The sequence below is a fragment of the Oryctolagus cuniculus genome, chromosome 7, assembly GCF_964237555.1.
Source record: "Oryctolagus cuniculus chromosome 7, mOryCun1.1, whole genome shotgun sequence".
In the NCBI taxonomy this organism is placed as follows: domain Eukaryota; kingdom Metazoa; phylum Chordata; class Mammalia; order Lagomorpha; family Leporidae; genus Oryctolagus; species Oryctolagus cuniculus.
Window position 1 is genome coordinate 52,775,894 of NC_091438.1, and position 70,958 is coordinate 52,846,851.

General features: G+C 52.6%; 1 protein-coding gene across 1 annotated transcript; it reads right to left on the minus strand.

Moving 5' to 3' along the window:
- Window positions 1–15,980: 15,980 nt before the first annotated feature.
- Window positions 15,981–38,326, minus strand: TENT5C (terminal nucleotidyltransferase 5C). Its single transcript, XM_008264592.4, has 2 exons — window positions 38,069–38,326; window positions 15,981–21,420 (listed from the first exon to the last, which is right to left on the minus strand). Exon 2 carries the CDS (start codon window positions 21,392–21,394, stop codon window positions 20,219–20,221), a length of 1,176 nt encoding a protein of 391 aa, XP_008262814.1. The 5' UTR covers window positions 21,395–21,420; window positions 38,069–38,326; the 3' UTR covers window positions 15,981–20,218.
- Between the last annotated feature and the right edge of the window lie 32,632 nt (window positions 38,327–70,958).

Consider the following 70,958-nt stretch of genomic DNA (forward strand, 5'->3'; position numbering starts at 1 on the left):
TCTCCCTCTGTCTGTATCTTTGCCTCTGTAATAAATAAATACAAATCTTTAAAAAAAGACTACCAGCTGCCTGCCCAGCCCATGTCAGCAGTACTGCCATTTTACTACTCTTACTAAGGCAGAAAAACGTGCAATGAATTTTAGAAAGAATTTCATGGTGAAGGGAAGATGTTTGAAGCGCTGGTGTTCAAAGGGCTGCCTTCCGGGCTGTGAGACAAGCTGGTCCAGCGGCCCCCACTCCCTGACTTGCAGCAGAGCCCAGTGGTGCAGCACCAGAAGGCCAGGGGAGATAAGAGACAAAGGACCAGGGAGCCGTCAGGGAGCTGATCGTGAAAGAGCCAGAATAGATCCCCTCCCTAACAATACGCCTCCTTTCCAGATCTTAAAATGATTGCATAACTAACAATTAGAGGAAACTTTTTAGTAAAAATTAGCATTGGGATTTCCCAGTGGTTTCATTCCTCACCACCCCCTAACCCTTGCTCTACTTTCCAAACACAGAGAACATCAGACCCAGCCCCCGCTGTGGATCCACTGCAGGTCCTGTTTGGGGAGGGGCTGGTCAGATCACGGGGGCCTCCTGAGGGAGCCCTCAGACCTGACCCTGACCACAGACTGAAGAGCTGTGCTTGCTAGGTTTTATCTCTACCCCCACTGCAGCTGCCAAGGATCCGGCCTATTCTGAAAACTGCAGGAATAGAGAGTTGTTTTTATTAATGAACTGGTTTATTACAAAAAATGATTTTAGACTTGCACCTCCAGCCAGGATGACATAAAGAATCTATTTTTATCCTCTTGCCTGAAAAAACTAAAAGGCAGACAAAATACAGAAAGACACCAGACATCAGACAACGAAAGGAGACACACCAGGAGGTGCGCTCTCGGAGGGCCTCAGCCCACTGGCTGCAGAGTTTCCTGGCTCCTCATTCAGGGGACAGGAGATCAAGAGAGATGCCGTGCCAAGGATGGCGCTGGGAAAGTGTGGGCTGCAGCACCAGAGAGGAACGTGCGGCACACAGAGGGCCTCCAGAGACCTGCAGAGGCTCTGCCTGGACCTTCAGCTGAGCACTGATCCACATGCAACAGCCCTAGAGGCCTGGAGGGAACAATCTCCAGGGCTCCATGGACCCAGGAACCTCTTCCCACCAGCCTTAGAATTCCTGGGAGCCTCAGAGGACCCAGAAGGGTCGTGAGGGAAGAAACATCAGCCCAGAAGAAGCACTGTTCCAGCTCCATCCAACAGACTTAAAACGCCCAGAGGAAAAAATTGTTCCCAAGTAACTATATCTGAAACAAAGCACAAGAATAGTTACAGAAATACAAAAATACCTAACACCCAACATGAAAGTCACAATATCTGCAATCCATTAAAAATGATCAAACAAGTAAAAAGGCAGAAAGACACAACTCACAAGGAGGAGAGAAACTGATGAACTGGAACACGCCCCAGACTGCTAGGGCTGACAGCATTGGTAGACAAGGACATCAAAAATGTTATTGTACCTATAGGGTGGCTAAAACGCGAGACACTGACAGCACAGAATGCTGGGATGCTGGTGAGGGCCTGGAGCAACAGGAGGGCTCATTCCCTGACAGCCACATTGGAAGACAGCTAGGCGGTTTCTTCCCAAACTCTGCATACTCTTTCCATATGACCCAGCCATCCCAGTCCCTTGTATTTACCCAAATGTGTTGAAGGCTGATTCCACACAAAAACCGGCACATGGATGTTGATAGCAGCTTGATTCAAAATCATCAAGACATGGAAACAACAAAGATTTTCTTCTATGGGTTAATGACATGTCCAGACTATTACTCAGCACTAAAAAAACATTCATTCACACATGGAATCATGAAAAGACGAGAAGGAACCTTAAATGCACATTGCGAGGTGGAGGTGGCAGAAACCAATCTGAAAAGGCTAAATACTGCCTTCATCTTAATCCCAACAAAACAAAATGGACAGAAAACAATAGAAAAGCAAATGCCCCTGACTACAATGACAGCAGAAGAAGAGATGGCTGCTGTGTGCGCAAGCCACACACTTCCAGAGGCCAAGCAGTGATTAGGTGAGTAGGAACCGGTGGAGTCAAAGGCAGGAGGAGAGAAATGGGTGAGAAGCAGGCAGGGGTGAACGTCAGAGCCTCAGAGAGGCTGCGGAGTCTGCAGCACCAGATGCCTTTAAAGTCAGAGCAGGAGTGCAGGAGAAGCAGAGGACCTGGAAGAAATCTGCAAAGAACTGCGACCCCTCATCACCTCCCAGGCCTGCACCGTCTGGCAACAGCTCCCACCTCACTGGGAAGGTTTACTCCCTGCAGTAAAGGAACTGCACAGGCTCTGGGGTTGGAGTGCCGACAATAGCCAGGGGAAGGGGTGGTTGAGACTCGTTCTTCTGAAAGTGAGATTCACTGGAAGTCCGCACACTTTGTGGTGAGTCGGGCCCGTGTATACAGACATGCGTGGACTCTAAGATTCTTCTTGGAAAAACTGCCCAGACAAAAAGAAAATCCCGGCAGATGTCCACACCAGGGGTCTCCCTGGAAAACATGGCTGGGAGACTGCCAGGAAGCTGTGTGCACGGACTAGCACTGCTGATTCAAACTCAAGGGACTTACTCGTCCCAGTGAAATGAACAGCCAAGGATCACCTACCTTCCGAAGAAAGCTTCCAGCATGAATTTCACAGAGGGCAAAATACATAGGCAGAGAAAAGGCATTGGAGAAAAGAGTACAAGGAGCATAAGGCAGTGCCAGCGAGACTCATGGACAATATCCTTCGAGGGACAGAAGATGCCGCATCTGTGAAGCAGGAATTGGAAGCTACAAAAAGGAGAACAGTTGACCTTTGACCAACACATGTCCAAACCACACGGGTCCAGTTTTATGGGAATTTTGGCTTCTTTAGGGGAAAAATTGCAACAATTAAAAAAAAAAACCTCTTAGAGAGAACTACATAAGTAGAAATATTGAAAAATTTAAGAAAAAGGCAGGTTGTGAATGCATAGAGTGTATGTAGCTAATAGTCTAGTTTATCATTTACTATAATATAGTATACACAAATCTATTATAAAAAGTTAAAATTTATCAAAAGTTACACAAACATTTATAGAACACACTGGCGCCATTCACAGCTAAGAGAAACGTAGACAAACATAAAGATGGAGTGTTAAATCATAACTGCCTAAATACATACTGTGTGTGCTACTGAAATGAAGTTATAGCTCCCTCTCACCTCCTGCTGCTAGTGCCCTGAGCTCAAGTGTTGTCACCGGAATCCCCTGGAAATGCCATGTGAGGGCAGGGGTTTAGCCCAACAGTGAAGATGCCCATGTACTACACTGCAGTGCCTGGTTTGATTCTAGGCTGTAGCACCTAACTGCACTTTCCTACCAATGCAAACACTAGAAGGCACCAGTGACAGCTCACATAGTTAGGCTCCTGCCTCATGGGGGAGACCTGGCCCACCGTCAGCCATTGTAGGAATTTGGGGAGTGAACCAGCAGGTGGGAACTCTCTCTCTTTCACTCTCACTCTGTCTCTCACCTCCTCTCAACTTTTATTTTTTTTAAAAAAAAAAAGCAAAATGCCATGAGATACCAGTCATCTCCATCTGAATTTAGCCTCTCCAGTAAATTGCCTGTCACAGCAGTAAGTGCTCTCATGGGGCTGGCAATGTGGCACAATGGGTTAAGCTGCTGCTTAAAAAATCAGCCTCCCATATCAGAGTGTTAGTTCAACTTCCAGCTGTTCTGCTTCCAAGCCAGCTTCCTGCTAGTGTACCTGGAAAGGCAATGGATGAAGGCCCAAGCACTTGGGACCCTGCTGCCCATGTGGGAGACCTGGATAGAGTTTCAGACTCTTGATTTGGACTGGCCCAGCTCTGGTTATTGCAGTTATTTGGGGAGTGAATCAGTGGAAGAGTTTCTCTCTCTCTCTCTCTCTCTCTCTCTGCTCTGAGTATGTGCCACTTTGCTTTTCAAATAATCAGTCTTTTATAAAGAAGTGATCTCATGTTTCTCGTGTCTTTGTCACTGTATGTAATACATATAGCATATAAAATATGTGTTCATTGCCTTTTAGGCCATCGGTAAAGCTTCCAGTCAACAGCACACTATTAACAGCTCAGTTCTGGGAGGATAAAAAATATAGCCACATGGATTTTCAGCTGCACCTCTAGCTCCTGAGTTATTCAAGCATCAACAGAATCTTTTTGTAAGCACATTTTAAAGATTCATACATTTATTTGAAAGGCAGAGTTAGAGAGAGAGAGAGAGAGAGAGAGAGAGAGAGAGAGAGATGTCCCCTTCGGTTCACTCCCCAAATGGCTGCAAGGGCCAGGGCTGGACTGGTCTGAAGCCAGGAGCCAGGAGCTTCTTCTCAGTCTCCCACATGGGTGGCAGAGGCCCAAGCACTTGGGCCATCTTCCTTTGCTTTCCCAAGCACATTCACCAGGAGCTGGATCTGAAGTGGAGCAACTGGGCCTTGAACTGGTGCCTACATGGGATGCTGGCATCACAGGCAGCAGCTTTACCCACTACACTACAACACCAGCCCCCAGAGTCTTTTAAAAGACCTTCTGAAAGTTAAAACATTGACAGCACAACTTAGAAATTCACCCAAAAGTTTGAAAGTATGTTCAGAAAGTCAATCAGAAAATTGAAGATAAAGAGATAGAAATTAGAGGGAGAGAGAGGTTTTAATTGAAAAACTTTGATAACCTAATTATCTTCCACTAGGCCCCACCTCTCAAATGTTCCACCACCTCAACACCACAACACTTGGGACCAAGCTTCTGGGACGTGAACCTTGCACTTTTGTTGTTGTTTAAAGATTTATTTTATCTATTTATATGAAAGGCAGAGAGAGATTCTCTGTCTCATGATTCACTCCCCAAATGGCTGCAACAGCCATGCCTGAAGCCAGGAGTCTGGAATTCCAACCAGGTTTTCCGTGTGGGTGGCAGGAACCCAAGTACTTGGAGCATCTTCCGCTGCCTCCCAGGGGCACTAACAGGGAGTTGGATCAGAAGCAGTGTAACCAAGACTCACACCAGAGCTCCAATATGGGATGAGGGTGTCCCAAGTGGCAGCTTAACCCACCGAGCCACAAGGCCCAGCCTTGCACATGAACTTTTGACAGAGAAACCACATCCAAACCATAGAGCTGAGAGGGTGCACAGCGCTTAGAGGGAGGGGTGGGTAAGGTGAGAAGATAGTTAAATTGGGGAGAATGGAAAAGACAGGGATGTTCCAAGAGATGAAATATCATGCCACATGCCCACGAGCCTGCAGAGCAAACGTTACTGTGGAATTATTTCCGGTGATGCCCATATTCTACAAGGTTGTGAACCTGTTGTGTCCCCAGTTCAGGCCCACTCCTGCTCTGCATGTGTTGCATGGACCACTGCTGCAGCCTCCCTTCAGGTCTTCCCATTTGCAGTCCCATCTATGTCCCTTCATGCCCCATACAGTGGCCACACTCATCTTTCCAAGAGTCCAATCTGATTGTGTCACTCCCCTGCTCAAAAGCTTTCAGGGGCAATTGGTTAAGCCGCTGCTTGGGCTGCCCATATCCCAGATCAGAGTGGTGGTTCAAGTTCTAGCTTTTGTGCTTGTAACCCAGCCCTCTGCTAATGCATCCTGGAAGCAGAAGATGATGGCGCAAGCACTTGAGTCCCTGTCACCCACGGGGGAGGCCTGGCTGGAATTCCTGACTCATGGCTCTGGCTGTTGCAGCCATTTGAGGAGTGACCCAGTGGATAGACGATCTCTCTGTCTTGAGATACCTTTCTCTCCCCCACCCCTTCAAAATAAAGATTCATAAATAAACTTTTTTTTTTCTCAACGGCTCCCCATTCCTCTGAGTTCATGAAGCCAAATCAGATTTGTCCTGCCAATGCAGCTCAAGGCCCATGTTTTGTGAGGCTTTTCCCAACCAACCACTCTCAATAGGACCCTAACGCTACCCTCCCACTCTGGAGCACTCACCCACAGCCTGACACTTGCATGCGTTTATGTCATATTCCCCAGGAGTCCCTGAGTCCTTCTTGGACAGGGACTGTGTCTCAGTGTTGGACCTTCAGTGCCCACCCCTATGGCAAGCACTGATCGTGTGTTTATTGATTAGAGTTATTGATCAGACTTAACTGATTTCTCCTTCATGAGAAGAGTCAGCCTAGAGAAAGGCTCTAGGCTCGCTCCTGACGTCAGCATGAGCAAGGGTCCCATATCGCGTCAGGCCTTCTCTGAGAAACAAAACGAAGTCTTTCACAGCTTCCCTGAGTCACAAAGACCACTGTGGCATTAGGCTGCACTGGGAGCTATGGGAGGCCCCATACCTGGGCTCATTCAACAGGAAACCAAGGCTTTAAGACTGCACACACCAGAAGGGGACATTGCCTTAGTCCATTTTCATTGCTATAAACAGGATATCTAAGAGTGAGTAATTTATAGACAAGGTAAGTTTATTTGGCTCAGGATCCTGGGAAGCCCGACAGCACAGCATCAGCATTGGGAGTGGGGGCCTTTGAGCTGAGTCGTTCTGTGGCGGAAAGCAGAAGGGCATGTGAGCACGAGAGCAAGTGTGCAGGAAGAGACTGAACTCACTTTATACCAAGTTCACTCTTGTGATGACCAGCCCCCCTGCAGTGATGACACCAGCCATCCTTGAGGGCAGGGCCCTCGTAACTTAATAACCCCTTACTATCCTCACCTCCCAAGCTTGCTGCTCCGAGTGTTAGGTTTCCAATACATGAACTTGGGGTGGCACGCTCAAACCACGGCACACAGAGTCTCCTGGCCTCCAGGCCAGGGTCCGATGGGACTGATCAGAAGCTGGTGGCCGTATTTCCAGATAGAGTAAGGGCTTCACTACATGCTATGGTTTGGATAAGGTGTGAGTATGTCCCCCAAGGTTTCGTGTGCTGGGAGCTTGGTCTTCAGAGGTAGTGAAATCTTTGAGAGGCCGGGGTCCAGTGGGAGGACATTAGGTCACTGAGGGCCCTAGCTTTGGAAGGGTCAGTGTGACTGTGGAACTCCAATCATGCTCTGGCTTCCTGTCTTGCAGTGCGATCTTTCCACCTTGCATATACTCCTACCACTGGGATGACACAAGGTTCTCACCAGACCAACCTGATGTCAGTGTCACACCCTTGAGCCTCCAGAATTGTGAGCTAAATACGCCTTTTTTCATTTTAGTAACAGAAAACAGACTAACATACACCCGACCTTCTCGTCTCAACCCCGGGAAGCTGTCATGGAAGGTTTGGGGATGGAAGCAATGGAAGATGATTCCAAAGCTGAGTTGAGGCTGATGGTGGAGGAACCTGAGCTGCCTTCTGCAGGCTGCGGGGGAGCTATGGCAGGCCGCTGAGAACAGGGTGACTTGACGGGAGCAGGGCTTCAGACTGAAGGGAGGAGAAATGAGAAATGCAGGCCACTAGGGATGCATGCGGGACAACGCCCCTGCCACGGTACGTGACTGCATGGAGGCCACAGCTAGCAGTGTATGGACAAGAGGCAGAGTGTGTTGCACCTGAATGGTGAGGTCCTTGCTGGGAAGTCTCCCCAAGGATGGCAAAACTGCAAAGGGATTAACAGCAGCGAGGACGGTTTCCAGCCTGTTGGGTCTGAACCCAGGGAGGGTCAAGGGGTTGAGGAGGTGGTCTTGGCGTCGTGGTGATAAGAACTGTGGGCCCCACCAATGGAAGCGAGCCTGGATCCAGCCCCTAGGCACCCACCAGGGGTAGCATGGGCTGCCACCTAAAAGACCAATATACTCCGTGGGTTGTCTTATGTTTATAACTCTCGTTCTCCCTCGATTCCCTTCTGGTTCTCCTTTAGAATTCACTAAGCCACATTGCCAAAACCTCCAGCCTGTCTTGGTGGCCTGGGGGCACCCATCTGAAGGTGGCCTGCTGAAGAAGAGCAGCTTTCTGGAGCGTGTGGAGCATCAGGGCCCCCGAAGGCTGCAGAGGACAGAGCTGCTCAGGCACAGATCCTCCAGCTGGAAGATTCTCCCTCCACAGAGCCTGAAAGACTGGGGATTTTCTTCTGGGAAGTGAGAGCTCTCCTGGGCATCTGGCTTACTGGTCTGATGTTCAGTCTCCCTTTCTGCCTGTTCAAATCTGTGACATGTGTTCAAGTGTTTTCTACGCCTTCAGGTGTCAGCTTCTGAGCCAGGACACCTGTTTTCCAGCACCTAACGGCGCTGGCTGCCCTTGCTCTTGTCATGCTCTGTGTCTCCTCCTGAGTCCTCAGGGCTGTGGTTTCCAAACTCCAGGGCACGTGAGGATCATCCGGATATGATTCCCTGGCACTAGCCCGGACCTCCTGAATCAGAATCTGCGGTGGGATCTTGGAAATCAGGATTCTTTAAATAGCACCCCACGTGAGGTTAATCAAGTGTTCAAGGACCAGAATGAAGGCCACTGTTCTGAAGAATCACCTCGCTCAGCGCACGCACGCACGCACGCACGCACACACATGCAGGTGTGCACAGTCACTTTTTAGCCACCTGCTCGGTCAAAGGTCTTCACTAACTCCATCTGCTTAATCTCTATACCAACCACCGCATGAGAGCATCCTCTTTTTTACAACTGAGAAAGCAGACAAGTCACTTGGCAAGACAAGTCACGTTGGGAGGTGGTGGTGCAAAATCCAGCTGGCTCCCCGGGGTTTGCTCCCGCCTCACTCTCACTGTTCCTCTGGAAGGGAAGGGAGAGGAGCCCAGGAGAGAGCACGGGAGCCCTCGGGCTCCACCATCATCCCTTCACTCTGCCCCGCTGCAGGCAGTGGGGTAGCCCTTCCCGGCTCTTTTCAAAGCCCCATCTTTGTCAGCCGCCTCTCTTCAGAGCAGAGGGAGCCTCTCCCATTACGACCCCTCCTTCCTCTCATCGCTAGTGAACCTGAACTCACACTGATGTCCCTGGTGCCCTTCCTGTGCTCTTTAGGCTCACTAGGGCTGCATCGGGCTCAGCAGGTTTCACATTTGGGATCGGCATCACTCCTGAGCATTTGTAAGCCTGGCCACCATTTCTCCAGCCCTCTGACAACCCACAGAAGCAGAAGCTGGGCTCCTGGGTCCAGGAGGTCTGAGCCAGGTAGGGCAAGCTCACCCAGACATGGCCACCTGGAGCAGGCAGCTACTGACCCTGGAGAGTTAGACTGAGAGCAAGCTCCCAGGGCCCAAAACAAAGGACTCGCCTTGGCCTTGAGGGAGTGCCTTGAGTCCCTATGGGCCTGTGGGCAAGAAGATTACTTATCACTCATCCACAAGGGGTATGACTTCAAGTCCTGAGCAAAGTGTCCCAAGTTCCTGGAGAGAAGAAGTAAGGAGCAGAGCCAGATGTAATATTTGGATGCTCTACGGAGAGGTGAGGTGGGAAGTCCACACTTGCCAGGCACTGGAAGGAATTGTGACCCTGATGGGGAGAGTAGCTTCTGTATCCGGGTGAGGGCAATGGTGGAAGGAGGGCCAAGGGGACCTTAGGGGCCAGAGGACAGTGACACCCATATGGCTAGAAACTCAAGGCCCAACTTTAGAGCTGTGGTGACAGCGACTTGTGCTAGCAGGTGCAGTTGGCAACCACAAGCAGCCTGAGGAGGTAGCGTGGAGGAGGCACGTCACTCAGGGATCCAGGGACAGCAGCCTGCAGCTCCACCCTGTTAGGCAGCCCATTGCCTAGAACAGGGGCTGGCAGATGGACATTCTCACCTGTCCTTCTGCCTGCTGGCCCTGGGCCTGCAGTTAAGAACCGATTTCAAATGGTTGGGAACAGCCAAAAGAAAAATATTTAATGATACATGAAAATTGCATGAAATTTGGATTTCAGAGTCCACAAGTAAAGTTTTATTGGAACACAGTCATGCCCATTTATTGATGTATCCTCCATGGGAGCTTTGGCAATACAGCAACAGGGTGGGATAGCGACAGAGCCCAGACCCGGTGAACACAAAGCCTAAAATAGGGACAATTTGGACCTTGACAGAAGAAGGTCGCTGACCCTTGGTCCAGAAAAGCCCTCACCAGGTCCCCAGTAAGTTATTCTTTAGTTGTTTTCCAAGGGGCGGGGGTGGGGCAGGGTAGGAAGCTCACGGCTGTGCGGCCCCTCTCTACCTGGACTGCTGACTCCCTGAAGCCCCTGGATGCGCCTGGGGTGGGGAGGCACTTGTCTGGCAGGAAGGCATCTTGTGTCAGGGAGAGGGAGTGTGTCCTGGGTCGTGGGGAGCAGCCCAGTTTGGGGGTGCGTAGTGGCAGGGACCGGCTACGGCTGCGGCACGGGCAGTGGAGGAACTTCTGAAACAGCAGCTTTGGGGAAGGACACGCCCCCGCCATGCCTTTGTTTATCATTGCCATTATCAGAAATGTGCACATGGCAGCAAAACCAACAGTCACACAGCTACAAAAGCGCCTGCCGCACGGGAGCAGGAGGGTTCTGGGCCTTTTCAACACGCGGATTCGGTTTCACTGCATCTGGGCCTGTAGTGCTCTGGGATAGGATCTTCCACTCTCTGCTTCTCCACCCATCCCCCTACACACACACCCGGTAGGGATGATGTTCTGGGGGACAGTGTGACTTGGCCATACCTCGGGAGGGAGACTAACTGGCTGATGGGAACTGTGGTAATACTGCAGCCCACGGGCCAACGGGCAACAGGGCAGTCTGCCAGGACTGAGCACTGGCCCGAGCCCTAGGCTCCCAGCCCAGCAGCTAGGCTTGGTCCACGCCATGTTGGCTCTGGATGTGAAACTGTCAGTCTAGGCAGCTGTGTGGGATGTGACATGATGCTCAACCTCTCTGAGCCTCAGCCACTCATCTGTTGAGTGAGGGGTGGAGAGATCCGACCCCCACCCAGCAGGGCTCTCATGAGCACCAGCCATAGTACGGGTGACTCCCTTGACTGGCCGTTGTAGGTCTCAGAACTCTGTGGCAGGTGTCACTACTTACTTCCTTATGTCCAGTAGGTACACACGTGCGGTGCTTTAGATGCCACTTAGGGGGTTTTCTTAACTCCCCAAGCAGACTGAACAGAGACAGAAGCAGAGGACAGCAAGGTACAGGTCCCATCTATGAGAACCTGACATTGGCCTTGACACTTCTACAGAACACCTCATTATCTCCAATTCTTAGCAACTTAGACAAGGAGGGGAGTAGAGGAGCACACAGAGCTCGGCCCCTTGGCCCCAAAGCCTCTGTTCTTCTCCCTGTCTCCCAGCTCTGCTGCCTCCCTCTGGAGGGTTCTTCACCTTGGAGCCCCTGCCCCCAGCTGGGGACAGAACTGGAACTTGGACAAGAGGCTGCAAACATGCCCCCTGGGGCCTCAGAGCCCAGAACGGTGGGCAGTGAGCCTCTGGTGTGACGTTTTCTCCAAGAGGGGCTGTGCCTATGTCAGCAGACTAGACTCCCAAAGGCAAAAGGCAAAGAAAAAGACTCCTTTCCCTTTCAGCAACACCTAAAACAGGATGGAGAGTCGCAGCTGCGAAGCTGCTTTGCCTGCCAGGACTGCAGCCAGAGGGGCTCTTCCAACCCTCTGTCGGAAGATCAGATCCCACGAGACTGATCCTTCAAGTTGGAGGAAGGGGATGGAAGGTACAGGGACAGCAAGGCACATACAGTTGGCTGACGAGCAGGGGGAAAAACAAACAACAACAACAAGACACGGGGGAACGTTTTCCTTGGGAACCCGAGATAGCAGCGGGCAGCCAGGGAGCCAGAGGCTGCCAGCCGGCCACTCCCAGCCGCCCAGTGCTGCTGCTCCCCGTCCGTCTCCGGCCCACGGGAGCCGATGTAAAGACTTTTCATACAAGCCTTTGCCTGGCTGTAGTGTTTACTTAAGGATAAGATGACTCAACTTCCACTATATTTAGTGCATGAAAATGCACAGGTGTTTGACTCGGGGAACTGCTTCAGGTTTTGCTATTAGTTTCCAGGGCCCCCTCCCTTCTTGGTTCCGTTGTTCCAGAGCGGCAGGTGTGCGCTGGTGTCCTGCCTTCTGCACAAGCCCTTGGTACTCCCCCCACCCCACAACTCACAGGTACTTCACACTGTGTAATACAGGGGGAGGAAAAGATGCTGTTTCTATTTCAATCCCAATGCAAAACCTCCTGCCAACCACAAGAGGCACTTTATTTTAACTTCGCCAACTCAGTTTTTGTGTTGACCTAAGCAGTTGGATCAGTTGGTGTGACCTCCTCACTGCTCTTCAAAGGCTCCTGCTGGAAGGCAGGATCCCAGCTCTCCTGGGCCCCATCCACCTGCCACACCGAGGGGGACACACAGTGTTTGTGGAGGGATGCAGGCTCTGCTGGCTGTGTGATCTTTGGGTTTCCTCATCCATAAACTGAGTTGCTGCAAGCCTACGTGCTGGTGCTTAGCACAGGACCTGGCACTCAATGAAGATTCCCCAGCTCCTTAGCAGCCGGCAGCAGGTCCCCCTCTCCCGCCACACAAACCTGGTTCACGAAGGGAGGGTTGTCTGAGAAAAGCTGCCGGCCTGACCAAGGCATTCCTTCCCGGGTTCAGTAGAAGCGGATCTATTATCAAGCAACTCCACACCTCTCGGGCCCTTGAAGGGGGCCGGCAGGATAATTAACATTTGCACAGCGAATGACTGACCATTTATAGAAGGTCTTCGGGTTGTAATAGCGGGGAGAACAGAACCTTGCAGTACCGTCTGTGCCGAGGCCCTGCCTCTTAGAGGATGTGCCACCTTGTACAACTCAGAAGCGCTCTGGGTCTGTACAGTGCGAATACTGCTACCCGGCTCAGGTTTCGGAGGCCCACAAGCTAACACAGATGTCATGTGTACTCAGTAAACCCTAAAGCCTTAGTCAAATGCGAGGAATTACCTTCCATTTCCTTACAGCTTTAGTTTCTCTCTAGTAAAGCCTCACACATTAGCCGTATTGAAGGGGTGGATTAAAATGTATAGAACAATCTCAGGCCGGTGCCGCAGCTCACTAGGCTAATCCTCCGCCTTGCGGTGCTGGCACACCGGGTTCTAGTCCTGGTCGGGGTGCCGGATTCTGTCCCGGTTGCTCCTCTTCCAGGCCAGCTCTCTGCTATGGCCCGGGAGTGCAGTGGAGGATGGCCCAAGTGCTTGGGCCCTGCACCCCATGGGAGACCAGGAGAAGCACCTGGCTCCTGGCTTTGGATCAGCGCGGTGCGCCGGCCGCAGCGCACTGGCCACGGCAGTCATTGGAGGGTGAACCAACGGCAAAGGAAGACCTTTCTCTCTGTCTCTCTCACTGTCCACTCTGCCTGTCCAAAAAAAAAAAAAATGTATAGAACAATCTCAATGAAGTCATGGTTATGCTGTCTCTCTCTCTCACCTCTACAGCCTGGGTGGCTCTGTCCCAGGTTAGCATCTGAAAGAATGCAGATAACTTTTGCTTCTCCTGCTTTCCCCCTGGGGCTCCTTTTGAGAAACTTCCTCCATTCCCAGGCAGCCTGGAGGTGACCTGCTTTGGTGAAAATGCCCTGGAGTTGAGAGACCTGTCATCCAGTCCTGGCCACTGCACGTAGGCTGAGTGCCCTGAGCTAGGTGAGGACTCGCCAGAAGCTACGCTTCCCAGCCTGCCCCAGCTTCCCTGGATTTTTGCCAGCATGCACAGAAATCTGCTGAAGGGATGCTGGTCAAGAGGCTCATGGTCTGCTGGGACAGCACATTCTTCCAGGCGGCATTTCTCCAGAAGAGGGACCCAGCCCAGTGGGCCCAGGAGGCAAGAGCCCAGCACCGTGTCCCAGCTCTGCTGTCCCCTGGGCCGGAAGTCACTGGATCTCACCAATCTCCCCTCAGCGTCTAGGTAGGGGAAAAGGGTGGACCACCCACCGTGGTACCACCCAGCTGTGTACTGCATCCCGACTAGGCAGCACCCACCTTGCCTCTGGTGCCACTGCCCTCAGGTGTGTACAGAGCTGAAGCAATATGGCAAGGTAGGTTGGAGTGTGGCGCTGTTACACCGGAACCTTGCCCTTGGCTTCCCCCAGCAGTTGCCAAATCCTCTCAGCATCTTCCAGCAGAGATTAAGCCCAAATTGTCACCAAGGTGGTTACTCTTCCACTCGAGTGATTGACCATTTGGATAGATACCCACTTGTTTAGGAGTGTACTTCGGGGCCCTGGGGATCCCTGCTAGCAACGGGAGCATGGCCCCAGCGAGGGGAGTTAGAGAAGTTCTCAAGCAGTAGAAGGGTGGAGAGTTAGGGAGACCACGCAGAGGGTGAAGACTGCAGCCCAAGTATGGACCTTGTTTGGGAGCCAAGAACTTCCAATCAACAGCATTACAGCGACCAGGACATGACTGCTCACTCTAGGGAACAGTGTGCCTCACTTCCCACACAAGTCGTTCTGCTTGTAAACACTGCTGTGGACAATGCCTGGGACCACACTGTTTGCTGGCACCAGGCGAGAACTTACGACACATCCAGGTAAATACCCAGGATTCAGCTCCTAGTTGCTGGAGTCCCCAGTTCTCCAGGGACAAAAACACATTCGAAGTGCCCAGTGTAAGCCAGCTGTGTGGGAGGCAGGCAGAGGAGAAGGGAACACGCAGGTGTTCACAGGGCGGGTGAAGAACTGACGCAATCCAGTAAGGCACCAAGAGAAACAGCAGGAACTGGGCTTGGTAAGCCAGAGAAGGGGTGACATCTCATTGAATTTTTAAGAAATCTGCTGCGTGGTAGGGTGCATGGAAGGAACTGTGTGTTCTCAAATGGGAAGTAGGCCAGCTTAGAAAGGTACATAAAAGGACAGGAGGGTAGCCCGGGGCTAGCTCCCAGCATCCCACAAAGTCTGACATCTGTCTTAGCACAACAGGGTCTTAAGCAGGTCTGAATGTATGGGGGAGAGAGGCATGGGCTCACCTATTTTAGAAAGAACCTATGGATGAGTCAAGAAAAAGAGAGGGGACATAAGTGACAAGACGCACAAAGTAGCCCAAGCAAGAGCTGAAGGCAAACAAGATGTCAGTGTTGAGGAAGATTTCAGAAGGCATGTGCAGAACCTAGGAGGAAAAGGACCCTGGGCATGGCTGACAGGCCAACCTGCGAAGACGGGAAAATCGCTGAGACCATTCCCAATTCTTGCGATCACAGAGGTCACTCCAACCTTCACGGGCAGTTCTAACGCAGACAGAGCCTAACCCACGTGAGCAGGTGGCTGGCACAGAGGTTGTCACTGCAAGGCTGAAGAGGCCCCCGACGTGGATCTGGAGGCTGTGGGGATGAAGGAAGCCGTGTGACAATGCTCCATGATAGTGCGAGGTGGCAGTCAGAGCTTCAGAGGAGGAAGCCTTACTGGATAACCACACCAGAGCAGGGGCCCTAGAGGACTGCCCACCTCCTGGACCCCAAGAAGGCTCATCCTCAGACTGACAGCTTTCCTGTAAGAGCAGAGAGTGATGGCTTTTGGAGTTCCAGTCCCAAGTTCCTTGATGACAGTTACAGAGAGTATCATTGGAGTTAAAGAAATTCAGCACAGAAGGGAGGTGCAGGGCTGGGGTGGGCAGGGCGGGTACAGGGGCTGTTGGATCCAAGGAACCCACCAGGTCTACAAGATCTCTTTAAACATTTCAAACACTATCAACTTCTCGACATTTCTTGAACGATGTGAAGGACTGTGGTAGTGGTTGTATACAGTGTGGTTGAAGTCATTTGGGTTCTCATACTGAAATGGGCTTGGGGCAAGGCCACTGGATTGAAGCAGGTGCCAATGAAGATGATTTCAAGACTACACCTACTGCAGTGATTAGCCAACAGGCCGTGGTCAACAACAAAGTTCAACTGACACTGCTCGGACACTTTAGAAGAGGTTTTATGCTTCCAGTGTAACCACACGTCCCTCCCCCTGGAGAAGCGCCACCTTTCAGGGAAGCGTTGCCGGCTGATAATGTGAGAACTTCCCCTCTCCACTCAATGTTTCCTGAGACTGAACACAACTTCACCACCGAGGAGAAGCAAAGCAATGAGCAAAACCAACAATTTTTTTTATTTTTAAATATACCTTTATTTCTCAAACTCAAAGCTTTATTTCATCAAGTTCTAACACATCGCATTGACAAGTGATTTCATCTGCATCAAGTCAGAAGGTTAGTGACCATTACCAAAGAGGACACCCCACACATTCTAGGCAATGCTAAGAAATTAATATCTCAAAGGCTACGCAAATATAGAACACAAATCTTCCGATTTAGTCTAGTGGTATCTTTTCATCTAATTTAGAAATAGCTACTTTAGGAAAATTAAATTTTTACCATAAAAAAATCAGATAGCTTGAGTTTTAAGAAAATACCACAGATCCACATTATTTAACTACTTCCTCTTTAGTGGATGGTCATTTCACCTTCCTATGCAAACACACATGAGAATCTGTACCAACTCCGACTAGCCCAGCCAAAACTCCAAGCATTTTCTTGTGCTTACACTTAAACTATTGTTTTAAAAAAGTGATAGGTAAACAAGATTTAGGCACTTGAACTCACAAAAAAGCCTCTTCTTTGCTAATTCTCACCTCAGGGGTCTCCAAATAACTCTGAAAAGGTGTCAGTTCCTTTTTGGACAACTTCTCCTCAACACCTCTCCATTGGTCCTCTGAATCTAATGGATTGGATTCGAGTATGTTCCAAAGTCAGCTGTGAAATTCTGGCCTCTGCCAATTCCGGATGCAAAGCTCACTTTGGACACTGGAAGTTTTTCAGCTTACAGGATCCAGCCAAAGAGTTCTCCCTAGGGTGGAGTCTTGGATACCCAGGAATAACGGCCCTGGGGAGCATCGAGGTTTCTTTTCACGATTGGAAAGTTAAGCTTTAATTCACTCTCTGGAAGAGGACATTTGAGCTAAGAGTGTAGCAGCATCCTAGAGCAAGGCACCAGCACCAGGAAGTTCACTAGAAAGGACTGTTCCTAAAGATAGGAAGTTGCTTTTGAGTGGCACCATTTCCCAAAGTTAACAGAAGCAGTACTGATTAAAATCCTAACCTACCATGAAGGTAAGGGCTTAGTGCTAGAGGTGAGGCTGCAAGGCAAGCAGATTCAGGCTTTAGTGATTTTGATTAATGTACCACCACAAAACACAGGTTCACACACAGCTCCCAGGGACTCAAATCCCCAGGGGAAAAACCAAACTTGAATGTCAAATCACATCTGTCTCACATATCAGGAACCAGGCATAGCCTCCTCTCTATACCTAACTCACCCTGTCTGCCAGGCTCTGCCCGGGGTGGGCTATGCCACACCCTACATGCAATCATCAGGATCTCCCAGTGGAAGGTGTTCCTGATACAGAGTTTAGTTTCCACATAGAAATTGTTGAGTGAATAGCATCTTGTTGCCAAAGATTTCAGGGTGAGCCTAAAGACCCCTCGTGTGTGCTCTCCTGCCAAGGAAAGAGCAAAAGGTGCCATTTCCATCTTGTTGCTGCTCAACCTGACTGCAAAAAGCCGGCTGGGAGAACAGGCTGCCTTCTTGCAGAAAACAGCTCAGAGTCCTGAAGCAAATGAGAAACTGCTTAAATTTAGATTAGAACTTGCACTTGAACTTTAGTGCCCTCTGCCACTGCCAAGTTTCATGTTACTCAATGCAAAAAAAAAAAAAAAAAAAAAAAGGAACTACTGGACTCCGTACAAGTTCAGGGTATCTGGTGCTTGGCTGAGCAGCATGAAAGGCAGGTTTCAGCTAGAATTTCCAGACACCTGAAATTCAAGGTTACTAGACTGTTCTGAGGCTAGCAACAGGCTCATAGGGCAGGTGGTCCAGGGATTGTGTGTTAAAATGCTGCTTTGGTCAGTATAGCTTTTTACCCTGAAGGTTCTAGAAAAACATGTCCATTGTCAAACTACAGAAATAGCTGAGCTGACTTAGAAAGGTCAGGAGAAGAGATTCTACCGAGGCAGCCATCCTGAAGAGTTGGAAATGAACTGGGGGGCTGGGAAATTCTCACATTTGTGCCTCCCTTCATTCTCAAAGGAGGACTACTGCTACATCAGAAAAAAAACAAAAGCAGAAAGATCTCGATGAACAAACTGGAAATTTAATGACTTCATAGAGTCCCTCTTACCCTGGTCCACAAAGCCTTCTAAGCAGAAGCAATACTGATTTCTGTTAGCAAGTACTGAATGTTGGTGGCTTCATGTTTCAAAGCTTTGGTTAAATACATCTGTCATTTTTGTGCAAATATGTTGCCACTTGACAGCAATGGCAGCTTTTTAAGGTCATGGGTGATCAGACAGTTTTCATTGCTGGGATCCCTCTTCATTGTCCCCCCTTTTAAAACTGGAGCAACCAGGTCCCCTCAAATATTGAGCTGAGCTTTACTCAAAGCCAATGAGTTCAAATATAACTAGGGCTCACAGGGAAACAGGAGCTGGTTCCAGTAAGAAGTGGCCTCTAGTCACCTAACGTAGCTCGGCATGGATGCCAGCTAATCAAGCCTTGGGCTTCAGTCATGTCTTTCGTTTAAGAGGACCAAGACATCACATTCCAGAAGAAAAATATTTTTGAAAAAAACGTAAACCACTCATGTTCTACTAAGAACTTCTGCATTAGGATCCCTTCCTTATTTAAGCAAGGAGAAAGCAATCACTTGGTGTTCTGGACTTTTATGGCCCCAGAAAAAACTAAAAACCAGGAGCATGGATTTAATTAAATCACCTTAGAAATCAAGCTCGCTGGCATTCTTGAAGGTCTTTGCCCTTGACACACCAACGTGATGCTTTCTAAGAGATCCCACAGGAAGTTTCCAAACACAGAATCCCTTATCTAAATCTACTGGCAAATGCAACAGTAGCCTAGAACTGTCCCATTTCCTAAGCTTGCTTTAGACTAGAGGTTAACACTGTTTTCCTTCTAAAGTGCAGAATATAAACAAGTACGGTCACACGTCCCACAACAAGGAAGATCACTCTTCATTCACTCAGTTCTTCCCCAAATACACTGGAATGATTTCAAGGAGCCTTGGGGGATTTGATGCCCACGAGGCCAAGACATAATGCTAAATCCCTACCTTCACGCACAGCATGGGACAGGTTAGATTCTAAAGTCATTCCACAGGTCACTCAGGTCTACTGAAATTCCTGAATTTATTTGCTGTCAAAAACACCCAGAGAAGGAAACCACTATTTTTGGGGTGGGGTAAGGCGGGGCGGGGGGTGAGAGAGAAAACACAAAAACCAAAAAATAGGCAAAGTACTCCAGAAAAAAAAAAAAATTAAACCAGCTTGTCATACTTGGAATGTGACCTAGATGGGTTTCCAATTAAAACATGGGAAGACCCTTCATGTCAGTTACTATAACGTCTCCAGACACAACACAATCCTCAGTCTTAGGCAGAGCAAAACAGAAGTCAGCCACAACAGAGCCGATGAAGGGAAAGAGAGTGTCATTCCGAAAGAATTCCTTAAAGAAAAAAAAAAAACCACGAACATTCATATTTCCTATTTACAATCATCACCCCCCCCACTACCACAATTCTACTTTAACATTAAGTTCCATATTTTATTTTGTTTTCAAGTTACATTTAAAGAGAAGGTCTTTTTTTTTTTTTTCCTCAGCAATATCTCACAATTCCTCAAGATAGCACAGCATCTCAACCATAAACCACTTCCAACCAGATCTCAATTCTCCAGCTATTGGCTTTGGTTTATTGATGAACAAAATTCTCAGCTCTGCTGATGGGGACTAAACAGAAGCACTTTAAGTCCCTGAAACAAAACTTAAGTCCCAAGAGCACCCTCGTGTTTACCATTTCCTGCCTGGCTAAAGGGGTTCCAAGAGGAGAGACTGTGAGCACAACTTGTCGGTTAAGTACCCAGGACCCCAGGAGAGAGAGCCCACGCGGCCTAGGCTCCAGGGAGAAGCCGCTTCACACTTCGCGTAGGCTGCCCGAGCTCTCCCGGTCTCCAGTGATTGCACAGAGAGAGCTCAAATCCCACCCCCCTTGCTCAGGACTGGGACGTGACGTGTGAGTGCATCTCTTGGAAAGATGCGGCTAGGTCACGCTTCCTATAGCAGGTTTTCCAAGGGGCACTGGAATACGGGTCCTTCTGGGTTTGGCTCATAACAGACTGCAGACCCCTTCTAACTGGGTACACGAAGAAAAAAGAAAGCAGAATCTGAGCTGAGTTCCCCTTTAAAAGCCAAACACCTACGTCTAGGAGGAGGCTCCCCTACCTGAGAGCCCCTGCCCTGTTGGGTTCCCCCGGCAGAAGCCCTCGGTCTCAAGGTTAGTTACAGGGCAGCCAGGTCGGGTAAGGCTGGCTGTAGGTCACCGGAGGATGCGCCACGTAGTAGTTGTTGAAGTTGCCGTCGCTGACGTACGGAGCTGGCTGGTAGTAGCAGGTGACGTTGGTGGCGTTGGGGATGATGTTCTGCTCCGCCAGCACGCGCAAGGCCAGGAGGGAGATGAGGTTCAGGGTCTGTCTGCGCTCGTGCCCCATGAGGCACACGGTGCTCTCGTTCACCACCCTGCGGAGGATCATGAGGTAGTCGTACTTGCTTCTCTCTTCCTCGCCGAAGTGGTTCTGCAGGTAGGTCTCCAGCTTCCGCTGCTGCTCCAGGATGTCCGGGAAGTCGATGAAGAACCTGGAGCACATGTAGCGCTCCAGGGTTTTGATTTCCTCCTGGTCGGTGGGCCGGAAGTCCCGCACGAGAAGGTTGCTGTATTTGAGCAGCCCCCCGCCTCGGATCTCCTCGGGGTTCTTGGTGGCGATCAGTCTGTTCTGCAGGTGGTCGAAGGCTTCCTCGAAGTCCCCGTACACGCTCTCCCCGATCACCGTGGGGTGGAAGTGCTCAGAGATGGGGTTGCTGGAGCAGTCGTAGAAGAACAGCAGAGAGTCCAGGATGATTTGGAAAGAGTCCACGCTGAACTCAAACTGCCGCCGGATGGAGTCGACAAACTTGAGCTCCACGTTCCGCCCGTTCTTGTTGGAGAGCGAGATGAGGCTCCAGCGGTCGGTGTCCGTGCACACCTTGACCAGCTTCTGCACGTAGGCCTCCTTCAGCGTGACCGGGCTGATCTTGAGCTTGTTCACGCCCTCCGGCAGGAAGTTGAGGAGGGAGCACAGAACCACGTCCCTGACCAGCTGAAACTCCACCTCTGTCGGAAGCGCCACGTGAAAGATCAGGTCCAGATCTTTGCAGCCCAGGCCGTTGTCTTTGACCAACACATGGCCGGCGGCGGAGCCATTCAGCCGTACGTCCTGCACTTTGATGCCCGCCTCCTCCAGCCGGCCGCGGACGGTCTGCACGATGTCCTTCAGGGTTATCTCCAGGGTTGGAAAGTTGCCTCGGCCGTGGATGGGGACGACCTCGGTCAGGACCTCATGCAGCCGGCTCACCTGCTCCCAGTTGAGCACGCTGAAGGACACGCAGTCCTTGGAGCTGCTGCTCTCCTCTGCCATCTCGGGGGACGTACTGGTCAGGGAAGCTGGAAGTGAGAGACAAGAGTTAGGATGCACTTGGACGTGGCAAAGCAGCTGGAGGGACACAGAGAAGACAGGGAAGACAGTCATTCCTCTCTGAGCAGCTCCCTGTATGATGGCAACATCCAGTGCCTGCTGATCAGTGTTGCCCTGGGGTTTAAACGTGTTAAACAAACAGAAGAGGCCTACACAGAGAAAGGACAGGAACACACACTTACTCTGCACTGGTTTAAGATAACTGGATGATTTTTGCCAAGGGTTTTGCTTTTGCTGTTGCTGTAGGGCTTGTTTGGGCTGTGTCAGGGTAGGGAGTGGAGGGTGCTGGTTTGTGGGAAGGAAAGAAAGAAAACTGACAAAACCAACCAACTAACCTCAATCCAACACTGTTCAACATGGGGCCCAGGTGTTTTGTCAGACTTCCCTGTTTTCTATGGAAGTTACCTCTCCTGCTTTTGGCTCTCTGGCTCCATCTTGAACTTGCTGATACTTAGAACACACACACTTCATTCAAGCCCAGAAAGATTTGGGTCAGCTGTGTGGTGGCACCACCCTGCCCTGCAAGGGTGCCCTACACAGGACACAGCAAACGTGCACAGAGCAGTGTGATCTCTCAAGTACACTTTGGAGACTTGTACCCTGAAGATAGCTAAGGAGAATAAAGTTGGCATTGAGAACTAAGAAAAACAGCATTCCTCACACTGTGCTTGCTAGAACCAGAGTTACTAAAGAACTTTCTACTCCACTGTACTTTCAAAAGAAATTAACCAACCCACCCTTCCTTGGGAATCCTAATATATAAAAACGAGTAACAAGGTAGGCATTATGGCACAGCGGGCTGTCACTGCTTGGGGTGCCCACATCCCTTACTGGAGTGATGGCTTGAGTTCCAGCTACTCTGCTTCTGATTCAACTTCCCGTTAATGCACCTCTGAAGCAGCAGAGGATGGCTAAGGTGCCTGGCCCCCTGCTACCCACGTGGGAGACCCAGATGAAATTTTTGGCTCCTGGCCTTGGTCTAACCCAGCCCCAGCTGTTGCAGGCATTTGGAGATGGAACCATTAGACAGAAGATATGAACATCTGTCTGTCTCATCCTCTATGTTATTCTGCCTTTCAAGCAGGTACAAATAAGAAATCATCTAAAAAACCAAACATTATCAGTGTATTTCCTACATACTAGAAAGCAACATGCCTTCACATCCCCATGGGCCAAATACCCCCTAGATGGATATAAAAGCTAAAACAAAGGGTCCCAGCGCTGTCCTGATTTCACTGTGAATGGTTTTCCCACCCCATGGGCCTTTCTGACTTGCTACACACACACAAAATCCATCCCAATGACTTGTGCAGTTTCATTGTTCAAAGCTGCTGCTTTCGAATGCGCTGCAGCGCACATTCTCCTGGGGTTCCCACATGGACTCTGGCCTTGTCTCAGCACCAGGGCCTCCCCACACCTGCTCCTCGGTGTCCAGGCACTGCTGTGCACGTGGGGCTCCCTATCACAGGGGTGGGTAAGAACACAGGACATCATGCACCCACAGCAATGAACAGCGTGGTGAGAAAAACTCAACACAAAGCCAGAAGACAGGGAATCCTTTCCGGGAGTGACCAGGAAGAGCACAGCAGGACACGCATAGGGAGAGGGGACACAGGCAACAGAGGAGCAAGGTGCGCTCCTGGCTGGCGGGAAAGCCACACAGGGCTGAGACTGGCAAGTGCCCAGTGTCCTCCTGTGCTCGCCTCGAGTCAGATCCTAGGGGCTCCCTAGGACGTAGCTGAAGGAACGTGAATCTGCTCCTAACGTGGGGTTGAGCACGTGTTCAGTGCAGGCTTTAGGACCTCAATCAGGGGGTGAGCACTCCCTTACTTTCTACAGAACACCAGTGAAGGGGAAGATAAAAGTTTTCCCTCAAACTTTTTATTTTTTATTTATTTGACAGAGTTAGACAGTAAGAGACAGAGAGAGGTCTTCCTTCCGGAGCTCCGCCAATCCGAAGCCTGGAGCCAGGTTCACCCCCGAAATGGCCACTACGGCCGGAGCTACGCTGATCCGAAGCCAGGAGCCAGGAGCTTCCTCCTGGTCTCCCATGTGAGTGCAGGGGCCCAAGCACTTGGGCCATCCTCCACTGCCTTCCCGGGCCACAGCAGAGAGCTGGCCTGGAAGAGGGGCAACCGGGACTAGAACCCAGCGCCCATATGGGATGCTGGCACCGCAGGCGGAGGATTAACCAAGTGAGCCATGGCACCGGCCCCTCCCTCAAATTTCTTTGGGCAGCATTCCAAAGTCCTCAGTTACTGAGCGCATCCTGCCTCTGTGCTCCTAAGTTATGGAGGCCAAGCAAAACCTGTGTTGAAATGCTCACGCATGTGATGGCTGGCACTCGGCTTGAAGACTGCCTGGGGGAGGAGGAGGTCTTCCTGTGCTCTTTGTACACTCGGCAGCTCTTTGTGGCCCCTTTTATGATGAGCATACAGAGTGTGTGTGCCGCAAACAATCCAATGTTGACAGAAAGCTCTGATCCTGGCCTTGCTTCGAGACGCAGTTAGACGACCTGTGATTTGGTGACATGGGTTTCTGCCAGATATGTTGGTCCTACAGAAATACAACTAGCTTAATGCTGCCCATCACCTGTTGAGCCTGGGAGACTCAGCACCCAACAGACACGAGAAATCACTCAGCAACAGACACATCGCAGTGCCATCAATATGTGGGATACAGAAACAATTCTGAGAGTCCCCAGGAAGAACCACAATAACGCTGACAGAGGAGAACCACTGTGGGAATGGCCTTTGATAAATGTAGGGTTAAAGTTGGGAATATTCCTATTGGACAACAACAGTTCTTAACGGTAGAAGAGGGGCATCAGAGACCAGGGAGAATCCAGAAGTTACGGCTTTTTCCTTTGTGGGGAAAAAAACCAACACACATATGCTTTTGGCTCTCTGTGACTTTTTTCACATATTTTAAAATCTGTACTTGTAGTAGATCCAGAGTTACAATCTGCTTTAGATGAGAATTTGTAAAGTGTATATGGGACGAAGGGTAGGTATAGACAGAAAAAAATTATGAAAATTAGGTATGATGTATCCTGACCTGGGATTCTACAAAATCACAATGACTGAAATATCATGTTATCAGCGTAAAAGGACAGAACAACGAGACAGAATTTTTAAAACCTAGAAACAAAGTCAATCACATAAGAGGATCTAGTGATAACAAAAGAGACATTTCAAAATAGTGAAGTGGAAAAGTCAGACATTTGGATAGTTATCTAAAAAAATAAGATGGATCCCTATCTCATGCTAAACTAAGATATATATATATGCTTAGATCAAAGATGTAAGGATAAAACAGTGAGATTCTAAGAGTACTAGAAAAATAGAATTTATATACAGAGTAGGTAGTCCTTTCTACATCACATAAAATGTAAGTCACAAAATCAATATATTTGACTATAGAAAAATCAAAGTACCTGGTAACACACCATAAAAAAAGAAGAAGATATAACTTGGAAAATATTGGTAATGTTAGGGAAGGTGTTCATTTTCTCAATGAAAAAGGAGCTCCTACAAATCAGAAACACCAAAACCCTAGCAGAGAAAGGTCCAGGGACATGACAAGTGACTCAGACACATTACACACTTGATGCGAGATGGACGAACAGAAACCTCGGTGTACCCGGCCACCTGTCCTAATGGCAAAGCTCAGTCGGTCTGGTTGTGTGGGGAAGATGAGCCCTCTGGTGCTGTGTGCAGGACCCTCTCTCGGGAGCATGGCACTCAAGTACGCACATGCTCCTGGTACCGGTACTTTGAGTCTTACCCCAGAGGTATACTTGCAGGTACACACAGAGACACACATTGAAGAATTATTTATAAAGCTACAAGAATCCATTACTGGAAGATGGGTAAGCGATTTGGTTGCAGAGATGCAACAGGACACAAATGCATGCAGTCATTCAAGAGAATGGCGGCTGCTCTCTCTGTAGGAGGGAGAAATGCTCATCAAGATTCATTAGTAGAAAAGCAGTGCTAAACTGGGTAAAAGCTTATGCTCAGATAAGCATATAAAACCTCTGGATGGATATAAAAGTAGTAGTCAGCCTATATCAAATAACATCCTTCTAGTTTGGGGGACAGAAAAAACAGAACTTAGTTTTGTGTCCTTTGAACATGGAACTTATACATGTATTAGTTGAAAGTAAGATCTTACGATTCATGTGCTAAAGTCTTTCCCTGATGAGCTTCTATTCATCAGCTCCATTATTTAATTTCTTCAATTCCCCTTCTTCCCCACAGCCCCATTCTAATCTCCAAGTGCTAAGGAAGTCAAATATACTGGTCTCTATGGGTGGGCAGGGGAGGGCACTGTGTTTTCTCAAGAATGTCTCATGGTCAAGTTTCTATGTATCCACTCTTAAAAGATGCTGGTTGGTTGTTTAAAAATCTACTCTCTCGAAATAATATAAAACCATCTCATCTTGTCCCATTATGTTTATTAGCCAACATGTTTTCTGCCCTTTCACAGAATTGATATTTCTCACTTCAAACATAAGATAGCAACCCTCCTGGTACTGTGGATTACTGGCTACAGCAGTAAGAACTTTAATAAGCAAAATAAACACTTCTTAAGGAATCCAAAACTCATGCAGTTGGAAACCTCCATGTCAACTTCTTCTCATACAAACAAGGGTACTTCAAAAAGTTTCACGGAAATTGAATTAGAAGGTAAGTTTAGGGGCCAGCGCTGTGGTGTAGTAGGCTAAGCCTCCACCTGCAGTGCTAGCATCCTATCTCGGTGCTGGTTCTAGTCCCGGCTACTCCTCTTCTTACACAGCTCTCTGCTTATGGCCTGGGAAAGCAGTAGAAAATGGCCCAAGTCCTTGGGCCCCTGAACCTACATGAGAGACCAGGAAGAAGCTCCTGGCTTTAGATTGGAGTGATGCTGCATCCATACGGGTGCCGGGTTGAGACCCAGCTGCTTCATTTGTGATCCAGCTGCCTGCTGGGTGTCTGGGAGAGCAGTGGAGGATGGCCTGAGTGCTTGGGCTGCTGCACCCATGTGGAAGACTCAGAGGGTCTAGCTTCAGCCTGGCCCAGTCCAGCCATTCTGGCCATTTGGGGAGTGAACAAGTGGATGGAAGCTCGTTCGTCCTCTCTCTCTCTCTCTCTCTCTCCCCCCCCCCTCCTCTTCCTCCTCTTTATCTCTACCTTTCAAATAAGTAGAAAAATAAATTTCCTTTTAAAAAAAGTTGTTTATTTTGCTGCAAAAATGTTTTGACATCCATAGTCTTTGTTTTTGTTTTTGTTTTTTTCCACAGCATAGATTTTCCCTGAACTTTTTGGAGATCTTTTGTATGAATGGATTTCAAGATTTTTTCAATTCTTGGAGGAGAAATCTGCATCAAAGCAGAGTGTGAGACATGACAAATGCCAAGTCCATGGTATGGTTTCTCGTTCTCCCAATCTGCCATCATTTGGATAAAGAGGAGTTCAACTCCCTGAAGATACACATTCAGGCTTGGCTCACATGAAGTGCTCAACTCAAAGAGCTAAAAGAAAGTCAAGCGCCTCTTAGAAAGGAGTTCCTCAGGGGCCGGCACTGCGGCACGGTGGGTGGAGCCGCGGCTTGTGACACCAGCATCCCACATCAGAGCACTGATCTGAGACTACTTGGGGAGTGAACCTGGGACAGAAGATGTTTGTCTCCTTCTCTGTCCCTGCCTTTTAAATTAATAAATCTTACACACACACACACACACGAGTTCATTTTCCCTCATTCATCCACACAATTTTCACATATCAAAAGCTCATTTTCAAATTATTTACACGAACACTAATATTACCAGAAAAGAATCCAAGTGAGAGGCCCTCATTGCTTAGATCACACACCAGAGCTTTGCTTAACAGTGTTAAATTAACCACTTTAAATCAACACTGATGGAATCCCCACAGAAAAGAATCACATGGAGCACACATTCCTAACTCGTGAAAGGCCTGGTGACAGGCAAATTCTAGCTGGCAGCATTCAAAAAATAGTGGCGAGGAAACAAATTGATCTGAAGCTCGTGTTTGGTTTCCCTGCCGCTGGCTGGGAAGCACAGCCCTGCATTTGGGACAGGTGAGAATAACTGTCACTGATTTGAAAATCCAGGCACCTTTGGCTAAGTCAGGAGGAGCACCTGCCTACCCAGGTCAAGCCACTACGTGATCTTCTCAAAGGTTTAATTGCTGAAGAAGTCTCCTGGGGATTCTTGAACACTCTTTTCTCTGTCACCTGGCTGCAGCAGGAGGTAGACTACACACTTTGGAAGAAAGCAGGTCTCCAGAGAAGGCAGCAAAAGCAGAGAGGAAAAGACAAGCCAGGCCTGAAGATTAAACCAAGCCTAAGGACAAAGTCAATGTCAAACGTACGTTAAGATTTCCTACCAGCTGGGATAGAGCTGCACAGAGCAGGTTGATTGGAAAACCCGTGTTTGAACCCTAATAGGAAGAAGAGACTCTCTCTAGCCTGCTATGCAGCTTATCTAGCTCCCTGGACTACTCAGCTCCACAGACAGGGGACAGAGGCTGTGGCAGCAGCAGGGGCAGATGCACAAACTGGAGATCAGAATACTAAGAGCATTCGTCATTCTCGCATGCAGGTCTTAGGTCAAATCAACACTGACTCCTCCTCTGTGAGGCAATGGTGATGGCTCAAGAGGTTGGGTCCCTGCCGCTGCGTGGGAGATCTGGATGCAGTTTCCAACTCCTGGCTTTGGTCTACCCAGTCCCCCTGGGAGCTCTCCCTCCCCCACTCTGTGTGTGGAGAGGTGCTTCTTTCTGTGTGTTTCTGTATCTCTCTAGGTCTCTGCTTTTCAAAAGAAACAAAAAATAAACACAAATGAATACAATTCTTTGGGGACAAAATTTCCTTTCACTGCTTTGGATGTTACCTCAAAAAACATGGGCCTTCCTACTAAAACTTTCCAGTCCAGGGTCAAAGTGCCAGCTACGGGCAGTAGACTAAGCCTGGTCCCAGGCTGTGCATCCATGGAACAAAGACACCTGTCACCCCTGGCGGCAGCCGAGAGGGGCCCCCTATGCCTGCAGGTCTTCCCACACACCTTCCACACAAGCTTGGTGTGTGCCACCTCACACCGACTGCCACACAGTCCTCACAAGCACCCTGAGGACGCTACAACTGCCCCTTTCCCACAGGTTCAGGAATAAGGTTCAGACAGGATCAAGTGCATCGACCCCAAGTCCTCAAGCCCAGAGCCAGCACCCTAAGTCTTGGAGCTGGTGACTCCTTCCACCCAGTGAGATAGGTATGGAGGATGGCAAACAAATGACACAAACCCACGCGTGCCCTGGAATGCCCGGACCTCGCTGCTCCTGGAGTGATCTTTTCTAAAACAGAGCTGTCATTGGTGGTACCCAAAATAAGAGAAAAGCAACCTTCTGCTGTCTATAAAACTACTGCCCCTTGCTTCCACCACACACACCAAAGACAGCCTGGTGACAGTCACCCTTCAATGCCTACTTCTGTGCAAATCCTAGGTAAGCGAAAGATGCCAATGGGGCTTGCAGGCACCCTCAGGGAGACACGGGGAAAATGCACCCGCGATGCTGCGTGCAATTCCTGCTCCTTAAGGAGGCTGCGCACCAGGGTTTCGTAACATAAACAGCTAGTCCTGCCCACATCCTTGTCCCACAGGGTTCATGCTAGCACAGATGGCGTTAGGCTGAGCCCTCCCAAGGCTTTGAGCATGGTAGCATCCATGGTCACGGCCAGGGGAGGCCTACTGTCCCACCATGAGCTGTGACAGCCCGTGTCCCAAACACCCAGGGGCTCTACCTGGAACAACCGCTTCGTTCCTACAAACACTAAGGGGAGTGGGGTACCATGATGACCCCTTTGCAGATGAGGAAACCTGGGAATGGGAAAAAGACAAACAGAGGACTGGCCAATTGGAAGTTGTCCAAGGACACACGGTCAGTGCGGGGATGGCGTCCCAGAGGCTTGCTGGGAGGCACATGGCTTTGGTGTCTGTGTTGGGTGGGAGAAGGCTCTGAAGGAAAGCTGGCTGCTCAGGTAGTCCTCTCAAGGAGGTGGCAAGCAGCAGAAGGAAGAGGGGGATGGGGGTGGAGATGTTTAATGAGAGGATCCCGGGAAGGGCTCAATGGGCTAAAGCCACAGAGTGTGGTAAGTCAGACAGCACCAGCAGATGCCGAAGTCTCCAATGGCTGTCCCCACCCAAGTTCCCTCTCAAAGCCATTACGGATTTTACTGTCATGCCACTGCTGTGAAGGAGCAATGGCTGGGAGGTGCAGGCCCAGGATCCCACCTTCCGAGGGAGCCCACGGTGCTGGCTGGCTCACCTGGCTGCGGGGATTCCAGAGACAGCAGGTCTAGAAAGGAGAGCGCCCAGGAGTGCAAGGAGCCGGGAGAGTCAGCGAGCCGAGCAAGCCTTACGGGAAAGCAGCGACGGCACAGGAGGAAGATGTTTAGGAATGGGCTGATCCTAATCAGGAAAACCAAGACAGCTGCCTGGCTGGGCTTGGGCTGGGAGATCAGCAGTGTCGATCTGCTGACAAAGCCACAGCGCAGGACGCTCTACAGAGAGCAGGGCAACCTTCTTGGCTCAGAGAAGCCATAACCTGACGGCAGATACCGAGGGACGGTGGGGACACCTGCACAGGTGACCAGCCCAGGAAGCAGAGCCGGAGCAAAACAGAAAACAGAAATGGCCTGTGACTGACAGCTGGACTTGCAAATGCTGAACTGGAGACTGAACACCTGTTACTTTCTCCACCTGCATGGAGTTTGACCCTCAAGACTCTTTCGGCCACAAGAGAAGGGCCGGGCGCTGTGAATGACCATGGGCACGGGCCCCACTGCTTGACAGAGGCGGCAGCAGATAAGGGAGCAGACACAGGAAAGCCAGGGTCGATGTAGACTAGACCTGCTCAAGAGAAAGCCTCCCTCCACTCCTTGAACGCCTTGGAGGGTGAAGGCCAGAAGTTATCTAGGACCTGGGGGCAGCCTGAGGAAGCTTTTTGTCCTCACCAGGCCTGGGATCCAACAACAAGGAGAGGGCCACACTCTGGAGACTCCTCCACGCCTCCCCCTCACCCCACCACACATTCAAAAGTTACAGATAACAGAGGCACACACGTGTGTTTCATGTACACCAAGTTAGAGCTTAGATTAGTAGACGGCCCAAGGTAACAGAACCAGACAAAATGATTTTGTTTTCTCCCAAGAAGTTATTTTTACATTGGCCCACTCAAATACCCACAACACGTTCTGCCTCCACTCACAGAGTTCTGCCTTCCACGCCAGAGTTGTAAACCACCTCTAAGTCAGGGCACACGCGCACACACACACACACACACACACACACACCCAAGATGGCCTTTTCTCACGCTCAGCTTGGTCACATGCAGCTGGAGGTATCAGTGATTTTTCTCAGGGTTGTCAACAGCCTCCCAGCCACATAACAACTGCTGTTGACTAGACTCAAAAAATTTGGTTAGATTCCCACGGCAGAGTTCTGGACGGAAACCGAGGTGAGCCACAGAACAGAGCGGGGTGGCCCTCGCTGTGCTCCAGGCTCTCAGGGTCACAGGAGGGGGATTCCCGAGCTCTCACTTGCCACTAAGGCCCACGAGCAGTCTGAATGGTTATCAGTGACCGGGCTCTAGCCACACACGCCTGCCCGCCTGATGACGATGACAACTCCCAACAGAAAGCTCTTTCCCACCTTGCAAAATAGGATGTCTGGGCAAGTGTGGGCGGAGAGATAAGGCTGGGAGAACTAACACTGCGGTTGCAAAACCAGCCCCAAACCAGAATCAAAACACTGGCCAGCTATTACCGCAGGCAAGTGCAAGTGCTGAAAGAATACCCTGGAGCGGCTGCAAATGCCCGTACCAACATGATCGCAACCAGACAGCTTCCAGTGGACACTGAGCATAAAGCGCCGATTTTCTTCCCCAACATTTCAGCCTTCAGTGTGAGACACACACACTGGAAAGCCTGGCCCCCAATCCAATGCTTCTCTCCAGATCAGCGATGCCACTGGTCTGAACTTACTTAAAGACTTTCCCAAACAGAGCCAGCCCTTCTGTTTTAGAGACAGACGAGAGGGAGGAGAATGGGATATTGCTGGAGCCGCAGGGTTTAAGAGCTAAGAGCCAGCAGAGTTCAAAGGTTTCATCCACAGGCTACCTGGCCATCTAACTCTCAGGCTTAGAGCCTCAGACGGTGGCCAGTTGTCCCCAAGTAAGACTGCAGCTGGCTAACAGTCCTGTCTAGTCACGGCAGCATCCCTGGGCCTTATCAGGAAAGGGACAAACAACTCCTCGGTTACTCAAAGGCAGCATTTATCACGGTTTGACACATGGACACACCCGAGTCACAAGCACCCAATTGTGAGCTGACCTCAATTCCAGTGCAGACGCCACTTCCGCAGGCAGTTTCACGGGGTTTGTGTTTTGCTTGAGGGTTAACAATCACGCAGCAGCAGCAGTCCTGACCTCCAGGTTCTCCGGCATGGAAGTGGCCCGAGGGGCTGAGGGGCTCAGAGGTCCCGCGGACAACATTAAAATAAGGCTAATAGAAATTTGGGTGGGTGGTGTTAACAGGAAGGAGCAAACCACGCGGTGATACCTATTTCCACACCAACTATACCCAAGGTGGTCAAACCACTTTGTCTTTGGCGTTCAAACATGTGGAGGCACTGGTCATGCGTGCACTTCCTGATGATGACTGCAAATGAGCATTTACCAAGCAATTAGTGTGTTCCTGTCACTAGGTCTCTCCTAAGTACCTGTCACTTGAAAGTCACTTCCTTTTGCATTTCCATTCAAATGTTAAGCGTTGATGAAATGTAACTGTTTGGCGTCCTAGGTTCCCTGCCAGTCTCAGAAAATTTTACCCACACTCCTTTGAAGCTACATTCCTTATAGCTATCCTTTAAAAAACTAACAAAGCAACAGAAGAAGCACCAGATCAGGAATCAAACATGCTGTAGTTTGGTGTCCAGTCTGACTCACAGGGCAGATGAGTATCAGTAAGTCAGCAACAGTGGCCCAACTTTCTGGCAGTCTTTCACCTATCTGTGTGCTGCCTCCATTCCGAGCACTGTTCTAGGAGCTCATGATACAGCAGCAAGTCAGAAACAAAGATCCCTGCCCGTGGAAGGCTTGCATCGGCTCATTCTCTCTTCCCAGGACTCAGGGCTGTGGAATTCTTGACTTCCACATACACATGTGGAATCAGAATTTGAGACTAAAATGTTTTTATACCATCTAGACCTTGGCTGCCAATATGATAGCCATGAGCCTTGAAATGCAGCAGGTTCAAATAAGTGCAGGGGCTGGCGCTGTGGCGTAGCAGGTAAAGCCACTGCCTGTAGTGCTGGCATCCCATATGGGCACCGGTTCAAGTCCCAGCTGCTCCACTTCCAATCCAGCACTCTGCTATGGCCTGGGAAAGCAGTGAAAGATGGCCCAAGCCCTTCTCCCTCTGCACCCACATGGAAGACCCAGAAGAAGCTCCTGGCTTCAGATCGGTGCAACTCCGGTCGTTACAGCCATCTGGGGAGTGAACCAGCAGATGGAAGACACCTCTCTTTCTCTCTCTCTCTGTAACTCTGCCTTTCAAATAAATAAATCTTAAAAAAAAAAAAAAACAAATAAGTGTAAAATACACACTAGATTTCAAAGACTTGGTATGAAAAAATAGAAAATAGCTCATTTATATTTTTATATTCAAATCACAGTATTTGATATGGTAAACAGACCCAGTAAGATGAATTCCACAACTACTGGAAGGTTCACTGTGCTTCTCCTGTTTCTATTGGTCTAGGCGATTGCCCTTATTACAATGAAGACAGCGAAGCTTGAAGAGCCAAGAGTTCCGCCAGGACCAGAACCCAGGTCTCCCCACAACTGAAGGCAGCCAGCCGACAAGGCAGCGAGGTGGGGGAATAAAGACTACAAAGGGCCTGGGCAGGGGAGAAGCAGCCGTTACGTGGTGTGAGGTTCCCAGCACACGGAACCAGAGCTAGTTCCTAGCTGAGCAACCCTGGCAAGCAGCCAGACACAGCGCAGGTGCTCAGCTGGCAACGCCTTTCACCTCCACCCTTGGATCAGCACACTTCCAAAAAGTGACTCCATGTGATTGACAGAATAATGTAACACCCCCAGCACCAGGCAGCTGCCGGAGACCTAAACGCTCATCTTGGACTCTGGCAAGCAGAGGGCAGGGATCAACAGAGTGTGTGTGGGTGAGGGGTAGGCAGCCGGGCTAGGTGGAGTGTTGCCTTCTCTCCTATCCTTGTAAGGGCTAAGCAAGTGGAGAGGGCAGGGTTCATGCGTCACTCTCTCCTCAATAAGTTCTTATGGAGGAGGTGCTCAACACAGACACAGGTAAGGAACTTTTTGTGCTCATCTCATGGAAGACAAAAACCAGAAAATCAGGTGCCAGGCACAACGGTACAGAAGTAGTACTGCAGAGGAGAGGCAAGGGGACAGGAGCCATGGCTTCAGAAGCCTGTGCGAAGGGCCCAAAGCTGACCCCCATCACGTCTGGGGAGGAAGGGGGAGTGGGTACTCTGCAGCTAGGGAGGGCAGGCACAAGACGGGACAAGGGAGGTCAAGACAAGAGTGAGAAAGGAGGCTCTGTGTTATGAGGAAGGGCAGCCCCCTTGAGTGGCTGCAGAGGGTCCTGGGAGCCTGGGACAGTGGAACTGGCCAGAGGCAGAGAGATGTGCTGGGCCAGTGCTCTCAGCAGGCAGCTGTCCACAGGCCCCTAAACCAGGTCAGTGATGACAGTGGGAAACCAAATATAAAAGAGAGAAAGCATCAGCAGAACGAGCAACTGAGTGAACGTGGAGAGAGACAGAAAGGCTGAGCGAGCCCTGGGCGGCTGGGGGCGGGACAGCCCGGGGAGGCTTCAGGAGCCTCAGCTGTTGGCCAATTAGCAGGTCTCGGCCCTGGGCGCCAGACCTATACCCCTGAGGCCTCCAGAAAACCAAGACCCAGAAACTGCCCTGCACTTTAGGCTGGGGGCTTTGGGTCCAAAAAGGTTCCCTCCCATGCCTCGGCCCACCAGGAAGACGCCCACCAAAAGCACGCCTCCTACTCCGACAAGGAATGGCAGGGGCGCGCCCACAATCCACACGACGACACGGGCAGGCTGGGGTTCTCAGCAAGCATGGACTTCCCCACTGCCCCTGACCTGCAGCTCACTAACGAGGGCAAACCGAGCAGCTCCAGGGCAGGATTGAAGTCAACCCAGCTCCTCTCTCGCACAGCGGCCCGCGGAGGCTTCCGCAGGCCCTCACATACCATTGCCTTGGCCTCCACTGCACCTGGCACAAAGCGCTGCCTAGGAAGCACTTAACCACTTACTGCCTCCAGCGCTGCGACCCAAGAGGAAACGCTGCACACTCGAGTGACCAAGCCTCCAAAGGCTCTGCGGCTGAAAAACATCCCACGCGGGGGGTTGCTTAACAGCAGCAGTTATTTCTTCATATTGGTTCTTTCCTGTTGTTCCAAGAAGCTCCCCAAGCTCCGCAAACAGTTTTAGAACAGGCTACGGGGCCAGCTGCACACGATCTATTCATTGGAAACAATTCACAAGGCTCCCATACAGAGTTGGGCTATGTAATGACAATTCTCCCTCCAAGTCATATACATTCCAAACACAAGCTTATTTATCATGCAGGCAACGAAAGGGTTAAAAGAAAAGTTAGAGCACTCTTCAGTCCCGGAAATATCATAAGATTATCAGCACTGTTGATGTGCCCAAGTGGCTTTACAGATGGGAACATTTCTCTGAATTACAAAGGTGCCCTGCTTCATCGTAATACGACTGATGACAATTCAGTGTGCCACAGCCAAAGCACCAAGACCGCAGAAGACATTATTCTGTGCTGCCCTGCTGACTTCAGTGACAACATAACAAAGCAACAGACTTTATCTAGCCACACTCACGGTTTTTCCGAAGTGACACTTTAGACTCTGTATGGCTCCTTGTTAACCACAAAACTAACACTCTCTCTCTCACACACACACACACACACACACACGAGCGATACAACTGCAAGTCAGGTGCAACACCACGAAACCCAAACACAACAACACAAGTTTAATTTAACTCGGGGAACTAGGCCTCGGCTGCCTCATCCTCCCGCAGTGATGAACAAGGTTCAGCACATCCATTCAGAACTCCTGGGTCGTCCTCCTTCTCCGGCTGACTCCGTGAATACAACGCATCCAAGATGAAAAGGGAGGACCCCGGTACTACCTACTGAAGCAGGAAGAAAAGAAATTAAAATAGTTTTCTCATTGTGTCTCAAGTGTGTCCAGTGAATAGTAAGAATAAGGGCACGATGGTGCACTTTTAAATTATCTTTGTTGCCAGGCTGTTCCTTGGACTTTCAGAAGCATGAGGAATTCTCTGTTCTGATGGGTTGTGCAGGATGTACATGGTCTGCCCTGACCTTGAACACAGGGCAGGATGGCTAAATATGTGCACTGTTGGGAGATAGGGCTGGGCGGGGGAGGCAGGGACTCAGGATAAGGTGACTCCTGTGGTAGCAGGACAGCTGGAGAAACTAAGCAGGGAGAGCTGGTGCTCAATCAATAACATTCATTCTGTAACACACACACAAAACAAGTAAACAAACAAAAACCCAGCCAGGCCCTTTCCTTCAGAGGTGCATGAATTTAATCTCTGGATACAAGGCTACTATTGTGGAACAAACTCCTCGTTAGGAAGAGCATGGCTGTTAGTTCTGTGTGCACACACCAAATGACTTATGAAATTAGGGACCTTCCTTTGGTAACTTAGATGCCTCCTGATAGACTTTTTTTTTTTTTTTAACTGTGGTCTTCTGGGGACACCTCCTGCAGCTCCCTGAATAATTACACACAATATACCAAAATCTTCTCTCCAAAAACTGCTAAGACAGGAGCAGGTGTATACTCCAACAGACAAGGTTTCAGGGACCTGAAGTACACGAAGCTTCACCCCAGAGATCATGTTTTGCTTTTTTTTTTCATTTGCAAAGCAAGAATGTCAAAGGACAGAACCACCACTGCCCCAGCCCAGACTGCCTGCCTCCCTGCCAGCAACAGAAAAGTCAGCATTTTAGTCCCCACCCTGCCCCCCCACAACTGCAGGGTCTACGGGGCGGGGTCCAAGTCCCAAGTCGGGCTGGAAGACACGGGGCAGTTCTTGGTAAGCTCCTCCACCAGCTCACGGTGCCTGGCTGCCTGCCTGCCTGGCTTGCTTCCTTGCCAAGTTACTCACGTTGAAAGGTCGGTGCAGCCAACAATGGCCACCCTCATCCTCCCAGGAGGACAGCCAGCATTTAATAATCTGAGCTTTCCGTCCTGGGGTGCTTCAGGACTCCAACCCCTACCCACCATCCTGAATGCCAAGTGGTTACAATACAAATGCTTACACACATAGTCTTTATGGAAATGGGCTGCAAGTGCGCTTCCAGCACTTCCTCGTACTCTTGTCATACAAGCTACAAGCCTTTTTTTTTTTTTTTTTTTTTTTTTTTTGAAAGCAGATCCGCACTTAAAGAGCTGGTCGGAGCCTGCAGAAGCTTCTCTCTCTGGGCACACGGGGAGCCGTCCCTCTCGGTCCGGCTCAGCCCCAACAGCCGGCGCCACGGACGACCGGCGCGTTTCTCCAGGAAGCCTCGCTCACTCCGAGGAGGCGCGCTCGGGTCTCCTCGCTGGCGCTCGCGGCCTCAAGGCGGACACCTGGACTCCGCAGGTTCGTCGCTCTCCTTCGCGTCCCGAGATCTCAGCGCCAGGAGCCCGGGACCGGGACACCACGCGGGGCCCACGCGCCTGGAGGCCAGCCGCTGCGCCGCTATCCAAGTCCGCAAGACCCGTCGGGGCTTCCCGCCCACGCGGTAAGCAAGTTTGGTTTCCCAAAGGGGTAAGAATCGGGTCCCGCAGACGCTTTCCGAGAGACACGCGCGCACGAGCCCCTCGCTCGGCTCCTGGGCTGCCCTCGGTGTGTCCACGGCGGACAGCGAGTCCACCGACAGTCAAGGCTGTCCCGCCCCTCTCCGTACAGCCCAGACCCTGGCTCTGCGCCCAGGCAGCGCCCCGCCCCTGCCCGCAACTTGCAAGCCTCGGACCGCTCCGTCTCCAAGTGCGCCCGGCGGAACCGCCGCGTTCGAATTCGCGCTCGGCCCGCCAGAGCCCGCGGGAGCGTAGGGGCGAGCCCGAGACCGCCAGCAAGGCCAGTGCGGTGGGGCCTCCGAGCGGGCCCGGAGCGGGCCCGGAGGCGCTCTCGGCGCACTCCCGGCCTCCCTGCCTGCGCCTGCCCCGCGGGACGCGCCGAGCAGGAACTCGCTCCACTTTGCCAAGCCCCGGCCGCAGTCTCCGGAAAGTTGTAGCCTTCTTTCTCTCTCCGGGCGGGCGGCCGAATCGTGGAGGGAGCAGGAGGCGAAGGCAGCCCAGGACTGGGGCACCTGTCCGCGCCTCCACTTCGGTCCCCGCTCCCCGCACCTGGCTCGACCAGGACGGGCGCACCGCTCGCTAGGGGCGGACCCCCGAGGGCCGAGCGTGCGGTTCGCCCCGGCCGCCGCGGCACCCGCGCACCTTTGGAGGAGGGGGGTCGGGGACTCACCTGGGCGGTGGAAGAGGCGGCGACAGAGGCAGGTCCTTGGCGTGGGCAGCCCCCAGCAGGAGCGGCGCGGTCACTGCAGCCCCCAGGCAACGGCACCGAGTGAGCCGTCCAGCCGCCGCCCCCTCCGTTCTTATACGGCCTGGCCACGCCCCCGCCCGCCGCCGCGGCCGCCGGGCCCCCGCCTCTAAGCCTGCCCTCCTGGGGGAGCCAGGGGCGGGGCGGGGCCGGCGCAGGCCCTCGGGAGGAGTCGGCCGGCGCGCTGACGGCGGGGGCGGGGCCGGCGCTGCCCTCTGATTGGCCGCTCGGGTGAATGGTTGCCGAGAGACGAGTAAATCTTCTGCGGCGGGGAGGGGCGGGGCGCGGCGCGGCAGCCTTGCGCAGGCGCAATAGAGAGGGGCTGTGTCTGCACCCCTGACTTCGGCGTTTGCCGGGACGGCTCTCTCCTTTCTGCCCTTCCCCTCGCAGGGTAACTCGACCCCCCCCCCCCAACAAGCTTCTCCCGCCTCCAGTCCGGTCCCTTGCAGCCTGCCTCTCTTACGTTTCTCCGGGGCTTTTCGCACTGGTCCCCCTTCCTCCAGCAGCGGACCATGAGGTGCCCATGCCTGCATCCGGCGCTGTGCGTGAAGTTGGAAGAAGTGTGGCTTGAGGGCCCTGGGAACCTTTGGGATTGCGCAAGCCCCGCTTGGCTGGGGCTGGGGCTGGGGTGGGGGTGGAGGCGTGGTCACGGGGGCGCGGTGGGTGAGCAGGCTGCAGGGCCCACCTGTGGGCAGTTACTGGGCTTGAGGGCCTGGGGAAGCCGCGGCCAGCCCCGCACCCGGAACGCCTCGGGGCTCAGCCGTGTGTGTTACATAACGTGCGGGCGGGGCCTGAACGCCGTCCATTCACCCGCAGGGGGCGGCGTCCAGCCCAGGGCCAGCATTCAGACTCGCTGGGGTTGGCATCTCCGTTCACCACCAGCGTTAAGGCCCTGGGTGAGCAACCTAAAGGACTCTCCACAAGCCTCCACTTCCTGGCTGCAGGCTGGGACCCAGCCTGGGACGGCTTCGAAGGGTCGGACTAGTGCTGAGTCGGAGCTCCCTGGGTTTGGAAAAGTTGATCAGTGCAGCGTCTGGTATAAGGTGACCCCGTGGCGAATGCTGCTTATATCTAATGGTAGCCGTTATTCATCAACAAACAGTCGTTGAGCTGGTTTTCATCCTCTAGTAGCTGCGGAGGAAAAGTTGCAGTGTCTCCTTGCCCTCACCTCCCCCCATGTCCGTCCCTGCCTGAAATGCGTATGGTTCTCAGCCGCTGACAGCAGGCTGAGTTCTCAGATCAGTGTCTTCCTGGGAGTCCCCAGGAGCTGTAATGGGATAGGACCGCAGGTTGAGGTGCTTGTAAGAAAAGCCACAGTGGCCCTATTGTTGGTCCCAAAATGAGGATGTATGGTCTGGTATTTTTTCACCGTTTTTGAGGAATAGCATTAAGTAAAGTGCACAAATCGTGAAGTGTGCAGAATGATGATTTTTTTACACACGTGTGCAGCCACGTACCTGCCACCCAGATCCACATACAAAACCGTGAGGTTCACTCTTGTGTCTAACAGTGGCTCGTTCTTTTTCATTACTCTTTATTACTTCATTCTATAAATATTCGGTCATTTGAGTTGCATCAGATATTGACTTTTCAGGAATGAAGCGGCCTGAACACTCTTACACGTCTTTTGGTCGACATAGCAAAATCATTTATGTCAGTTATACACCCAGACTGGAATTCCTGGTTCCTGGAGTAAGCCATGTGAAGCTTTAGATATATTGCCAAACAGTTTTCTAAAGTGGTGTAACAATTTATGTTCTAACCAGTGATGTGAGATTTCTCGAAGCTCCACATCTTTGCCAGTATTTGTACTGTCAGTCTTTCGAGTTTACGAGAAGGGAGGAGGGGTGTGTATTTCATTCTGATGTAAATTTGCATTTCTCTGATGATCGATGATGGTGAACAACGTTTTAGATGCGTCTTGCCATTCTGGCACCTGTTGAATGAGGTCTCTGTTCAAGGCTTTTGCCCATTTTGGGGGAGGTGTCTGTCTCATTGATGTGTAAGAACTCTGTATATTCTCAATACGGGTCCTTTGTCCAGGGCATTATGTATTACAAATATCTTCAATCAACCTATGACGTGCTTCTTATTTTAATGTTATCATTGATAAACATAAATTCTTTTTTAAATTTTATTTATTTTTATTTGAAAGGCAGAGTTACAGAGAGGGTGAAGCAGAGGCAGTTAGGGAGAGAGAGAGATCTTGCATCCTCTGGTTCATTCCCCAAATGGCCTTGATGACTGGAACTGGGCCAGTCCGAAGCCAGGAGCCAGGAGCTTCTTCTGGGTCTCCTGTGTGGGTGCAGGGGACCAAGCACTTGGGCCATCTTCTACTGCTTTTCCAGGCACAATAGCAGGGAACTGGATTGGAAGTAGAGCAGCTGGGACTTGAACCGGGGCCCATATGGGATGCTGGCACCACAGGTGGAGGCTTAACTCACAATTGCTGCAGTGCCAGCCCACAACATAAATTCTTAATTTTAAAATTTATGAATCTTATTTTTATGACTAGTATTTTTATGTCCTGCTTAAGTCTCTGCCTATCCTAAGGCCAAAAAGAAAATCTCCTTTGTTTTCTTCATTGCTTTCACTTTTTCTATCTATAAGGCCTTGGGTCAGTAACTTAGCCATCCTTCCATAAATTATCTCCAATCATAAAAAAATTAATACAGATTATTGCATTGGCTTTGGCCATTTCAACTGTTTCAGTGCCTCGTGGATACAGTTAGCACAGGTGGCCTCAAGGTAGAACACAGGGCAAAAAGTCTTAGCCTAGAATTTGACCTAGCACCTTTGCTTGGCTGAAATTGTTCAACTTTCTGAACAAAATTAGGCAATTATATGGTGGAGAGATCGGGAGAACCTAGCGCCAAAAAGAAATTCATTATTCATACACAGGCATAATTTTTTTCCTTGGGATATTCATTATTTGACTTGTTTTTAGATTTTGGTTTCAACTGTGTGCTTTTGCTTTTTTTTTTTTTTTTTTTTTTTTTTTTTTTTTAATACAGTCTGTTCTTTCTACCTCATAAAACCATGGCATCCTGGAGCTGGAAGGAGTATTAGAAAGTACCCACGTCCTGCCTATCGGACAGGACAGGGAACCAGATATTGAAACTGTCCAATATACTGTGCCTCCTTGCCAAATTCCGGACCCTGCTGAAGCACTTGCAGTCAACGTGGTTTAAAAACCTCTACATTCCCGGTGGTTCACTGATTTGCACCTGGGAAAGCTGAGTGAGAGAAAAGCATTAAGGTCTTTAAGATGCAAGCATGCCTCACTTGTAGCAGTGGCCCTGAAAAACTTTGTTGTTTCAAGAAAGAAGTTTTGTACAGCGCCTAGCTGTGGCCTGATTTATCAGTTTCTTAAGTCCTGAGTGTTTGTACTACTGTATCTCAAGGTGAATCACCACTGTAGATGTTTATTCAAATACCCTTCTCTAAACATCTTCTTTAAACCAATTCTTAAGTTTTTTTATCAGTGTATGCAGATAAGGGCACAGTGTATAGAACACAGCTCAGTGAGTGTTCACAAACTGAACAAACCTATGTTACCGGCACTCAATCACAAACAAAGTAGCATCAAAGCCTTCCCTGGCAGATTTTAAAACCACCACAGAGGCACTGTCTGTGCTCTGGTGGGGCCAAGACATGACTTGGCTTTCTAATTCCCACCAGCACTCTCTCCAGGAAATGCCCATCTCTTCTCGGACTTCCTCAAGCAGTATTCTTGGGTGTTTCAGAAAGAGAATGAGATTCAGAGAAAGAAAACATTAGCCTATTTTTTTTTAAAGACTTATTTATTTTATTTGAAAGATTTACAGAGAGAGAAGGAGAAGCAGAGAGAGAGGTCTTCCGTCTGCTGGTTCACTCCCCAGTTGGCCACAATGGTCGGAGCTGCACCGATCTGAAGCCAGGAGCCAGCAGCTTCTTCCCGGTCTCCCACAGAGGTCCAAGGGCCAAAGGACTTTGCCATCTTCTACTGCTTTCCCAGGCCGTAGCAGAGAGCTAGATCAGAAGTGGAGCAGCTGGGACTCGAACCTGCACCCATACTGGATGCCAGTACTGCAGGCAATAGCTTTACCCGCTACACCACAGCACCAGCCCCAGAAGACATTAGTCTTATTTGGAGTTAAGTCCCAGAATGAATGGGAGGCAGGACTGGTTGGATTTGGTGGGAAAGAAAAAAGGGGGAGGTGGATCGCATCTATGGGCACAGCTCTGGCAGCCTGGCAGTCATGCAAAGACCCTATGAAGGGAATAAGACAGGGCTCCAGGAAGGAGGAGGGGGCATGGGTGACACTGTCAGAGAAAAGAAGAAGTCAAAGGTAAACCATGTGGACTTAATCGCTGCCCACCCACCCTGATGGTGTGGCTGTGGAGAAAGGGGGTGAGTCTGACTGCTTGGATCCCTGTCTCAGCCACAGTGCAACCTCGGACACAGAGCTTAACCTCTCTGAGTCTCAGCTTCCTCCTGCACAAAGGGGAAAGACAATGGCCAGGAGCCTGCTGCTTGGTGGAGGTGTGCGCTCATCGAGTAAAGTCAGGGATGCAGGCGAAAGCAGTGGCCCCGTTCACAAGATGCATCTCTTTGCCCGCCTTGTTCCCTTCTCTCACTGCGCTGTGGGGACAGCTTGGCAAGCAAGGTGGATGAGAGCAGAGGAGGGTCAATTGTCAACATCACACAGTGCTTGCCTTCTCTCCTAGGGCCCCAGAGTTCTTATCTGAGGAGTAACGTTTTTCAAATCTCCCTCCTGGTGAAAGGGATTCCATGGAAGTGTGAACTGCTAACCGATCATACCATATCTCACGAGTAACCATGGAGTCCACTCTGAACTTGCATTATTCCGAGATCCAGGCCGTCTCACTGTCAGCCTGCCCCAAGCCCTGAAACTCCCAATGCTGGAGCCCTTTCCAGTTAGGGCAGAGCCTCCTGCCATTGCTATGTAGCCTGCCTAACTGCCGGTAGCACCTAAATCACCAAGCAGGTGTAGCTCTCAGTTCACGTATTGCCCAGGCCTTGTAGGAGACTGGATTCTTAGTTGCAAAGCCATCAAATATGGTTCTGGCTGATTTCAGCAAGCTGGAATTTAAAAAGCTATGTCGAGGAGCCCACAAACTCAGCAGGATAGCTGGAGAACATGACCAGTTGGCTCTGCTTCCAGGAACAAGTCCTAAAACTCCAGCTACACAACTGGTCTGGGAAGACACCGTGACGTCATCATTGACACAGGCATCTGGTGTTGCCGCTGCTGCATCGGGATAGAGCCGTCCCAGCCCCCACCGCTGCCACCTCTAGATCATCAGAAGCCTTGTGTCTCCAGTCCCTGCTGCTTCCCACCAACCAGCAGGGTGGGCGGGTGCCTCTGACAACAGAACCCAAGAGGATGGAGCAGTGACTCATGAGCCGTTTTCCGTTTCAACCCTGGGGAGTGGGTTCAGCCTCTTCAGGCAGAGAAGTCTCCAAACAGGAAGGAGGGTTGGATGCCGGCTGGCCAGACCATGCACGTCGCCCTCCCCACCGCATCCGTCAGTCTTTGTGAGCCCCGCTTGAATGAATCAGCATCCTTTGATCCAGCCAGCCCTGGGCCACAGATAGATGCACACAAGGCCCTGAAACCCACAAGTGTGAGGGCCAGGAAAATGGATTCTTGAGAAGCTTCTAGAATGGAGGCCGGCCAGCTGGCCCCACCCTGCCAATACCCTTTGCTCTTGGCCAGGTGACGCTCTTCCTCTTCAGAATTCTTGGAATAAGCACTCAGTGGATGTTTGATGGAAAAAGGCAAAGAAGAAAAAGGAAGAGGCCTTGGATAACCACCCCTTCCTCAAATCTCAGATTCCATTCCTAGCTGTGTGGTCTATCAGTCACCTTGCAGCATCGGGCTTCGGTTCCCCCCGCCCCCAGCAGTCCCCGTGAATGAAAATGACCCAGCTGTGCTTGCCTGGATGCCTCCAGCCCCAGCAGTGAATGTCAAGGAGCTAAAGGGTGTGGGGCTGTGCTGCCCAGGGTGCATCATGGGGTTGACTGCACATAATGACAGTGTCCCAGAGCTGGCGCTTGTGTAACAGGCGGATTTACCGAGAGGGGACGACTGTTTGCTCAGCAGCCGAGAAGTCTATAATTAGACTGTCACAACATCAGCAAAAGTACAGGATCAATGTAATCAGAGAAGAAATGGAAAAGAATACGGCATCAATCAAAGCCGCCACCGGGTCCCCGTGGTTTCCGGAGCACTAATCGCCCGGGCGAGGTTTAGTGTCCTACTTGTGGGTTTCCTCTTGGGTGATGGCAAGGTTGCTTTGGGCCTACCCTGCCTGCCTCTCTCTGCCACCCAGTTCTTACCCTCTGGTCTCTCTCCTCCACTTCCTCTGATCACTGAGTCTTAGGGAAGAGGGGCCAAAGGAAGCAGGATTTGCACCCAAAACTCAGATGCCAAGGTGCCCATAGTAGTCCTCTTGATGTGGAGGGAATGGAGGAGGGCCATGTTCTTTTAAATGCAGAGTCCTTGGGCCCCGTCACAGCCCTATTGAATCAGAACCTCTAGGAGCAGAGCCTTGGAACCCTCATTGACTACATCCCTGTGAGTCTCTGTCTAGAAGCTTGAAAGCTACCGGGCGGAGCCACCCTCCTGTCTCGCGGCAGACTTGCCCTCTCGTCTGTTCTGCGTTTGGAGTGGTTATAGCCCAGGTGAGCCAGCAGCAAGATTTGGGGCAGCCAAGGTTAGAGACCCTTTCTGAAGCCAAAGAATGATAATGGGCTTCTTATTTGCTTTTTAATGACATGAAGAATTCCAAGCTGCAGACATGTTCATCTCATTAGTCCTCATGGCAGCCAGGCCGGGGTAACGTCTAGTGTCTTTAGTTTCTTTCCATCCAAGCAGATCGGGCCCCAGATCTGTCCCAAGGGGTCTGCATCAGAGGCATTCCAGACTCACGGACAGAAGCAACTGAAGCTTCCAAATTTGTAAACTTTATTTCTTTAACAGTTTTTTACATGAATAATGCACACTGCCTTGCGGAAAAGTTAGAAAATGCAGTAAGGCAGAAGGAAGGAATAAATCACAACTCATGCCATGGAAAAGGCCGTGGTTGTTTATGTTCTTCCACACTCGTGTCTGTGTCTGTGTGTGTACACATTCACACGTGCGCCCCAAGGAGTGGGTGGCACACTTGACCAAGGTCAACAAGAAGAGCTAACGGAAAGTCAAGGTTAAGCAGAAACTTAACAAGGGATTGGCAGCACATTGGCAACAAGTAGAGGAGGGGTGGTCATTTCCACACTGGGCCTGAAGGAGCAAGAAGCTGGAGAGAGTCGCTGGGGCCGGGCGAGGGTGCCTGACAGGAGCTGTGGTCTTTGGTCAGGCAGTGCAGCTGCCATTAATCTGCTCTCAGCAGGGCAGGGACCAGTGAATCCTTGTTCTTCTTGCCCTCTGATCTCCTGCCTGTGCTTCCCGCTGGCCACACCTCCCCAGCAGGCAGGCTGGCGCAGTCGCAGTCGCTGGAAGTCAGCCTTCTGAGATCTGGCAGGGAGTGAGAAGGTGGGAGGGGGGGTCTGGGATGGGCAGAGACTATCTCCATGCACGTCCCCTGTGCATCTGGGACTGCACTGAACGGTTTTAAATGTCTACAGCTCCAGATCTAGGAAATGCAGTGTTCTGTTTCCACTTAATTCTTTCCTTGGCCACACCAGTGAGTGCAGTGAACTGTTGCTTCACGATGATGCCCTTAGCACTGAGTTCAGAGCCCTGGCTGCAGCTCTGCCTTCTCCATTTGAGACACAGTCACAGCTATTCAGTAAAGTGGGCTCCTCCCTGGTGAGAGCCCAAGGAAGAAGCTGAGGGGCCTGGCTGAGCCCAGGGCTGCCCTGAGCTTACAGTCCCACAGGGGCTTAGGGGAACAATACCAGTCCCCATGAACCAGGCAGAGAGGCAAGCCCCACGAAGAAGCCACAGAGGTCTATAGTAATAATGGTGATCCATTAATATAAAATAGCATTTGTAATAGAGGTTTATTAATAGTAGATCGTGGTGAGTGTATACTGATGCTGCTCCATGATCTTTATGGTATTTATAATATTTAATCTCCAAACAGGTCCTACGAGGTTGTTCATATTATTATTTTTTTTGACAGGCAGAGTTAGTGAGAGAGAGAGAGAGACAGAGAGAAAGGTCTTCCTTTTGCCGTTGGTTCACCCCCCCCAATGGCCACTGCGGCCGGCACGCTGCGGCCGGCGCACCGCGCTGATCCGAAGCCAGGAGCCAGGTGCTTCTCCTGGTCTCCCATGGGATGCAGGGCCCAAGGACTTGGGCCATCCTCCACTGTACTCCCTGGCCACAGCAGAGAGCTGGACTGGAAAAGGAGTGACCAGGACAGAATCCAGTGCCCCAACCGGGACTAGAACCCGGTGTGCTGGTGCCACAGGCAGAGGATTAGCCTAGTGAGCCACGGCGCCGACCCATATTTTTTTTTAACATTTATTTTTTATTTATTTGAAAGGGAGAAAGAGAGGGAGAAAAAATTATTCCATTCCATTCACTCCCCTAAATGGCCATACTAGCCAGGTCTGGGACTCCATCCTGGTCTCCCACATGGGTGCAGGGACTCAAGCACTCAGGCCATCTTCTGCTGCTTTCTCAGGCCATAGCAGAGAGCTGGATAGGAAGCAGAGTATTTGGCACTCGAACCAGCCCTCCAATATGGGATGCTGTATCACAACTGGCAGCTTAACCCCAATTTTGTTATATTTTTATCTCCAATTTGAGGCTGAAGAAACTGAGGCCTGGAAGGGCTAAGTAACTGCCTCAGGCTGAGGTGGTGAGGCTGGAGTTTGACCTCAGGTACTTTGATACAGAAGCCCATTTCCTCAAAACCTGTGCACAGTTACAATGTGCCCAAGGTACTCTTCGCAAGAGTACTAAGTTATCATTTGCCTTTGAATTCTCATTCTCTACCAAGTGCACGGTGGAATTTTCCGGAGGGTGTGAGATGTGATGCTATCACTCAAAGGCTAATATAAGGTATGTCATGTGCTCTTGTGTGTGTGTTTAAAGATTTGTTTATTTTATTTGAAATTCAGAGTTATAGCAAGGGAAGGAGAGACCTACAGAGAAAGGAGAGAGATCTTCCATTTGGTTCACTCCCGAAATGATCACAATGGCCAGGGCTGGGCCAAGCCAAAGCCAGGAGTCAGGAGCTTCATCTGTCTCCCTTGTGGGTTCAAGGCCCAAGCACTTGAACCATCATCAGAGAGCTGGATCGGAAGTGGAACAGTCAGGACTCGAACGGGAGCCCCTCTGTTATGCCGGCGCTGCAGACGGCAGCTTAACCACAGCACCAGTCCCCACTCTAATGTTTTACAACTTTCTCAGTTTCAGTTTCCAGTATGGTAAATAACAATATAATTTACATTGGAAAAAAAAAAAAACCCAAACTCTATATCCTCAATAATTTAAAGAGTTTGAAAGGGTCTCAAGAGCAAAAAATCTGAGGACCATGCCACTATTCTTTCCCTGTGGAGGTTCAGAGCAGGTGAATCCTATTAGATTATGAGGCAAAAGATTTTACCACTAGTTTCCTTGCCTAAGTCACAGGAGAATGCCACTGGAAACTGAAGAGCCTGAAGGAACACACTGAGGGCACTGGAGCAGCAGTACTCTTGGCTTTGAGGATGATGGCACCAGGGGGCTTGTGGGCTTCCCTGCCCCTGACTGCCCCTGGGGCCTGCTGACGGCCAGGACAGCTCTGCTGGTTTTGTGCAGGACCCCCTGGTCAAGCCCATACTGGGATGAAGTTCAGACGCCTCCAGGGGAATTGAAAGCATCTATTTGCAGTTTAAAAGACCGCACCAGTAACATTTGTCATCCCATTTGTGAGAGAGGATGGAAGTATAAAAGCTTTGTGTTTTTCAGTAGAAGAGTGTAATTTTAATAATTTGCCAAGAATCATAAAACATGTCTGCACTTTGCCCTGCTTTTTTCTGTCTATAAAATGGAAAATAATAGTAATTGCTCTTCTTAGATGAATGGATATTGGGAATCGTTACAAACAAATTTTAGCCAATCATGGGAAAGGGATGGAATGTAGCACTAGGTATGAGATAAAATAATTGATGTTCCTTACTTAAAAGTAGACATAGGAAGGTATGTAGTGGATAAGCCAGCATCCATTTCTCCTTCGCCATCCAAGGAGCTGCCAAGCTGACACCTGCAGTTCAGTTGCAGGGGATGCCCTCAGCGGCCTAAGCCCCTCCAAGGGATTCCATCCGCTTGTGATTTTTTTTTTTTTTTTTTTTTTTGGACAGGCAGAATTAGACAGTGAGAGAGAGACAAAGAGAAAGGTCTTCCTTTTCCGTTGGTTCACCCCGTAAATGGCCGCTACCAGGAGCCAGGTGCTTCCTCCTGGTCTCCCATGCAGGTACAGGGCCCAAGCACTTGGGCCATCCTCCAATGCCTCCCCGGGCCACAGCAGAGAGCTAGACTGGAAGAGGAGCAACTGGGACAGAATCCGGCGCCCCAACCGGGACTAGAACCCGGGGTGCCGGCGCCCGTGCTGCAGGCGGAGGATTAGACTAGTGAGCTGCGGGGCTGGCCCACTTGTGATCATTCTGGGAGCAGCAGGTACCTCGGCCTGTGTTCTGCAGAGAAAGAGAAGCAGAGAATTCTCATCTGTGCCTGGACAGGACGAGATGTCAAGGTAGCTCTGGAATGGCCTTTGTAGTTTTGCCGTGATGAGAGAAGCCAGTGTGTAATGGAGTTCACACACTGGCCAGTCCAGAGCCAAGGGCTCCGGGAAGACCTGGCCGGAAGGGCTTTTCTCCCACCCTCCCCGGAAGTCTCAGAGCCTCATCAGTGTAGTGTTTCAGACAATTGAACTACGCTTTCTGCTACTGAGCAACCAAGAGTATCTGACAGAATCAGCAGCTACTTTTTTCCAATTCAGATACCGTCAGATAGAAAAACAGTAGGAGAACACAGGGCTTGGTTCCCGTGATGGGGGAAGAATGGTCTTCTACACCTGGCTCCTGGCTTCGGATCAGCACGGTGCGCTGGCCACAGCACGTCGGCCGCAGTGGCCATTGCGGGGTGAACCAACGGAAAAGGAAGACCTTTCTCTTTGTCTCTCTCTCACTGTCCACTCTGCCTGTCAAAAAAAAAAAAAAAAAAAAAAAAAGAATGGGCTTCTAGATCTGACTTGCTGAGTTCAAGTCCCAATTCTACCTGTCCTTGAGTTATTTGACCCTGATAAGTCTCAACTTATCTCAGGATAATACTACGGTGATAATGAAGGTATTTCTTCCAAGGGGATGTGTTGGGAGGATTAAATGATCTGATTCATGCATTGTGGGTGTGTGGCAAACAGGAAGTTTGGCAAAAACATCACCTAGGGTCATCCAAGAGACTTCCCTGCCTGGGACTCTGGTCCTTGCACTTAGCAAGGAGTGGAGCTGCCCTTAGCAAGGAGTGGAGCTGAGGCAGGAGACTCTTTAGAGACTCTCTTATTGAGGAGCCAGGGGCTCCAACCAGCAGGGGCTCGTCCATCCACAGTGTGAGGCCGGCTTGGCCTTGAGGAGGTCACAGGGACTGTGTGCCAGGTGGCGTCCGGACTGTCTTTGTGTTTGTTTTACAGTGTAGAAAATGGAGCAGAGGAGCCCACAGCAAGTCCATGGTGACCATCATATGCACTGCGTGCTAAGGGCAGGGCTGAGTGTGCCGGGAATGTGGGTTCCAGGGTCCAACACAGTGGGTCATTCTGCAGAGCCTCAGGCTCCTCATGCACAGACAGCAGGGAGCGCCCTCCCTGTCCCCCAAAGTGACCATGAGTTGCTCCAAACAACGCCCATGACGTGTGAAAGCATGTGTCACATCACGGTGCCTCGTGACTATCTGTTTCCTTCCTCTTTTGGTACCTGAAGCCACCAGCCACTACTGCAGTGAGGGAAAGTGAGCCCCTGCAGCTGACTCAGGACAATGAACATTGTTTTGAAAGTTGCTGGGGCAGTGAGGAGACGCGACTCACAGGGACCCTGGGTGAGGACAAGGGAAAGCTAACTTCATAGTGCACAAGACCTACTTTGGGCACTAAACTGTGTCATGGCAGTTCTAGGATCCCGTTGATCTCATGACCATCCCCACAGCATGCCAATGAGTCTGATAATGCATGAGACTTGATTGTTCTCTTTTCTAGAGTTTCCTCCCACTGCAACTTCCCAAATCCTTTGCCATCCAAAATCCAGACTCCTAGAGAAAGAATCGAGTAAGGGAAGTTGGCACCTGCTACTTTGGGCAAGTGCTCTCTCTCTGATGCTTTCCAGGTTGCCGGTAGCTGGGCCAAATCTACTCAACAGAGGGTGTAGGCGTGGGGTCTGAGGATGCAGAGGAAGGCATGGGTACTCAGGGAACGGCCTGGGGAGACTTCCTCCAGCAGAAGGGAAGTCAAAGGCCACATGGCCTCCCAGCTGGGTGGGGCCATGAGCTCCTAGAACAAGGGTCAAAAGTGCCACATGTTTATCTTCGAGCATCATGGTGACACAGCTATCACCAGTCTTGGGCGTCTTCCTCCCTCCTTTCTCATTGACTTATTTTGGGCAGAGCCATGCCAGGCCAAAGAACCTCCTCCATCATGTTGGTGACATTCCCAAAGCAGAAGGGATCATTAACAGCCTGTGAGCTGTCAGCCAGTCTCCCAAAGAGTTTGTTTTCATCTGGAAGAGTCTAAAATAATTACAGGCCTGGTGCTTGTAGACTGTACAGAAAAGGGTTTGAAACCACTTTGGCCCCAATTTGCACCAAATTAGCTAGAGCCGAGGGTGATGTGCGTGTTGTGGCCTGGCCTTCGTGGGTGCCGGTTTCCGGCTGCAGTGTTTAGAAGCCTGTTTCTGAGCCATCTTGCTTACAGCCACGTGAAGCTGTGTGGGATAGCACCTGCCTGTCAGTCTTGCGGCTGGGGCAGGTGGGCGGGGCTGGGACAGGGTGGAAGACAGACGCACAGCAGTAGGGGAATGATCCACCCTAAGACTGTGACAGAGACACTGGGGTTGGAGCACTGGAGCTGGACAGAACACCCATATAAGCTGCTTCTCCCCGCCCCACCCAGGAAGGAGGAGTCAGATGGGTCCTGGGGTGAGTCGCCTGGGGAAGGGGGGGGCCTCTCACAGTGGATATGGTGCTGAGCTCCCAGGAAGGAAGCCCATGGCCTGGGTCCCAACCTGAAGGGCCAAGAGAGGGTGCCTACTCACGGGCATTCATCTGAGCCCCACTTGTAGGGCTCTGTTGTCCAAACTTCAAGATTACCGGGGAACCACCTGGGAGGTACGTGTTAAAGAGGCAACGCCCCCGTCCCAACTCCAGAGACTCCTCTTCTGTGGGTTGGGCCCAGGGGTCTTTGGTTTTGACCAAGAGGAGCAAGGGTCACTTTTTTTTTTTTTTTAAGATTTATTTATTTGAAAGGCGGAGTTACAGACAGGCAGGGGGAGACAGAGAGATCTTCCATCTGCTGGTTCACTCCCTAAATGGCCGCAATGACCGGGGCTGAGCAGGTCTAAAGCCAGGAGCCAGGAGCTTCTTCCGAGTCTCCCATGTGGGTGGTAGGGACCCAAGGACTCAGGCCATCTTCTGCTGCTTTCCCAGGCACATTAGCAGAAAGTCGGATCAGAAGTGAGGCAGCCCAGACTCGAACCAGTGCCCATATGGAGTGCCAGCATCCCAGGCAGCAGCTTTACCAGCTGTGCCATAAGGCCAGCCCCCAAGAACAGCGTAAGCGGAAGGTTTTGGTGTCACGGAGGCCTGGCTCGGTGAGCCAGCTCTGCCACTTGCTGGCTGTGTGGCCTTAGGCAAGCTTTTACATCTCTGTGTGCCTGAACTTCCTCTCTGGAGACATGGCAATGAGAATATCAGCCTCATCAGGGCATTGTGGAGAGAAACAGACATGTGGTTCTGTTGCCAGTGCATGGTGACAACTGGTGGGATTACAGTCACTGCACGTCTAGGAAGTGTGGGCAGGGGGATTGTAAACCTGCTGGCAGAACTGTGCTGGGACATTTTCTGACCTGAAAGTGTGCCGCTCAGGCTGTGCCATTCAGAATCTTCATTAATGAACAAGTCATGTGTCTCTCCCCACCCCCAAGTGTACTCACATCCTGCTTCCTTCTCTTTGAACTGACAGATCCTCTCCCTGTAAGCAGCAGTGCTCCACAAGCCTGTTAGCCGCGTCCACACCCTGACCCCCACGCAGAACAGCCAGCGCCAGGAAGCTCACATCTCACGTTGACATCACAGCAGCACAGATGCCTGGAGCAGCCACCGCGTGTGCTCTTGAGTCTTAGACTTCTGGTTTTTCAAGTAGCATTCGAGAACCTGTATCCAGCCATTAGAGAAATAGGGTGTTCTGTTTGGTCAAATATCCAGATCCCCTGATAGATGGCACAGATCAGTGGACTGGCAGATCTTGGGCACAGTAAATTGGAAGATGGCTGCTTTGTATTTAGCATCTGGAAACTCCCCAATCTGCTAAACCTATTCTAATCTTTGAGGATTAGAAAGTCGTTTTCAAGTCTTCTCTATTGTCCTTATTTTGAATAGTCATTAGCATTGCTTCTGAGAATCCCTAAATGGTCATTTCTAATCATTACAATTCTGGACAAATCAACTTTCACCTCATTAAATCTAAAGCTCTGGAGAGCACCCAAGAACTCTCTCCGTGCCACACGAGACCTGGAGGACGTGGGTGGAGACGGGTTCAAAGATGTGGGCTGCATTCCTGACTCACTCCAATTTGCTGCACGACATTGGGCAAGTTGCTTCTCCTCTCTGAGCACTGGGGCTCCCGTTCTTCCAGCAAAGGGGTCATTTCCCCACCCCATGGCCCTACTGGCCTACAGCCTGTTTGTCTGGGGACTGGCCTTCGTGATTCCACGGAATGACGTATGACCTTGGTTCTAGTGCCGCAAGTAAGAGGGCAGTTAGGACCAATCCTGCTGCCAGTGAGCTAATACGGAGTACATTTACTTTGTTTTGCACTGAACAAGTTCCCCAGGGCAGCCAAGCAGAGCGGGGCTGGTGATAATGGAGAAAGCCCAAGATGAGGACGTGGTTTCCAGCTCCGAGAGCAATGCCCGGGCCTTGCTGACGCCAGGAGAGGGCGAGGAAGAGTGGACAGCTCCTCGGGCACCACTTGTTTGGTTACAAGCCACCAAGCAGTGGCCTGACTCATGCCTTCTGCCACTGTTCTCCCAGAGTGCCCGCCCCTCTGGTTTCAGCTCTGAGAAAGCAGGTGAGCGGCCCTGTGTTCCCAGCACCCACGGTGCCCCTGCCCTGCTGCATTGTGTTTGTGTCCCCAAGACTGGGGCTGGCTCCTGAGCAGCCGTCATATCCAAGGTGGAGAGGCTGGTGGCCTGGCCCGCCCAGGGAGGCGCTTGTCCCTTCCCCCGGCCTGCTTCTGGGGCCCCTTGTCGCACTGACAGGAGGGAGGGCCATGAGAAGGGATCACGGGTGGAACCGAGCTGACCTTCTGTCGGCTCTGCTGCTTCGTGGTCAAACCTGACTATAAACTAGAGAGGCAGCAGCTGGACGGGAGGAGAGGCTGGCCCTGCAGGTAGGGACACTCAGACCCGTAGCCTGCAGTTATCACAAGCTCACTGTGTGCTGGGAGCTGATTCAAGGGCTTGTTTCCTGGAAGAAGGATTATGGTTCACATGGGGGAAAACAGAAGCAGGAGAGATCCAATGACTTATCAAAGTCACAGGGCGAGTAAGCTGAGGAGCCAGGACTTGAACCTGGGCTGTGTGGCCCCACAGCTGGTCTTTGCCAGGGCAGGGGCACCTGCCAGACACCTACTGGGCAAGCTGGGGCACACCCTCCCCGTTTCTACCTCCAGTCCTGGAGCTTAATGCTGAGGTCCAGAGGAAACAGACCTCTCCTTTAAGTCCTCATTGTTGACAGCGTGACCTGTGTGGCTCCTTTTCTCCCAAAGGACTTAGTGTAACAGCCTTGGCTCGGAGCTTCAGGCAGTGGGCAGAGCCTCTCCCTGTCTAGTGTCAGCTCTAGAAGTGCTCCCTGGGGTTTGATTGCAAAAAATGATCATTTCTTAAACCCAGGGGGATTCTTAGGGAGGCCCTGGCATAGAGAATGCAGGGCAAGTTTCTGGGGTAGGAAGACCTGGGCTTAGGTGACAGCCAGGGGCCACATAACCTCTCTGAACCCTGGCAAAACAAGGATCATCATTGCTCTCTCATCTGTATCCCTGCTTTATGGTGAAGTGCAATGTGATCGTGTGTGGGGCAGCTTTTCTGTGGATTTTAATAACCAGCTCACAGGCCCTGGACTTTCAAATGAAGGACTTGGATGCACAAACAGACCAGTGAAGTTCAAGGATGGGCCAGGATCCCACTGCGTAGAAGTTGCAGGCTGGGGCTTGCTTTGACTGAGTCTGGGTCACAGTGGTGAACTTGATACACATGCCACCCACCAGTGATCCAGCGCTCCTGGCCAGGTGAGCCACATTCTAGAAGTCATCACAAAGCAGAGATGCTTGGCAGAGGCGTGAGAATTGTTCCATGCATAGGAGAGCCTGAAAAAGTCTCCCACTGACAAAACTCAGCATCTGTTTTCAACATGCGGCTCACCTGAACGTGTCTAGGCGTGCAGATCGGGAACAGCAGCGTGACTAGAGCCTTCAGCCAAACTTGAGGCCACATTGCAGCTGCGGCTTCACCTGCTGCCTCCTATCCACATGTTCTGTCAGGGGCATTATCCAGGAGTTGGGAGAAGTTAAGTGAGGTCATGGACCTGGGCAGCAAGCCCCACGCCACCTATGCTGCCACCCCTGTGCCCAGCTCCTCATAGTGGAGTGGAGCCCACCTCAATGTGGGCTTTGTTCACCCCAGCCCCTGAGCCCACACCAAGGAGCTTTGCCACCTGCCCCAGGAGCCCAGCACAGGCCAGAGTAGTCCAGAGACCAGTTCGTACTCTTGAGCATCTCCGTTCTGCAATTGAACTCTTATGCCTACATCTCTAGCCTTCTAGGTTTCCAGCTTGTGTAGCCTTATGATTTTACTAGGAATATTCATTGCAATAGAACTGTTACTGGGGCTGGCGCTGTGACGAAATGGGTTGACGCCCTGGCCTGAAGTGCCGGCATTCCATATGGGTGCCGGTTTAAGTCCCAGCTGCTCCACTTCTGATCCAGCTCTCTGCTATGGCTTGGGAAAGCAGCAGAAGAGGGCCCAAGTCCTTAGGCCCCTTCACCCATGTGAGAGACCCGGAAGAAGCTCCTGGCTCCTGGCTTTGCATTGGCGCAGCTCTGGCCATTGTGGCCAATTGGTGAATGAACCAGCGAATGGAAGACCTCTCTCTCTCTCTGCTTCTCCTCTCTCTGTATAACTCTCACTTTCAAATAAATAAAATAAATCTTTTTTAAAAAAAGAACCGTTACTGTTCAGCCAAGAACGGACTGCATGTTGGGCACTGGGCTGTGCCATCTACCTGCATTATCTTTGGGCATCCTCACAGCTCGGACCATTGCTATTCCCACAGGACAGAAAAGGAACTGAGGGACAGAGGTGGTGAGTGATTATTAGCCAAGTCCAGCTGGCTGGTAACTGACACCAGCTGTCACTGGGGAGGTGACCCAGAGCTGTCGTGTGATAAAGCGCAGGCCACCCAGGCACAGCCGCTGTCCTGTGTCCCAGGTCTGATCATCTGCCCCTATTTCTGGAGCCAGGGAGGCAGGTGTGTGATTCCATCCGGTCTGAAGGCCTGAGGAGGGCGGGGGAGGGAGACGAGGGGCATTGCTGTAGGTCCCAGACTCTGAAAGCCCAAGAACCAGGGGCTCTGATGTCCAAATGCAGAAGGTGGAGGTCCCAGGTCATGAAGAGAGACAAAGAATCTTTTAAAAATATTAATGGAGGGGCTGGTGCTGTGGTGTAGCAGGTTAAGTCACTGCCTGCAGCACTGGCATCCCATATGAGCACCGGTTTGAGTTCCAGCCGCTCCATTTCTGATACAGCTCTTGGCTAATGGCCTGGGAAAGTAGCAGAAGACGGTCTAAGTCTTGGGCCCCTGAACCCACATGGGAGACCCAGATGCTCCTGGCTCCTGGCTTTGGCCTGGCCTAACCCACACCATTGCAGCCATCTGGGGAGTGAACCAACAGATGGAAGATTTCTCTCTTTGTCTCTCCTCTCTCTCTGTAACTCTGCCTTTCAAATAAATAAAATAAATATTATACAGACACACACACACACAAATGACGGTAAGCATCATTTCAGGAGCCATGGAAATCAAGCGGCCCAGGCCCTATTGTATGGAGTTTGTGAAGACAGAGTCTGGTGTCTACAAGGAACTGAAAGCCACAGTGGTGGAGTCAGGTGGGCCAGGAGGGGCATGCCTTGAGGGACGTTTGAAGAAGTCAACAGGGACCAGATTTTGCAATTCTCACTCTTCCGGAAACAGAGTGACATAATCTGATTTCCCAAATACTGCAGTTATTCACCAACGTTCCTGGCTCCTGGCTGATCTCTCCACCAGACGCAGGGCTCCTGTCTCCTTCCTTTCTGTGTCTGCAGAGGCTGGACCTCAGGAACAGAGAGGGCTGTTTGGGCGGGGGTGCCATGGTGATGACTGTCACCCCTGTAGCCCTTTCAAGCTTCAGCCCTGCAGGGGAGCCGTGGAGGGAAGACACATGGGAAACAGTGCAGCACCCACCGCTCGGCAGGACTTGAAGCAAACCTGTGCTGGTTGGGCAGGCACTTGAGGAGGAGTGGGATGGAATCACAAGGGGGCAGGCCTGTGCTCAGGGTGGCAGGACACGCAGGAGGACCGCTGGCGGCACGGGTGTGTTGAGCACAGTGGGAGCAAGGTGACCTAGGGCTAAGTGGGCAGACAATGGGGATGTTGCTAGATGACTGGGGGCCCCCCGAGTCACCCCACACCCACACACAGGGGACCACTCCTTACCCGTGCTTTCGGTCATACCTCCCCTGCAGTTCTGGCCATAAACACATGGAAGTCCTGGGGCGTGGCACCCGGCTCAAAGACAGCCATCAGCAGGCTCATCATGAGGGTGCCAGAGACTCATGGGGTGGTCTGACATGGGGCTCTGTGCAGCCAGGACTCGAAGCCGGAGAGACACCTGCCCTGGCCCCAGCACCTTCACAGGGAGATGCAGTAACAGCCATGCTTAGATGGCTCCTTTTGGTGGCCTGCCCAGGGCAGGGCTGAAACCCCACAGAGACGGCAATGAGCAGAAGCCACGGAGCACTCAATGTCACAAGCAGGCAGAAATGAGACGAAGGGAAAAGAATGCAAGAGGCTGCTGGGGACAGTCGGGGAAGCAGGAGCCTGGAGAAGCTGAGTCCCAAGGGTGATGAAGACAGCGGAGGTACAGGGCAGGGAGGCCGCTGGCTGCCAAGGGACCCTGGATTGCTGTGGGCTGGAGGGCCACGGCTGCACTCCACTGCCATCCAACACATCCGCTGCCAGTTCCTGAGCTGCACGCAGGCACCCAGGGCCTTGCCCCCAGAGAGCCCCCAAGGTGACAAAGCTCACCTTGCTACAGAAGCAGCTTCGCCAAAGCTTTCTGCGACTGCCCCCCAGGGCGGCCACACTGGCCGAGGTTCGCTCGGAAAGTCTTCCTTGCACTGAGCGCCTGCAAAGCCCCAGGGTGGTAAATTACAGGATGGAGACCACAGAAAACCACAGGAAAATTCCTGTCGGGGCCAGGAGCAGACACAAGAAGCGAGAGGATGGGGATGGCTCCCTAGATGGGGGAGACGATCGAAGTCGCCACGGCTCAGTGAGACAGCGTGGAAGGCAAACGGAGAAAGCATGGAACAGATGCCTGGAACCCCTGGGTGGGGCGGCTGGCGGGGGGGAAAGGGAACTGTGTAACCAGATGTTTGCTTTGCCTCCTGGATGGAAATCGCTCCAAAGGGAAACTTGCCTGGCCCAGTGAGGTCAGCTTCTGTGAGCTGCCCCTCTCCCAGAGAGCAAGATGGCGCTGTCCTCCTGATCCGCTGCCACCACGCATGAGGGCTGTGGGACCCTAGAGCCAGCAGCACGGCGCAGGTCTCCGGCCCCTCCCTCCATGCTTTTCTGGGACAGCCAGGGCCTGGCAGCCACCATGCACTCCCCCAGTGCACAGCCCAGTCTCTGGACAGAAGACTCACGGACAGCTGGAGGCCAGGAAATGTTTCCCTCCCTCTGCGGTGGGGGCTGACGCCGCGAGCTGTCTTCTGGTCCCCAACAGCACGGCACGAGCCAGAGCCACCAAAACACCGGTTGAAGCCAAGGGCTCTGGGGTTCTCTCAAGGAGAATGAGCTGGGAATCTAGGCTCAGGACAAGGGAACTGCTGCGTGGTAGGGTTAGGCGTTCACAGGTGAGCAGACCCTCTGGGAAACATGGCTGGCTCCAGGGACCTGCCAAGTATTACGTGTTACAGCGACTTAGGAAAATGAAAGGCAGGCAGCAGTGATGGGTACCCCGTGGGTTGTGTGTGTGTGTGTGTATGTGTGTGTGTGTGTGGTCCACTCCAATCCTCTCCATAACTTTGACTGCCAAGACTTGGCTGCTCTTCTGTCCAGGGAGTCACGGGCAGCCTCCTTGGAGGCCCTTCTGTCTGTGTCACAATAATGAGCGTTTATTCCCCCATGGACATCACACACTGCAGGCCATCCAGAGTGGCTTCTGTGGATCTGTCCATGACATCTCATTCCAAGCCCCGGCTGCAGGAGCTGGGCCAGGCCACTCTCATGGCAGGGGGCAAAGCAGCACACGGAGGAGTGGGAGCCTCTACCGGGACCTGGTGTGTACCACTGCGCCCTTGCTCGCGCTGTGGGCGGAAGTGTGCCGTCTGGCTGGGTCCAAAGTTTGTGGTGAGAACGTAAGTGACTTGCAAGAGGAAGGGGCACATGGAGAATCGCAGCGACACGACCGACCTCCCTTCCAGCAGAGCGTCCCACAGCTCAGAGAGCCTCCTCCAGGCAAACTCGGTTCAGTCTCGTCACAACATCACGGCAATGTCAATGTCAGCAAATGCTGGCCCCTTGCTCTGTGCCAGGCATTGCTCTGGGTAATGTTTATAAGGCAGTATTTGAGGTGATTGTCACAGCAACCCTGTGAGGTGGAGACCACTGCCATCCCCACTCCACATAGGAGAGACCGGGGGCTGCGCAGTGACGTCACACCACTGCTAAAGGTGACGTCACAGCACTGCTAAAGGTTAGGACTGGGGTCCTCTCCCGAGGCACGGAGCTTTCCTCTTAACCCCAGCACTACCCTGCTTTTGCCTAGGGAAGGAAGGGGCGGGAGTAGAAGGCCGGTGTGGCCGATGTGCAAACTGAGGCTCAGAAAGACGACTTGACTTTCCCAAAGACATGCCTCCTGGAACACGGTGAAGGCATAGACACCCAGGTGTCTAGGTTAAGGCCCCTTCCTGTCCACTGCACTGCCCTCCCGGCACCTTGTGGCCTGCCCAGTTCTTTTCTGCTCAGCACTGTTGTCCAGCGCTGTGCATTCTCCCTGTCAGTGCATAACCCTATCCACTCCCTGGAGCCCTGGATCTTACATGCAAACCTGTGCAGTGAGGGCCCTGTGACCGCCTGTCTGCACTCCATCGCCCTCTCCCTAAGAGGCAGTCTGGGGCGGCATTGGAGCCCAGGCCTGGGGATCAGACCCGAGCTTCAGTGCCGGCTCAGCCACTGAGGGTGTGACGCAGGTGTCTTGACTTTCAGCGCTTTGCTTCCCTTGCCTGTGGCATGGAAGCCCCAGAACCGCGAGTGCCCCCACAGAGCAGCCGGCCTTCCTTCCACACCTCAGTCCATCTGCTCTAAGCCCTGCTGCAGTTCTTTGATGGAAACACTTCTGTGCCTCTCCCCACTTCTCACCACATCTTCTTGGGTTGGGGTTACTTCCCCTGCCCACTCTGCTGGGTTCATCCCAAGGTGTAGGTGAGGTGGGGGATGCAGTCCCATCTGTGCTCTGACCAAGAACCCAAATGGGCTGACTCTCTGTGCTCTCCCTCTGGACACAGACACAGGTGCATGGGTGTACACAGATGTAGACAGGTGCACACACACATATATACTTGTTCCTGTGTACATGGATGTGTATACAACCCATACACACATATACAAACATATGCACATATACACATCACACAAACACATACACATGCATGTATATACACATGAAGATATGCACACACATATGCACGCATGCTTATTAAATAGATGTACAGATATATGCCCATGTATATGCACATGTACCCCCACATACATGTGCAAAAATACACACACGCTCCTTGCATGCCTAGCCACTGGATGGGGGTATGTGGCTTGTGGACACGGGATGCTGTCTGTGTGGCCAGTTCCTCCCCTAGATGGTAAACACCCTCCCCAAGACAGGGCCATGTCCACCGTGGAGCCCCTCGCTGCACCCACAGTGGGAAAGCCCCGGCAGGAAGAGGGCTGTCGGTGTTCAGATTCCAGCTGCAGCTCTGTCGTGCAGGGGAGGAAACTGAAGGTGGGAGAACAATGAGAGCCTACACACAGCACTTACACTGTGCCAAGTTCAGCCTAGGCTCTCTGTGTTAGCCCACTCAGCATTCACAAGCACTCTGCAAGGGACCTATTATTATTATTATGCTCGTCTTCCAGAGGAGGCCATGGAGGCACAGGGGGTCCCCGGTGAGTGGTCACACAGGAGGTGGTAGGGCACACTGGCTGCAGCACCCAGGCTGCCACCCACTGAGCTGGCCCGCCCCGAGCTACCATATGTATTCGTGTGACTGGGGCATGGGACCCATGGTGAGGACTCCATGCAGGCCCTTCGCCTCCATCCAAGCTGCCCCATTCTGCATACCTGGTAGAGATGAATCTTATCAGCCAGAACTAGGCTGAAAGGGCCCGGGGTGGGGTCTCTGGGGCTGCAGCAGTGCCTCTGCTCTGCACTGGCCCCTCCTGCCTGCAGCTCCTGAGAGGTGGGGCCGGCAACTGCGGAGCCAGGGCAGGCCGGATGCTGGCTTCTTTGGCAAGCTTGCTCACATTCTCCTGGCGGTTCTTTTTTGGACTCGATTTAAGTTTAATTCCAGCCGGAATGACTGGAAATACCAAGTATTTCGCTAGGATTAATGCCTTGCTGGAAGAGCCAATGGCTTCAACCACAACCAGGTACCATGGGCCTCGGAGGCTCATTAATCCCGAGGAAAGCCTCTGTGACTCAGCTCCGGTGCCTTCTCAGCCCCCAGAGGCTGGCCCAACCTCCAGACCCCAGGCCTGGCCTCTGCTCCGGTGGGGGCGGGGAGGGGGCAGCACAGGCCACCCAGTGCATCATCAAACCAGGGCAGTGAAACGCAGAGCACAGGGAGGAGAGAGGGGGCAGAGAGGTGGGCAGTGAAGGCGCAGCTCAAGGCCCTGGGGACAGTGGTCGTGCAGTCCCAGTAGCTCCACCCCAATGGTTGTTTGACCCTAGCGGTGATCTGTAACGTCTCTACACCTTGCTTTTCTGTCTTTCAAATAGGGAGGATAACAGGACCTTCCCTGCAGGATTGGTGTGAAAATTAAGGGAGGCAAGAGCTTCAAAACACACAGCACAGTGCCTGGCACAGGGAGAGCGCCAAACCCATGCGAGGTATTAGTGTGAAACATTAGGCAGGTAGCACCTGCCAAACCACTAACTTCCTCTTGAGGAAACAACCCCAAGTGTGATGTTCTTCTCTCCCCAAGGTGGCTCAGCTGCCTTTCCCTCCCACCTGTCGGCTCCAGCCTCACCGAAGTCTCAGCCAAATGTGCCAGAGAGAGACGGGCCAGCAACAGGCCCAGCCCCGCCACCCTGCTCTCTGAGCCCCCTACTGCACCCCAGGGCCAGGCATCCCCAACTGATTCCTTCACCCCAGCCCCGGGCTTGGTCTGCCCTTCTTCCCCCGGCACCCTCTGACTGGGAGCCTTGCTCCAAGCTCAGTGAGTACGAAGGGGCTTTGCCCTGCTTCCCTCTGCCCCCCCTCCCCAGCTGGAAGGCTGCCATCCCCAGGCAGCTCCTCGCCAGTCCCCTGCGCATTGGCTGCCTCCTGGGACCCCTGCCTTTCACCCCTCGGGGCCCTGCCGTGTTAACTGAGAAAGTCCCATAGCTCCTTGACCTCTGCACCGGCCTACCAGAGTAGAGGTGGACCCTGAGTCAGCAGGGGCGGTTTGAGCACCAGAGAAGGAAGTGCACATGCAAAGGGTGCATGAAGCAGAACGCAGGGGATGCCAATCAGACACGGACTGCAAAGCAGCCAGCGCACCACTGCCCACAGCACTCTTGCGATGAACTCCCTGCTCCCTGAAGCCCGTCTTGGTCACTCCAAAAACCCGGCAATGGCATTACCAGCTATCATAGCTCTAAACCCTTCATGCTCCCAAGTTCCCCAAGCCCTGCAGAAGCTATGTCTTCTAGCTGTAATGTCCACCAGGCTTCCTTAGTGAGCACCGCCAGTGATCTCCTCTTCATCCTTCAAAACCCGGCTTGAATGTCACCTCCTTCAGGTGTTCTTCCCTGAACACTCCCTACCAGAGCCAGTTTCACTGCCTGCAGCACCCTCTGGGTGTCTGCAACCACTAGTGTTGTGGTTTGGTGGCTCCTGTGTCATCTTCCCTTGGTCCACGCAGGCCGGGAAAAGTGTCTTACCTGTCTCCACATCTCCAGCTCCCACCGCTGAGCGTAGCCCTGGGGTGGAGGCTCCCCTACAATACGCGGACATGGATAATGGCAATGACAACAGCTTTTGACAAACCACCAAAGTCAGCTCCCAGACCGTGCTCTCTGCAGGGCTGGCATCTGAGATGCACATCAAGCCCAGGTCCCAAGCACCACGCAGCTCGTGAGGCTCAGCAGAGCCCAGGGGCTGGCACTGGGGGAACAGCGGGAGGGGAAGTGGCCCAGCATAATCCTGCCCTGGGAGTCTCCAGGCGGGAGAACAGCCCAGCAAGGCAGCTGTCAAGCCGGGGTCTCGCCAGCACTGAAACCTGTGCACTGCACCAGCTGCAGGTGGTTCCATAAGGTCCTTGCCCCAGAGTGACCAGCAGCTCCATCCGCAGGGTGCTGCCTGCTCCCCTGGCTGCCAGCACCAACCCCAGCACAAGTGGCCAGCCACATGCTCTCTCTGGCCCTGCCACCCACTGCCTGCCCTCACCTGAGTCCCTGTCTCCCATCACCGCTGCCTCAGTCAGGCTTGGTCACCTTGCCTGACTCTGAGTGTCTGATATCTAGGGCTGTCCCTCTTCAAGATGCAAGGGTCCCTGTTAGCATGCAAATCAGGCCTGAATCAAACCTTCTCTGGGGAGGAGGCAGCTTTAGGAGAGCATAATGGTGGGGGGGGGGGCAGATGACTGGTGAGTGTTCAATACCCGAGAAACCGCGGGCGGGGCCTGTCTGCCCCTGCGGGCCCCTCCAGCACTGGCGGGGGCCCCCAGCACTAGCAAAGCACATCTCGCGGGGGTGGAAATTTCCGTGTTGACCGTGGTGCCGGTTACTCAGTCACACACCTTCGTCCACTCTCAGTGCACCGCACATTTAAAAATGGTGAATTTTGTCTACTTTAGCACCTCATCATGCTCACCTCTGTAAGAGTTCCTCAGAACACAGAAACAGTGTGGCAGGAGGGCTCCCAGGAGTCCCAAGCCGGCAGAGGGGATGCCTCTGTGTGTGTGTGTGTGTGCGCCTGTGTGAGCATGCATGTGTGGGCAGGACATGGGGTGACCCCGGACTCCAGCTTCATGTGCTGAGTGGGCACAGGGGCCACTCTTCTTGGAAGCCCCTGCAGGATGGAGTGCCCTGGGTAGAGTCAGAGTTGCTGGCCGCCACTTCCCACGCTGGTAGCCCACGGGGCAGATATGGTGTTCCACTCCTTTCTGGGTCCCCGGGGCCTCCCAGGCAGCCCAGCTGGGTACATGGCGGGGTGGAATTCCGTGGTGTTGATTCACACTGAATCACAGCCTTAGGAACTGGAGGCCATCTGCCATAGTGGGTGTCCCCCAGACTCCAGGAGAGGGACCAGCTGAGCTGGCTGGCTGTCTCCAGGGCTCCCCGGCTCCTGGGTGGGGAGTAAGGCAGGGACAGTAGAGGAAGATGCTGTAGATCACTCCAGCCCCACCTTAGCAGGGGCCAGTTCACACCCTGGTGTCTGCCAGCTCTGTCCTCACACCGAGGGCACAGCGCCGTCAGGGGCCCAGGAAGGAGGCTGGGAGAAGACCGCTGAGATCAACTGAGGCTGACTGAGCTCAACTGAGGTCTGTTTGTCTCCAGGGGGTTAGACCCCAGGACTTCAGACATTCTGGAGGGCAGCTGTGAAGAAACGGTGAACGCGTAGAGACAGAAACCACAGTTCTTGAGCACACGCCAAGCTTTGGGCATGCACGTCACACACATCATCATCACTACAACCGGCAAGGGGCGCTGGGCCCTCCTGCTATGGGGGGGGGGGGACGCCAGGGAGGAGCCACTAGGGAAGGGGTGAGAGGCACCGTGGTGGCTGCGAAAGGGCTGCTGGGGCCACAGGCCAAAGGAGGGCCCTGGGGCTGGGGCGGAGAAGGCCACGCTTTCCCCAAGGTCTCCAAGCCTGGGAGGGCAGGGGATGGGGGTAGGCCAGGGCTGAAGACAAGACAGTGAGGCTGGGGCAAGGTTCAACCTGGGGCTGGAAGGAGCTGGGAAATGCAGCTTCTGACCCGACACGGAGAACTGCAGCACCCTCCTCTCACCCCCACATTCACAGCATCTTGGGTCTAAGGGGCGCCCAGTCCTCCTCCGCCTGCAAGGGCCCAGTCCTGAACACATCCCACCACCACGGCAGCCTGCGGAATGCGCCTGCAGACCAGAGAGCCAAGCCCGGAGAAGGTGAGTGACTTCCCACAGCACACCATGGGCCACTGGCAAACTTGAGGCTTGAGCAGGCCCATTAAGAAGCGCTGTCCGTACCCCTGGCTGCTGCTGTAGTCTGCGTGCCTCTAAAAGGCGGGAATTCTGAGGCTGAGTTGCCTTGGATGGGGGAAGCGAGGGTTCAAGCAGGCCGGAAGTTGCGGGAGCTCAGCCTTGGGAGGAGTGAGAGCCCCTCCCTTCCTTGCTTTCTAGGCCTAGGGGCTGCGCAGGTAGAAGCTAATGGTCAGCCAATGACTGGTGTGGGGGCTGCATCTCAGCAGAAGGAAAAGCAGTCGCCGGGCTCTCATCCAGCCTGCTGTCTTCCCTTCCTCCTTGCTTCCCTCCATCCAGCCACCCAACAGATGCCTCCCAAGCCTCACTCAGTGCTTGGCACTGGGGCTACCTGGGGAGGCCCGCACTTGGCTGTCAGGAAGCAAATGCTAATGGAGTAGTGCAGCTGCGAGAAACGTTTCCAAGAACAAGGACATGGTCCTTGTCAAAGGGTATCTGGGGGAGGAGGAGCAGGTGGAAGAACATTCTAGAAGGAGGCAGTAGCCTCCACAAAGGCACCCGCGGTGTGCAGCAGCGGCGTTAGGGACATAAGCTGGGGAACGTGAGTGTGGCTGGGGCTGAGGGCTGAGGAGGGAGGAGTGTGGGGAGCAGGAGCTGGAGCGGCCAGACCAGGCAGGGCCCTGGGCCCTCCCGGGAACAGTGAGGAGGAGATTTGAGGATTTGGGCAGCAGGCTAGGCACTCAGGCTCACACTTCCCAAGGTCCCGCCCGTGGGCCTCTGCGTGCTTGGGAGCCAGCTGGCCCCAGGCTCTCCCAGCACCTCCCTTCCCAGAGGCTGAGCAGCTGGCCCTGCCGACTGGAGGCCGTGGCTCCTGCCCTGCTGCGCCAGCCTGGGCCTGCATGGGCCTCATGGCACCTGCACAGCCACCTGCAGCCACTGTTGGTGAGTGGAATTTGCAGGCTTTCCTTATGCATAGGGGAGCTGAGGCCCGTGCAGATTCCGGGAACTGGAGACGGGCACAATCCCAGGTGCAAAGCTTGGCCTGGGTGCCTTCCTCTCTGACTGCGGCCCTCCCAGTCCTGACCTGCTTCTTGGGCTGAGCTTGCAACCTACTACTCTCTTAAAGGGCCAGCTGTCAGATTTTTCAATCGGAATCCTTCCCACTGCCCCTCTGCGACGCTTGAGTGCCCAGGGTCTCTGTGATCACAGTGAATGCACACTGGGTGGGCCCACTCAGCCCCAGCAACTCTGAAGAGGGGAGGCAGGTCCCATGGCTGTGCAAGGGGGAGGGCCCAGGCTCAGGAGGTTTGAGCAAGCCTTGCTCAAGAACTCAGCCTCAGCTGGGCACAGAGCTGAGCCTCAAACTCCAGACTGGCCAGGTCTTGTGGAAGCCGTGCAGGAAGCACCCTGTCAGGAAGGAGGAGGGGGCTACAGGTGACCCTGGTCTCCTAGGAGGAAAATGAACACCCCCCCCCCAACAAACACACACACTGGCTCTTCTGCACAATTTAGATGGCTTTATGGGAACCAAGATACCAGGACCAGCGTCGGATCAGGGGCACCTCGGGGGTTCCAGAAGCCCTGCCCATGCCAGGACAGCCCCTGGGCTCCAGTTTCCTTGAGACAGGCCAACAGCGGACAGATTGTCTGACTGTAGGACTGCAGGAACTGTTTCTCCTCCTAGAAACCCTTGTTGTGGGCTCCAGGCTTTGTAGACATTCCACCACTCGCCGTCTGCCAGGGAGGCTGCCAGCTGAAGCGGTGGGAGCTGCCAAGGCTTTCAGGGTGGCTGGGAATGGGAGACGGCAGGCCTTCCTGAGGTCACGGGCCAGGGCAGCAGGACGCACGGCTGTCAGCAATGTGATGGCCGGAAGCAGGGGTACCACTTGCGTCTACAGAGGTGTCTGCATTGGCTCTACAGAGGCCTGGGGACTTCTCCCCTGCCCCACTCCCACTGGCGTCAGCCTTTCCCCCACATCACGTTAGCTTCTGGAAGCTTGAGCCTGCCTGCCGAGACTCCAAGGTGGGGCGTGACCCGGGAAGGCCGGAGAAGAGGAGGTGATGGTTGCTGGGGCTGGAGGAGGAGAGGAGAGGACCAAGGAGGCAAACGCGATGGCTCGGCGGGGCAGGGCCTGGCCCAGGCAGTGGGGCCACATGGAAATAAAGAGGCACTGGGCTCCCCATCAGGGGCCTAACCTGCAGCCCCATGTGCCCACGGAGCCTGGACTAGGAGGACGTCAGGGGAGATTACCCACTACCAGCTACACACCCACCGCCCTCGTCAGGGAAGGGGCTTCTTCCGGATCAGAGGGTCTCCCAGTGGAACCACTACTGAGAGAGGTGCTGGGTTCCAATGCGAGCCGTTCTCAGGGTGTGTGGGGGACTCTCGTTTAGCTCCTGTCCCGTCTGCTCCCTCCCCACCCTTCCCCTTGTCTGGCCTTCTCTGCAGAGCAATGAGGACCACCACCCCTTCCCTACAACCCCCTCTGCCACTGCGTCCCGACCTGGGCCTCAGATTGAGCCTCTGACTCTTGGGCATCTGAAATCGCAGCTTTCTGGCCCTTGCAGCTCTGCTGGAGTGGAGCTGGGCGCTGTCCCTGCGAAAGCTCCGGTCCCCACAGCCCTGCAGAGAGCGCCCCTCTGGGAGAGGACACGGCGCTGGCAGGACTCAGAACCACAAGTCCCACACCCCGACTCCCTCGTTGACTGCTCACCTCCCTTGGGGTGGGGCAGAGTCCAGCTGTCTCCTTGGTGGACTTGTGTCTCCCAACAGGGCCAAGCTGATCAGTAGCCAGGAACTGGGGAGTACTGCCTTCCCTACAGCCCCAGCTCCCACTCGCCCCCTAACTGGTGACCTGCTCTGGGCTCCTGACCTCCTGTCCCCGCACGATCAGGCAGCCTGTCCTATGCTGAGGGTCTTGGTGACACCCCTCCAAACTCAGGCCCACCAAGTCTCCCCTACACCCACTGGGGTCTTCCTCTGGCTCCTCAGTCTCAGGGTGGAGTGCCCATGACTCCATTGCCATGGGCTGGAGCAGCAACGCTCAGCCCCTGGGCGGTGTGTGTGTGCGTGTGGGGAGACCTCTGACCCCTGCGGTCACCTACCCTGACTCTCGGCACCTCTGCGGGAGTTTGGGGAAGGAGGTACCCATCTGTGGCCTTGCTGGTGGAGGCCTGGGAGGCAAGTGCTGGGGCCTCCAGGCCGAGAGAACCTGTGGGAGACCACAAACAGCTGCCCCCGTTCTCGCCCCCATCTCTGCCCTCCCCCAGGTGCCCAGAACACACACAGCAGACTCAAACAGACAGGCTTGGGGGCCTGAGCTTCAGGGCACTTGTCACGGCCCAAGGCGGGTCCCTGCTGGCTCCAGGCTCAGGAGTGCCCCAGAACACGGATCAGCTAACATCACCGTACACAGTGCTTTCCTAACACGTTATTCCCAGGCTGAGCTTTGAGTGTGCAGCACCTGCTGGCCTGGGACCCCAGCTGCTGCCGAGCTCACTGAGATGAACCCTACCCAGAAATTTCCTAGTCCAGGGGTCCCCGCTTCCCCACACTGCGGGGGCAAGTGACCGAGAGTTTTCCAGGTGCGCCTGCAGGGTTCTCCCGGAACCAGAGTGCTTTTTCTTAAGAGGTGTTTTTGAGTGCACATCATGGAAAGTAGCTTTGTGTTCCATTGTTCAACAAATATTTATTGAGCTTTTTATTGCCTCTTGCTCTGCGAGATGATTGCTGCACCAGGAGGCAAGCATTTCCCACCAGGGCCATCACATTCCTGCAGCTGCCCGTCCCCTTCCCCTGGGGCCAGAGGGGGCTCTGCCTCAGGGGTCCTGGCCAGAGAGCCAAGCAAGCAGGCGGGCAGGCTGGGGAGAGCTGAGAGACGGGGAGGGGGGAGGCAGGAGAACTGCAAGAGAACCCAGGGCTGCGGAGACACAAAAGGGGGCCACTGTGGGCAAGAGGCCTGGCGAGGAGAGCGGCGGTTCCGGCACGGTGGGGCCCCAGAGGCTGGCGCAGCAGCTCTGGCCTAAGCACAGATGGAGGGAGGAGGAGGAGAGGTAGTAAGGGCTTCTCTCCACCCAGCTGGAGCCCCACAGCCCAGTCCAGCGGAGAGCTGAGGGGAGGAGCAGAGGGAGGGATGGGCCTGGGGACAGCGCTGTGACAACACAGCCACTGCAGCGACAGCCGGCGTCCTGGGTCCACACACACAGCCACACAACGGTCTTAAACCCACGGGGGCTCCCATAGTCCCTCGCCAGTGATGTCTGAATGGTGCCAGGCCCACAGCTCACCAATCACGGGGACTTCCCTGAGTGCGCACCCTGGGGTCGCCAGGGCCTCCAGGTACACTTCCTCCCCTGTTATCTACACATTGACACTGCAGACTTGGAAACGTTGGCATCCTGGCTCTACAAGTGCAGTTGGAGAGTCGCAGAGAGTCGGTGCCTCACCTGGGCCCCCTTGGCTGCTAGCGGCAAAGGGAGGCAGAATCAGTGCCGCCACTCCTGTCCCCAGTGGTCACGCCCAGGCCTCAGATGTACTGGGCTTCTCCCAGGCTCAGCCCCAGCCCCCAGGTCTTCACTTTGACCAACTTCACAGCCAGGGTAGGGCAGGCTTCAGACCGTGTGGCAGGACCAGTGTCTCAGGGGCTGTCCCTCAGAGACCAGCATTTGGCCTGGTTGTCTTGTTCCGAGCATGGCATGTTTTGTCCAATGTTTCCCAGGAATGTGAAGATGGAGGGAGCCTCCTATTCCACAGCCCACACTCCCTGCAGTCCCCCAGCCCAGACCCGCGGCTGGCACCTGAAGGGAGGAAGGCCCTCCTTGTTTTCAGGGAGTTGGCCTCCTGGGGCAGCACCTCCCGGGGCCCTGCCCTGCATCCGGCTGCCCCCACAGCTAATTTCCCCTGTGTGCTCTCACAGGGACCTGCTTGGGGAGGGAAACACCTGCCACCTGTGCTGATGGGGGCCAGAGCAGGGACACCCCAGTTTGGTGCTCCAGAGAGCTGCAGGTTTGGCCTGTGATGAGGGCTCAGGTGCCCCACAGCAGGCAGGAGGCTGAGCTGGAAGGCAGGTGTCTGTAGGACCCAGTATCACACAGTCTGTGTTTCAGTAAAGGCCATCAGGAGAGGGGCCAGTGCTGTGGCTTTGCCGATAAAGCTGCCCCAAGTGCCAGCATCCCATATGGGCGCCAGTTCAAGTCCTGGCTGCTCCACTTTCAATCCAGCTCTCTGCTAAGGCCTGAGAAAGCACTGGAAGATGGCCCAACTCCTTGGGCTACTGCACCCATGTGGGAGACCTGGAGGAAGCTCCTGGCTCCTGGCTTCGGATTGGTTCAGCTCCGGCCATTGCGGCCATCTGGGGAGTGAGCCAGTGGATGGAAGACTTTCCTCTCTCTCTCTCTGCCTCTGCCTCTCTGTAACTCTACCTTTCAAATAAATAAATAAACAAATCTTAAAGAAAAAAAAAAAAAGACCATCAGGGGATTCAGATGCACCTGCCACGGGGACCCCCAGGCAGGTGTCCGCCTGTTCCAGCCTCTTAGTTGCCGCAAGCTGTGCGTGGCCTGCACTCTCACTACTGTGCCCGGGGCTCTTCCTCCTGCTGTGTCTCTCACCCTCCCTCCAGCAGGCAGACCTCCCTCCCCGCCCAGTAGGTTCTCCTTTGTCATGCCTGGTGCCACACTCAGCCTCTCACTCAGCTTCCTCTCTGGCTATTCCTTCCTCACTCTGTCTATTCTCCTAATTTCAAATACCCAAGTGCTTTAATCATAGGCACCTGCTGTAGAATTCCTTCCTTCACTCATTTACCTGGCATTTGTCCACTCCCAACCACGTGTCACTTAGCAGTGGAGTCTGGGGCCCCAGCTCTTACAGTCTAGCAAGAACTAGTGGGAAGCATGCCGCTAAGCCCACTGATCTGCT

Coding starts and splice junctions, on each gene's coding strand:
- TENT5C (XM_008264592.4), bottom strand. CDS start 21,394: ATGGCAGAGGAGAGCAGCAGCTCCAAGGACTGCGTGTCCTTCAGCGTG.